The 67,974-nt window shown below is 45.4% G+C and overlaps 1 protein-coding gene across 1 annotated transcript; it reads right to left on the reverse strand.

The window, feature by feature from the left end:
- Positions 1-14,549: 14,549 nt before the first annotated feature.
- On the reverse strand, positions 14,550-55,494 carry LOC115468086 (all-trans-retinol 13,14-reductase-like). Its single transcript, XM_030199608.1, is given in 13 exon segments — positions 14,550-14,751; positions 16,628-16,787; positions 23,852-23,952; positions 23,955-24,017; positions 25,875-25,984; positions 27,348-27,486; positions 32,538-32,657; positions 34,872-35,069; positions 35,918-36,119; positions 42,670-42,911; positions 43,638-43,820; positions 55,240-55,281; positions 55,284-55,494. Coding segments are annotated over 13 exon segments (1,818 nt in total). The 5' UTR covers positions 55,396-55,494; the 3' UTR covers positions 14,550-14,605.
- Positions 55,495-67,974: the final 12,480 nt, after the last annotated feature.

Below are 67,974 nucleotides of genomic sequence, written 5' to 3' on the forward strand. Positions count from 1 at the left end.
ACGCTGATGTCTACTGACACTCTCGGTTTGGGTTTTTAGACATGCACACATGAAACCATGCTTACCGCAATACCTTGCGCACATGCGACCGGCACACTCCCCCACATTTGCTATGCATAAAGTTTGCATGTTGTGGTATTACATTAGCTGTGGAAGTCACCCATGCATCAAAGTGTAAGTATTTTCTTGTCTCTGGAGAGCTCCCAATCTAATTTTGTACCTGAGGCAATGGAGGGTTAAACGACTCACTTGCCCAAGATCACAAAGAGCAACAGTGGGATTTGAATTGGGCTTCCCTGGATGTAAGCCCAGTGCTCTAACCACTAAGCTATTCCTCCAATTTGCTTGTTACTGTTACATCCATATTGTGCTGTTGCTGTGTACCTATATTGCATATCCATAGTCCTTGCTTACCCAAGGGATGTCCTCTGGAGTCTTATGACAGTCACATCCCAAGCACTCTTTGACAATAATATAAGACTAGCCATACAGGGTCAGACCAATGGTCCATCTAGCCCAGTATCCTGCTATGGCCAATCCAGGTCAGTGGCCAATTCAAACCTAATTAGCAGCAACATTCCATGCTACTAATCCCAGGGGCAAGCAGTGGCTTCCCCCATGTCCATCTCAATAACAGACTATGGACTTTTCCTCCAGGAACTTGTCTAAACCTTAATTCAGGCACATACAGGCTAACTGCCATTACCTCCAGCTGAGAGTTTCAGAGCTTAACTAATCTTTGAGTGAAAAAATATTTCCTCCGGTTTGTTTTAAAAGTATCTCCATGTAATTTCATTGAGCGTCCCCTGGTTTTTGTACTTTTTGAAAGAGTGAAAAACTGATTCACTTCTACCCGTTCTACACCACTCAGAATTTTATAGGCCTCAATCATATTCCCCCTCAGCCATCTCTTTTCCAAGCTGAAGAGCCCTAACCTCTTTGGCCTTTCCTCATATGGGAGAACTTCCAACCCCTTTATCATTTTGGTCACTCTTCTTTGAACCTTTTCTAATTCCGCTATATCTTTTTTGAGAAACGGCAACCAGAATTGAACACAATACTCAAGGCGAGTAGCACCATGGAGCAATACAGAGGCATTATAATATTCTTGGTCTTATTTTGCATCCCTTTCCTAATAATTCCTAGCATCCTGTTTGCTTTTCTGGCCACCAGCACACACTGAGCAGAAGATTTCAGTATATTGTCTACAATGACACCTAGATCTTTTTTCTTGAGTGCTGACTCCTAAAGGTGGACTCTTAAGTAGCCATTTCCCACTCTTTTCCTTTCCTTTCTGGGAAATGACTCAGACACATCTGACATATTGCTTCACACTGTGAATTACCAGGAGGGCCCGAGTGTTGTGTCTGCAGGAGACAATGGCTCACTCTTACTGATATGGGAGATGTACGGTGCCAGGCTATAAAGCAACCATAAAAGTTACAGCCGGAAGCAAAATGCAGTTTTATTTTCTTTATATCCATGCTTAGAGTTTGACCTCTCTTAAACTGAAAACTAGCTACTAAGAAAAACCCTGGTGCCAGTTTTGTCCTTACTGAATGCTGAATTCCTCTAATGATTCTTCCCCAGCATCATATGTCCCTGTCATAGGCGGTCAGTGCCTCAGCTGTTTGGGGAGGCTAAAGTGGGCAGTGCCAGGCCTGAGTCCTTAATTGCCTCAAATCATACAGAAAGGTCAGCAAAATAGTGGCAGATAATACCCACAGCCAGTCTGCCTCTCTCTCATGCACCTATCTTCCCCTTCTGCTCCCCCCTTCACAGAGCTTGTTGATTTTGCTGCCTCAGGAGATTGGGAACTTCAAGGTCAACAGGTTCTTCATGAACCTCAAGATCTCAAATATGTTTCAGAGCTCCATGGCTCCACAGTGTAGTTGGGAGGCACTGGTGGGGGTGGTGGGGTGGGGGGGGGGGAGAGGAAACTACTGGACATGGGGTAGTGAAGGGAAAAGGGAAAGAATATACTGGACCAGAGTGTAGAGATCACACTCTGATATTATGACAAATAAAGTTTTGATGCCACCTCAGGCAAACACAGTTCCTACACTGTAAAACACTGTACACAAAAGTATAGCATGATAAGGTTCCGAGTGTGTTTTTGCACAACAGCATTAATTTCCAGGGCTTAAAAAGCAACGACCTTATGCATGAAAAGGCAGCACTGTAAATATTACACCACTCCCTAAAACACCAATACACCATCTAGTGAAAAAAAAAACAGGACTGCAACAAGATCTCTACACACTCTACATGCTAGCAGAATGCCATACATAGGCGTAGTTTGACTGTTTCATTTGGGGGGGGCAAAGAATGGAGGAAGGAATTGAAATTTACAGGCAAAATATCACAGATGCACATTTCAAAAAGCTGACACATTTCAATTAATAAATTATGAATAAAATACTTTTATCTACCTTTGTTGTCTGATCATTTAGTTTTTCTATTCGCTTTGGTCCCAGTGTCTTCTGTTTTATGCAGTGTCTTCTTTCCAGTAGGCTTCCCTCTGCTCCCCACCCTCCCAGTCCCATCCATCTCTTGCTCCTTCCCTCTGCTGTGCCTGACCTCTCCCAATCCCATCCATCTCTTGCTCCTTCCCTCTGCTCCCCACCCCTCCCAGTCCCATCCATCTCTTGCTCCTTCCTTCTGCTCCCCACCCCTCGCAGTCCCATCCATCTCTTGCTCCTTCCTTCTGCTCCCCACCCCTCCCAGTCCCATCCATCTCTTGCTCCTTCCCTCTGCTCCCCACCCCTCCCAGTCCCATCCATCTTCTGTTCCTTCCCTCTGCTCCCCACCCTCCCAGTCCCATCCATCTTCTGTTCCTTCCCTCTGCTCCCCACCCTCCCAGTCCCATCCATCTTCTGTTCCTTCCCTCTGCTCACCATCCCTCCGTTCCATCCATCTTCTGCTCCTTCCCTCTGCTGTGCCTGACCTCTCCCAGTACCATCCATCTTCCCTCTGCTCCCCCCCCCCGCGAGGTCCAAGATGGTGACTCCGTTTACCCCCTCTCTTCCTCCCTCCCTCCGGCGCAGGCAGCAGTCTTTTCCAGCGTTCTTGGCAGCGGTAGCGATGTACACGCTGCCTTAGGTCTGCCCCGGAAGCTTTCTCTTCAAGTTCCTATTCCCACCTATGCGGGAACAGGAACTTGAAGAGAAGGCTTTGGGGCAGAGCCGAAGGCAGCGTGTACAACGCTACTGCTGCCAGGAATGCTGGAAAAGACTGCTGCCTGCGGCGGAGGGAGGGAGGGAGGAAGAGAGAGGGGTAGACGGACACGCTCCTCTCCGTCCGCTACTCCGCTTGGCTTCCCTGCCCTCTCTGTCTGCGTCCCGCCTTCCTCTGACGTCAGAGGAAGGCGGGACGCAGACAGAGAGAGCAGGGAAGCCAAGCGGATGGAGAGGAGCGCGTGCGTGCATGTGTTTTGTTTTTTTTAACTAATGGCGCGGCGTCGCCTCGTCGTCGTTTGGGGGGGCATTGCCCCCCCCTCGCCCCCCCCCAGTCTACGCCTATGATGCCATACCTTGGTCACACACACAAAACACATAGAGACCCTTAACAATTATGAAACAAGGGACTTTACATCAGTAATAGAGTTATGAAGGCAAAAAACTAAACTGGAAACGCCAAGAAAATCAGACTCTGCACACAGCACTAGAAATAGAAGCCCAAATGCAAAATAGAAGAGAGATGCATTTCTAAAAGCTGACATTTTCTAATTAATAAATCAGAGTAAAATACTTTTTTTCTACCTTTGTTGTCAGAGTATTTTATTTTTCTATTTGCTTTGGTCTCAATGGCTCTTTTCTGGGGGGGGGGGGGTTTCCAATAAACTTTATTAATAACAATGTATACACAGGCAGAATGCCAACTATTACTCCAGATCACACAACTTTAAATTCCAACTATTCCCCCCCACCCCCACCCCCCGAAAAAAAAAAGAACAAAGTCCAGTGAGCAGCTACATCTCCCAGAAATCACACACTCTTTAGTGTCAACCACGGCCTAACATTCGTCTATATGGAGTCCACACTACGTAAAAGGAACCCATGTGATCATGTTTAATGGCGGTTAACTTTGACATTAAATAAAGATAGTCCAATTTTGCCATCAACTGATCTCTGCTGGACACATCAGGTTTTTTCCAAGCGGATGCCAGACACAGCCTTGCAGCAGTGACCACCATATGTCTCAACCTGCTGATTCCCACGTCTTCTGAGGGAGAAGAACCGTTAATCAGAAAAACAAGTATGGAAGGCAAGCATGTTATCCCCAACAAAGGTTGTAGAAACTGCGCCACCATCTACCAGTATTTCTGGACTTTAGGACAAATCTACCAGATATGCTCAAAAGAGCCACAGCAAAAACTCCTGAAAGAGCATCTTAAAACCGTGCTCTATATAATTTGAAGCAATTGTAACTTTAGCAAGCTTTGTGTAAATCAGCTACCGCTGCAAAGCAGATAGAGGTACTCCCAAAAGCACTTCCCAATGATGTTCATACTTTTGAGTAATAGATTTGCTATACAACAAAGCTTTATATAACCTAGATATCAATCCCTTCCCCACCCCAAGTTTAAAGAGCTTCAATACAGCCTGGTCCCCCTGCCACCAGTTCGGCAGTAGTTTTTTGTAAATAAAATCCCATAGTTGACAATATGAAAAATGATCAGCATCAAGCAGTCTGCTTTTCTGTTTTTCCGCTGTCTTTTCAGGGCTCCTGTCTATTAGACATGTCTTCTCTCTCCATATCCTCCATCCATCTTCCCTCTGTGTCCCTGTCCCTCCCTCCATGTTCAGCATCTGCCCTCTTAGCGTCCCTATCCTCCTCTATATTCGTCATTTCTCCTCTGTGTCCCTAGGTTGACCTGTCCTGCATTTCCACCCCGTGTCCATATACCTTCCCATGATCAGCATTGCCCCTCTGTGTCCCTATCATCCCTGTGTCCAACATTGCCCCTGTTTGTCCTTATTGCATATCTGTCCAGCATTGCCCCTCTCTGTCCCTGTTCCTATGCTCCCTCCATGCTCAGCATCTCTTCTCTGTCACCCTGTCCCCTTCCTTCCACCTGTGGGGCCAGTATCTCTCCTCCTTGTCCTCTTCCTCCCACCCAAGGGGCCAGTATCTCTCCTCCTCTCTTCCTTCCTGATCCCCCCCCCCCCACCAGTCCATTGTCTTTCCCCCTCTCTTCCAGTCCCTCTGTCTCCCTCCCCTCCACCTCCCCTTCCAGTGTCTTTCCCCCCTCTCTTTCTCTCCTCCGGTCAGTCTCACTTAGTTTCTCTCTCTCCCCACCTCCTCTCTCTTCCCCTCTAGTCCAGTCACTCTCAGTCTCTCTCTTTCACTTCCCCTTCTCTCCATCGCTCCTCCAGTGTTTCTTCCTCTTCTTCAGTCTAGTCAGTCTCAGTATCTCTCTCTCTCTCCGTCTCCCTCCTTCCTACAGATCCATTGTCTCTCCTCTTTCCTTGCCCCCTCCCCATTCTAGTGTCTCCCCTCTTGGGTCTAGTGTCTTCCCCTCCTCCAGTTCAGCAGTCTCTCTTGCCTCTTCCTGGCCCAGTATCTCTCTCTCCCTCCTGTATCCAGCAACTTTTCCCACCTGCTCCCATCCCCCAGGTCCAGCAGAGCAGTACCTACTGCATCTCACTCTCCCTGGGTCCAGTACCTCTTTCCTCCACCATTACTTCTAGCCCAGTGTATCTTTCATTCCCCCCTCCCCATTGCAGTGCCTATCCCTCTCCTTTGTTTCTCCTCCCCTCCATTGTAGCATCTATCCCTCTCCCTCATTTATCCCCCCATTGCAGCATCTATCCCTCTCATGCGTTTTCCTCTCTCCCATTGCAGCATCTATCCCTCTCCCTCTTTACCTCCTGAATGCAGTGTCTATCTCTCTCCCTCGTTCCCCCCCCCCCCCCCCCCCCACGAATGCAGTGTCTATCCCTCTTGCTCCCTCCCTGCAGTCCCTCTAATTTGATTAGATTGACGCTGGTAGCGCAGCAGCATACTAACTAAAACAGTTCACTTTGGGGCTTCGGCCTGACAGCCTTCCTTATGATGCATCCTGCCCTCGCAGAAGCAGGAAGTTGCATCAGAGGTGGCAGGATGCATCACAAGAAATGCTGGAAGTCCAAAGCCCCGAAGCAAGCTGGATTAGTTAGTACGATGCCAGTGTGCTGCTGCCGGCAGCGATCTAAATCAAATTAGAGGGACCGCAGGGAGGGAGTGAGAGGGATAGATGCTGCATTGGGGGTGGGGGGGATGAAAGAGAGTGACACTGGACCAGAAAGTAATGAATTACTGGTACTTTGGGGGCTTGTAAGCCTCCCCAAGCCTCTTATACCGGGCGCCTGTGGTCCCTGTTGAGAGACTTCAAGCTGAGAACAAATGCTCCCCAGGTCCACAGTATAGCTGTGGGTGTGAGACAATTTTCTGATAAATGCACTGATAAAAAAATACCTGTAAACACCCACTGTATAAGATGGGCCATTAGTAAGTGTACTAATGGCTCATCTTATACAGATAGCAGTAATCAAAAGTCACCATGCCTAAAGTAATAAATAATGGTATGTAAAGTCACATGAAGCATGCAGTGCATGTATTGGTGCTTCTGGGAACTAGATAATACTATTATTGAAAACTCTTCTTTTTTGCAAAATAGTAAAGTTCAAAAAAACAGCGATGGTGTAGGAGACATCTGATGCCTCCTTTAATTTACTTGTCTAGGACAGTGGTTCCCACACTTGTTCTGGAGGCTCCCCGAGTATTTAGGTTTTCAGGATATCCACAATGAATATTCATGAGAGAGATGTGTATACAGTGGAGGCAGTGCATGCAAATCTCTCTCATGAATATTCATTGTGGTTATCCTGGGGAGCCCCCAGTCTAGGGCAGGGGCGTAGCTAGGTGGGGCCACAGGGGCCTGGGCCCCCACAGATTTAGTCTGGGTCTTTGGTTTTGATGGCGGGGGTCCCCAACCCCTGCCAAGCGGTCTTCTTCTGCACCAGACTCTGGTGCGCCACATTCGCTGATCTGTGCTTTCTTGAGTCCTGACATCCTGTACATTCCTTTAAGTGAAACTGAGCATGGGGACCCCCACCAGCAAAGGTATCTTGCGGCGGTGACAGTGGCGTTGGTGGCGGCGGCAGGGAGGGGGGGTCGGAAGTGGCGGGGGAGGGGCGGTGGCTGGGGGAGGCAGCCTAAAATGTGCCCCCCACTTTGGGCTCTGGACCCCCCCTCCTGCCGAGGTCTGGCTACGCCACTGGTCTAGGGGCTGTCACAGATGAAAGGGAAAACATGTCTTACCTTCTGGGCTCATGTGAGATGAGGGGAAAGGAAGAGGAAGATTCCCTCCAAAACTCTATGCTCAGTGGTTGCTTTATGTGGATGCTCTCACCCTGTTTCACCTCACATGTTCTTCACTCCCTCAGAAACAGTCAGATCCAGTTCAGGTTTGGGCTGTATAGAATGTTACTCATGTTTTCCAGGTCTATGAGACCTTTTCCACTGTTTGTAATTAGAGCAGCTCTTACCTGGTTAACTCATGCTGAAAGGTCTGCCCAGATATTCAGCAGCACTCTCCCAAATACCCCTGGATTCTATATAGGGTGACTTGAGTTGCACGCTCAAATCCAGTTATATTCTGCTTTTGTGCTCGCAACTTAATAAACTTAACAACCCAAATCAGTGCTGATAATTGGATCTTACAAGCAATTATTGACACTAATTTGTAATTAATTAGAATTTACACGCACAAATATCTAAGCACATTCTATAAAGTGATGTGCATAAATTTTAAATGCGAACCTGAAAAGGGGGCATGGCTATGGGCAGGTCGCGGGTGTTCCTAGCGGGTCATGGGCATTCCATTCTGTGCGTAATTTAGGTGTTGGCATTTACACCAGGTTTTCATTGGTGTAAATGGCCGTGAGTAAATATAGTCACAGAAAATGGGTGTTGGGAATATTCTATAATCTACACCTAGATTCAGGCATATTCTATAAACTGCACCTAAATTTGGGTGCAGTTTCTAGAATGCACCTAGGCGTATTTTTTCCACGCCAATTTTTTGGTATGATATATAGAATCTAGCCCATAGTGCCACTAAATTTCTGCTCACACTGCTTCAATACCGTACTATACCATACCATACCATACCTAGTTTATATTCCGCTATATCTCCATATATATCTCCATTGCAGATTACACAACAAGAAAACATCCCAGTCAGATGGAATTACAAAAAAAATAACAAAACAATTTAAACTAAATTGATTCTATATCAGAAAACAATAAAGCCTTCAGTTGGTTTCTAAAAATAACATAAGACCAAATAGATCTAATCTGATATGGTATATCATTCCAAATATTTACCACCAAGTATTGAAAAGAATTACTCAAATATTTCTTGAATCTAACTCCTCTAAAATTAGGAAACCACAAAGTATTAGTATTAACACCACGAGAGGCATATCTTGCAGATAATATGGTCAGATATTTTAAGATCTCTCTAATGGGGAATAACAATACTATATAGGAGCATATACTCATAAATTCATCAACTCAAATGCTCCTAATAAAGTTTTTTAAGAATACCTTTATTTTCAATATAGTGCATTACACTTACCCCCGCAGTCTCAGGAACTCAATCTCTCAAAGCCTTTCACTGCGCCATTCAGCTTCCACACCAATGTTTCATTTATTCCATAAAATTCATCCTGACTGCTTCAGCTTACTACCTGCTCACACAATATCCAATACTAATATGGTCACGTTAACCATCAAAACAAATTGCCATCCTGGAACAAGTCCATATATATTGTGTCTAAACACAGCGTTTAATAAACAGGAGTGGAAGTGAGCCTATCTAATCCACTGTAAGCAAGGAAGCCAATTTGGTTAATCTCTGTTTCCATTCCCCTGCGCAGCTGTCATCTCTAGTACACTCAAAACAAAGCAATCCACATTGTCGTTCTTTATTGTTGGTCCATCTGTAACAAGTCTAAAGCTGTTTCAATTGGATAAGCAGTGCCTTAAAAGGTGGAGGACAAATTTTTTTTGCACTTATTGGACAGCTTTTTAATTTATTTGAAAGCTTCCCATATGTAGATATAAATATAATGAAATAACAATTAAATATCACTAAAATAGCTTTAAAAAGTATTATAGCTGGTACAAACAGCAATTTTAAACTCTGTATTTTGTGTTCATTTTTCTACACTAAAAATGAAATAAATACATACACTGTGTACAATACAGATGGCCAAATTTCAGTGAGGATATCCTGTTTCCTGATGGGTTCATCTTAACTGTTGTTGTAATCTGCCTTGGGAAGCCTGGTGTTATAAAGATGATGGAATATATTGAAATTAAAAGGAAGTAGAATTAAACTCTCCTTTCATTGGGGCACATGTAATCACATCTTCATCTGTTTTGTAGAAGTTTATCTTTTAGATACACAAATATTATTCTGTTTTGAACATGTTTCAGGGGCAAATATTTTGTTTCATGCAGATCTCTTTTGTTTAAACATAAATGGGCTATAAGCCCCTAATGCAGTCCATTGGTTTTCTTATATTTTGTTCTTGTGATAACTTACTGTGCCAAAACTTAAAACTCTTATCTCTATCTGGTTGATAATAAAAGGAGCTCATTATGAACAGTATCCACCCTAAAAGGTTGTTTTGTGGCTGTACATGAAGAATTGTGATATTGAATAAATAAGTGTATGTTTGTGTCCCTAGTCATGCATCTTAAGTTTATATAATCCTTTCAAGAAATCCAGTTAATCGTTTAACTTATTAGTGGAGCATAACCACAGAGGCATGGCATGGTCACATTTTCAATATGGTAGTACTAGGGCCCAGCTAAGGAACAGGTTATTTTGAGTTAGTCTTCACTGGATCAAACTTGTTCTCCTTGTGCTATCACTATCCAGCAGGTAGGCAATGTCTTAAAATGTGGAGGATAAAGGATTTTTTTTTTACATTTATATTACACATTATCCCAAGCAAAGTTGGGTTCAATGTGGCTTACATTTGAAAATACAGTGAGACAGAATAGAATTCAGTTATATCATGGGAACAAATAGGTGGATATGTCTGAAACATTTAGCAAAGTTAAGATTAGCAAATATACCCAACTGGGCATTTAAAAGTTTGTCCTTTAATGATACCACATGTTCAGAAATCCATAGCCATTATTATAGGCAATTATTCAAAGATTATCACATGCACACACTAGAACAGGCATCCATCACATTGCAAAAGCAAGCAATTTCTACAGACTACATCCAAAATTTAATTTTTATTTCCTTATTTCTATCGTCCAAAATTCCAGACAGCAGATGTACAGATCCATATACTGCACAAGCTGGCATGTTTGAAAATATAGTGAGATTAATAAAAATGCTACCAGCAATAAAGAACAACTTGGAAGCAGCAGCTCATAGGTTTACTTGCTTTGAGTGTGCGGGGATGACGGCTGCATGGAGAAGGGGAAACTTAGATTAACCTAATTGGTTTCAACGTTTTGACGTCATTTCCAATCCTGTCTATTAAACCTCCTTTTGCTGGTGCTATCATGGATTGAGGGCAAGTTTTAAAATGTCCCTGGGGAGGGACAGAGTGACAGATCACCAAATTGGGACTGGGGAGAGGAAGGAAAGAAGAGAAAAATACTGAACTGGGAAGGAGGGAGTAGGAAAAAAAAGTGAGAGATGCGGAACCGGGAGGGGAAGGGAAGGAGGAAGAGAGATGTGGATCTGGAGGAGAGGAGAGGGAGGGAAGTGAATGAGCGAATCCTTGTGCGCTGCTGCTGAAGGTTTCTGAGTCTGTAACTGCTAAACAGTTAGCTCCCTTGGTTTGGCACTATGAGGGCAAATGCCACTAGAGGGACTGCACGTAGATATGGCCCTGGCCAAAAGTATATCAGAGTCCAGTATAGCAGGATGCCAGGTGGTCACTGCACCAAATACAAGTTGCCTCCATATGTTTTGAGCATTATTTCCCCCCTCCCCCTTGTTCAACCTCTTGTCATAATCTAACAGAAAAGACTCTAGTTTAGGAAAATACAATGGAAAAATACATATTTTGTTTTGATATATCTATGTATCATATGCTTGGTGCTAAAAATGATGTCTATTGGTATACGTATGGGTCTAGGACTGCACAGGGCAGGCTGAGATGCACATCCATATGGGTTATTTATTTAGTTATTGGTAGATTTGCTTGACCACAATTTTCAGGCTTGCATCAAAGCAGTTTACAGATGTTCCATATTATGCTTAGGGAGATAACTTATTCATGAACAACACAAGGGTTGAAGTCAGCCACAGCCTTGGAGCCATTGGACTGCAGGACAGCCAGATGTTGTGAATCACAAGACAGCTAGAGCATTAGGAAGCCCATCTCAGAATAGTAAGCTGCAGCACCAAGAGACAGCCACAGCACTGGGAAGCCCATCTGGAAGGGGTAAGCTGGAGAACCATAAGACAATCACAGTACCGGGAAGCCCATTTCAAAGTGGTAAGCTGCAGAACCATAAGACAGACAGAGCATCCAGAAGCCCATCTCAAAAGGGTAAGTGCAGAACCATGAGACAGTCAGAACATTGGGAAGTCCATCTGGAAGGGTTAAACTGTATAACCATGAGAGAGTCAGAGCATTGAGAATTCCCTCTGAAAAGGTTAAGCTGCAGAATCTTGAGAGAGTCAGAGCACTGGGAAGGCCGTCTTGAAGGGTTACGCTGCAGAACCACGAGACAGTCAAGAGCATCTGGAAGCCTGTCTGGAAGGGTTAAGCTGTAGAATCATGAGACAGAGTATCGGGAAGCCTGTCTGGAAGGGATAAGCTATAAGCTGTAGCACCATGACACAGAGCATTAAGAAGCCCAACTAGAAGAGTTAAGATGTAGAACCATGAGATAGTCAGAGCACTGGGAAGCCTGTCTGGAAGGGACAAGCTGCTTAAGGATGAGACAGTCGGACCACTGGGAAACCCATCTGGAAGGGGTAAGTTTCAGAACCATAAGACAGTCAGAGCACTGGGCAAACTGGTAGAGGTAGAGCAGCAGAAAGACTGAACAGCAGTTGACGCCTCTAGATTGATGGGAAGGTAGGGGAATAGGGGATAGGCTTTGTGGACAAGTACTGGGGTCAGAGAGGAAGACACACATATGCTCCTTTTTCTACAAATGTTTTGCACTGCTAGTACAAATGATATGTTGTATTATGCTGCCACCGTATGACCTGTGGTTATATAATTAACTCAAGTATCCTGTAAAGACACTTATCCTTTGACTGAATAGATCATGAGATCTGGATTGAGGGTAATCCACCTCACTTCAATTGGGCTTTCCTTCTTTGCTATTTTCTGGATCAAGACATCATGAGGAAGTAGTTTGGTATTAATATTATATAATGGAAACTTCCATGAGGCTCTGACATAAGCTTACAACTACTGTCTCTCTGAGACCCTCAAAGAAAGTATTGCCTTTTTGCACTGCCTTCAACTGAAATATTCTAAGAAAACTCATAACAAGTGTAACAATCCAGAGGTACCCTAGGTGGACTTTTAGCCTTGTAACTCCCCTATTCCCCCGCCGTTGCCTTGACTTTCTTTCATCTCAAGCTATTCTTGATCCACTTCAATCAACTGAAACAATGCTTGCTAAAGTCTTCAATGATCTGTTCATAGCCAGATCCAAAGGTCTCTATTCTATCCTCATCCTTCTCAATCTATCTGCTGCTTTTGACACTGTTGATCACAGCCTGCTCCTTGATACGCTGTCCTCACTTGGATTTCAGGGCTCTGTTCTTTCCTGGTTTTCTTCTTATCTCTCCCAGTGTACCTTTAGTTTATACTCTAGTGGATCCTTTTCTACTTCTATCCCACTGTCAGTTGGTGTACCTCAGGAATCTGTCCTGGGACCTCTTCTCTTCTCCATCTATACTTCTTCCCTTGGTACTCTGATCTCATCCCATGGTTTTCAGTATCATCTTTACGCAGATGACTCCCAGATCTACCTCTTCACACCAGAAATCTCAGCCGAAACCCAGGCCAAAGTATCAGCCTGCCTGGATGTCTCAGCGCCATCTGAAACTAAACATGGGCAAGACTGAGCTTCTTAACTTTCCCCCTAAACCAACCTCTCCTCCTCCCCCATTCTCTATTTCTGTGGATAACACTGTCACATCCTTCCTGTCTCATCAGCTCATACCTTGGGGTCATCTTCGACTCCTCCCTCTCCTTCTCTGCACATATTCAACAGACTGCTAAAACCTGTCCTTTCTTTCTCTATATCATCAGCAAAATTCACCCTTTCCTTTCTGAGCACACTACCAAAACCTTCATTCACGCTCTTATCACCTCTCGCTTAGACTATTGCAACTTGCTTCTCACAGCTCTCCCACTTAGCCATCTCTCTCCTCTTCAATCTGTTCAAAATTCTGCTGCACGACTAATATTCCGCCAGGGCCGTTATGCTCATATTAGCCCTCTCCTCAAGTCACTTCACTGGCTTCCTATCCGTTTCCGCATACAGTTCAAACTCTTCTTATTGACCTATAAGTGCATTCACTCTGTAGCTCCTCAGTACCTCTCCACTCTCACCTCTCCCTACATTCCTCCCCGGGAACTCCGTTCACTGGGTAAATCTCTCTTATCTGCACCCTTCTCCTCCACCACTAACTCCAGACTCCGTTCCTTTTATCTTGCTGCACCATATGCCTGGAATAGACTTCCTGAGCCGGTCCGTCAAGCTCCATCTCTGGCCGTCTTCAAATCTAAGCTAAAAGCCCACGTTTTTCATGCTGCTTTTAACTCCTAACCCTTATTCACTTGTTCAGAACCCTCATTTTATCATCCTCACCTTAACATTCCCTTATCTCTTGTTTGTCCTGTTTGTCTGTCCTAATTAGATTGTAAGCTCTGTCGAGCAGGGACTGTCTCTTCATGTTCAAGTGTACAGCGCTGCGTACGTCTAGTAGCACTATAGAAATAAGTAGTATTAGTAGTAATTTACTTTAAGGCCCCTGGGCAACACCTCTCCCTCACCACCACCACCACCAACATGTGCCATGATATCTTGATAATTTACACCTCTTCCCCCCCCCCCCCCCCCCCACCACCATGTGCCATGATATCTTGATAATTTAGCTCAACAATCAGGCTGATGGCTCTCTTGATTCTGTGTGTAGACCACACACCCAACCAATCAGGTTTTTTGGCTGAGTGTGTCTCAAGGACTGGATTGAAAACCCTGGTCTAGACTACGATTTTGCTTCAGCTGTAGCTGCTCGTTACTGCCCCCTCAAAGCTGCCACCCTAGGTGACTGCCTACTCTTGCCTAATGGTTAACGTCAGTCCTGGACTCGGGCTAGTTAATCTAATTTCTATTATATTTTACAGTAAGTTTTATGTTTAGTAAGTTATACTGATCTGTAATAAATAGCTTTGGAAGTTAAGAAGCAGGTTGATCTGTGAATTGAAAGCTGAATCAGTTTGGCTATCCATCTGACTACACAGTAAAAACACGACGTGAAGGCAGAGGACTTTTATTTATTTTTATTAAGAAAATAATCAGTTTCTAGCTACAGTATAAAAGGTCAGTTGCTCTTCTTGGAGTTGGTTTTCTTGAGTTGTTTCCGGAAGTTCCAAACATCCAAATACAGGTTCCGTCCAAGGATGGCTGAGGCACAGACAATTGCTCCTTGCAGAGCTCCAGCAAATCCACACACAAAAGCATCCTGACCTGCAACCCAGCACAAGAATGTAAGAATTGCAGCCTGTCATTAGTGCCTGAAGCAGCTTCTTCAGCAGGAAACATAGATAAAAATGGGAAGCCAGTAGTTCTCAATCTGGTCCTCAAGTCACAGTCAAGTCTGATTTTCAGAATATCCCCCAGTGCATGCAAATCTCACGCATATTCACTATGGACAAACTGAAAAGCAGACTTGTTGGGTATGAAAACCACCACTGCTTTAAGCAGATACAGTAGCATTATATCATTGGAGAAACCAATGAATTTGAGTTGTATCATTTTTCTTTTCTCATTTTTGTTTTGGAGCCTGTCATACAGATTAGAAAGAGCAAGTGGTGGCTGAATTTGTGCTTCTGCAGGGCTATAAATATAACAAGCTTCAACACCCTGTCAGATTCAACTTTTTAAAAATAATAATGCTTCTAAGTCAAGTCTATAGGGGCCTTGAATCTAACAGGGTCTTAAAGTATTGTATTACATTACAATACAAATTGCATTTATAGTCCGGCATTACCAAACTAGTTCTAGGCAGAAGTAGAAGTATAGCCACCACTAGCATGAATCTCCTGCTCTCCCTGATCTGTATGACAGCTTCCAAAACAAAGATGAGGAAAGAAAAAATGATATAAGAAATTACCGTTGCTCATTCCCGCTGCACTGGATTAAAAGAATGTGAACTAGGCAAAATTAACGCATAAGCAAACTAGGTATATGCCTAGGGCCCCAAAGTCAAGAGGAGGTCTGCAGACCTGCCAAGTCTCCTGCATGAGAATACTAAACTCCTGACAGATGTGGGAAACTTGGGACCAGAGTAGGATTGCCAACCAGTGTACAGAGTTGCACAGAGACAAAAATTTATCCTACCCCTAACCTATACCCGCTAAGATACATTCCATTCCCACCCAACCTCACAATTATCTCCTCCATCCCCACCCGCATGAGTTGGTGTTATTATTTACTTGTTTGCAGCCCTCCATTTCCTCCAAACCCCAACAGCCTTCCATGGTTTTTTTGAATGGTATTCACTATTCAACCAATGAGTGATCCAAGCCTCAGTCTGGTGTTCCAGCTGCCTCTCTGGGCATTCCAAGCCTCATTCTGGTACTCCAATTGCTTCTTTCAGTGCATTCTAAGCCTTATGCTGGAGTCTCCAGAGATTTTGATCATGCTTCAATGGGAATCCCATGGCAATTTCTTCTGTACCTGTGGGAATCCTGCAATCCCTATTCTAATGCAGTTCTCTAAACCAGTACTTTTAATTAAGAGTGGTCAGCAGGGAAGGATTACCCCTATAGAGCACAATTCTATATATGGCACCTAAAATTAATGCGCACTAGGCAACTACGCCTAAGAGTATTCTAAATACTGCAGGTAGATTTACGCACAGTATTTAGAATACACTTAGGCATAGTTAATGCAAACGAATCTACGTGCGTCCATTTATGCCAACGAAAAGCTGGTGTAAATCCCTGCGCATAGATTTAAGCTCACTGGCCCATATTTTATAACGTGTGTAGATTTTAGAATGCCCACAAAATGCCCATTTCCACGCCCATAACCAGGCCCCTTTTTGCCTGTGCATGTTAGAATTTAGGCGCAGTACATTACAGAATATACTTAGCAATGTACGTGCATAAATTCTAATTTTTGCCAATAAGTGCTTAAATAGTGGGATACAAAAATGCACAAATAAATAAAGAGACCCAGTTTGAGAACCACTGAAATAAAGCAATGCAGGATTTAAGTCATTTGTATGTGAAAACTGCATGAGACACCCAAATATCTGGATGCAGATTGGGATTCTAAGAGTTTCAGATGTAGGCGCTGTATAGAAGACACTTGTGAAATATAGTTCCTGTGTTGATACCTGTCAGGTAAAGATTCTTGATGGGAGTTGTTGCCCGGATTGTAGCAGTAGTCTCAGCACTGAAACGGTTGATATTATGGGCTGCTCCATACCATTCACCCTTTGGGGCAGCGATGTAATGCTGATTAGTCAGAGGTGTCCCAGTGGATATGCAGTCAATCTGTGTGAGACCAAAACACAAGTCTGAGCAACCAACATCCACACAGCAAACAAACCAGAAACATTCTACAATCTGAATATTATTTCCTTTTATATCACAGTGAGTGGAGAGGAAAGATCATAGCCTGATTACATTTACTGAATGAATTATTTTACAGAAAGTGGGCACTATAAGAAACATCTATAAGGACTGGTGACATGGAAGAAGCAGTTTTGGAAGGAATCATTCTATCCATAACAAGATCTCTAAGCCTAGAGAAAAGGTATTAGTAAGAAACAGGAGATGCACTTTCAATGTAGTTCACTGAAAGTTTAAGAATAAAAATAATAATTATTCTTATTATGATTATTAAAACAATTATAACCCACCTATTACAAAACTTGTGAGTTACAATTTAAAATACATAATTATAATGAGCAAAAAATACAAACATTCAAAACATAATTAAAACTTATCTTCTAATCTCTAATCTTCTCTCCAACTAATCCCATCCCAACCAATAAAATCAAGTAGCAAATGCTTTATTGACCCTTTAGTGTCCAATATTCACGTAATAAGCCATATGGGAACAGATTGATGGGAACATTGGACACTAAAGGGATATAGGGCCTCTTTTTTTACAAAGCTGAACTACCGATTCTCGGTGCGGCAAATGAGAGGAAGCCCATTCAATTCCTATGGGTGTTCTCTCATTTGCTGAGTGGAAATCGCTAACGTGGCTTTGTAAAAGAAGCCCATAGCTCTTAGGGGCCCTTTTACAAAGGCACAGGAGGGCCTACATACATACAGCATGTGCCAAATCAGCACTACCGCCCGGCTAATTCTGAATTTGGCACTCGCCAAAATAATTTTCTATTTTCTGTTGTGAGCCGCTTACCAGGCGGTAAACAGCAGTTGGTGCGTGCTGCATGCTTACTGCGCGAGTAGCATGTGAGACCTTACTGGTAGGTCAATGTGTAGCAGTAAGGTCTCATGACAAAAATGGATGCACGCCAGTTTCAATTTTAGCGCACATTCGTTTTCCGGCCCCTTAAAAAAAGGCCCTTTTTTCTAGACACAGTAAAAAATGGCCTAGCACATGCCCAAAATAAGTGCTCGCACTACCGCAGGCCACTTTTTACCACGGCTTAGTAAAAGGACCCCTTAATGTTCTTCTTTACAGTAAAAAAGTCAGACTCTTTCTGGATTTCCAGTGACAACTGATACCATAGTAGTGGTCCAAACACTGAAAAAATCTGTTAGCGAGTACTGACTAATTACACATGGTTTAAAGAAGGACAGCCCAAAAGATTTTATTAGAATGTGAATTCCGACTAGGCAAATAAACCTGAAATACTGAATGCCGCAGGCCAGTACTCGGTTTATACAAGCTTCTCCACACTAAACATAATTATCCTAAACTGTATATGGAATTTCACCTGAAGCCCATGTGATTCTGCTAAGAACGGGGCAATATGTTCTATCATTGAATATCTTGTAATAAGCCTGGCTGTAGCACTTTGTACTACATGAAGTACCACAAGCTGCCACAAGAGGTCTCAGCAGCTGCAAGGGGCTGGAGCGAAGGCGCTTTGCTCCTGCCCCCAACAAACCCACTAGGTCCACCAGGGAGACAGGATGGCCCAGGAGGGCTCACCAAGACCTTGGAGGTGGGGGGGCAGGGAAGGAGAGGGGCGTTGATGCTCACAGTCTGAGGGGGTGGGGGTAGGAGAGAGGGGGGTATTTGAGAGGCTTTGAGGGCTTTTAAACTCAAAAATAGGCATATGTCCTGGTTGATATTCAGCTGGAACTTATACGCCTTAAAAAGTAATGGGAAAAGCGCTGATCTATGTGGGATACTCCTTTTGCATTCCTTCCATTCCAATACTGTATTATTTGCCTAGGTCCCAATGTACTGTTAACCCAGCCTTGAATATGAAGTCTGAACACAATGGAAATTGATTTGCATCCACAGCTGGCATTAAGAGGGGAAAGGAAGATGAAATAAAGCAAATGCCCTGTCTTCCCCCCACCACACACACCACATTTAGAGGGGGCACCAAGCATGCCTGACGGTTGCAAAATACCCTAATGAATAAATTACACTCAAGCTGTATCAAACTATATCAAAAGTTGAAATTCCTAACCCAGGCTCACACTACCTGTGTATTTGTGTCGTGGATCAAAATACCACCTGATAAAAATTACTATAACCATTCAAACACTGTGGCCCCAACTCTTATCTCTGTCAGCATCTACGAAATCGAAGGCTCAAGCTGTGTCCAAAAAATCATGACCACTGAACTCTCCTTTCCTTTAATTCTGGTAAAATGGAATCCAGAACAGTCACCAGAAGAAACTTGGGTCTATGTCCAGGCCAAAATTTTGAGTCCAAAAAACCTGAAATTGTTTTCCCAACTACACATTCTACCAACTTTCCCACAACAGGCAAATTAGAGATACCCCATGATCAAAAGATGACTTCAATATAGGCCCTGACACTGCTACATTTCAGACCTATTGGCACCAGACAAAAAATAGAAACTAAACTGAGAATGAATGAAAGACCTACTTGGTATCTATTCAGGGGACTGGTAGAAGTGTTTATATCACCTTCACCAAATCTGTCTTAGTGAAGGTCCTCCATGACACTTTATATAAATGAGGAACAATTGCTGTTTTCTGTTAAGACTGCGAACCCAAATTTTACAAGTAACTGATTATTTGAAAAATAAAAAGCAAAATTTGATATTGGATTTGAGGAGTTATCAAAGTAGCCATGACAATTGAATAGGGAACTGTAATAATGATTTTACAATAGCAAAATTTTCTCTTGGACAATTTCTGGAATCAATTTGATTCTTAGCCATTTCTAAATCTTTCCGGTAAGCTAAAGAACTCATGTAGAATTCTTTATCAGACCACTCTTGTGATATCATATATTTATGCTCCAATTAACGATGTTTTCTTTTGGAGATCTCCAGCTCAACAAAATACCAGACAGCCCAGTAAGAATAATTTACTGAGAAACAAGCCAGAGGCTGTACCCAACCTATCTTTTCAAACAAATTCCACAATGCAACTAACCTCCACCTTCTTTCCCTCTCTTTCAGAGGCCACTAAATTTCTTCATATCAAAATGTACTGTTTCATTTAAAACTCCAGTTTAAAATGAGTCCACCCTCTTCCTCATGTCACCCCTCCTAGGTAATTCAAAAATAACCAAATGATGTCTGACCAGGGAATTGGAATAACCGCCAGGCCTAGGGTTACCATATTTTGTCCCCCCAAAAAAGGACATGCCCCGCCCCCTTTCACGCCTCACTCCGCCCCCTCTCACATTTCCCCTCCACCTGTCACACACCCCGTCACCCCCCCTCCCCTTACCTTACTACTGCCCTGATGGTCTAGTGACCTCTTTGGGGCAGGAAAGAGCCCCCTCTTTCCTGCCTGGAGCGCTGCCCTGTATGCATTCTTCCTATTGCTGATCTCAGCACCGATTCAAAATGGCCGCCGAGAGTTGTCTCGCGAGGCCACTTCAACTCTCGGCGGCCATCTTGAATCGGCGCCGAGATCATCAACAGGAAGGATGCATACAGGGCAGTGCTCCAGGCAGGAAAGAGGGGGCTCTTTCCTGCCTCAAAGGCGGAAGAGGTCACTAGACCACCAGGGCAGTAGTAAGTAAGGGGAGGGGAGGCTATCAGTCTGCCCATTTGTCCGCCCACCAGCCTGCCCGTTTGTCTAGAAATCCGGACATGTCCGGGTAAATCCGGACATATGGTAACCCTAGCCAGGCCAGAGAAGGGCAAATCCTTCCTAAGCCCTTCTGAAAGAAGACTCAAATCTAAAATATTCTCCATATCAGACTAGATTCTGTAAATAGTACCCAAATATGGACACTGAAAAAAATGAGCGCTAAATGCTGTGCTATAAATGATGCTCCCAGTTGGGCGCCATTCACAGAATAGCACTTAGAGCTGGGGTTCGCACCTAATTTTGGGCACGAGGATTTACACTAATTCAAATCTGGTGGAAATCCTTGCACCTAAATTAGGTGTAGATCTACCATATTCTATAACACTGATGCAAATTCTAGCAATGCCCATGATCTGCCCATGCCCTTCCAATAGCCATGCTCCCTTTTTTTGGATCCACACGAAAAATTTATGAATGCATCTTTATAGGCACCAACTACAAAGATGTGTGTGTAAATGCAAATTGTTGCCAGTTAGCATCAACTGATTGTTAGCGCCCAATTATTGGCGCTAATTGGCTTGTTCAATGAAATTGCATGTGCAAAATTGGGCATGTGCCCAAATTTGCATGTTCAATTTTGAGCACCATATATAGAATTTGGGGATCACGCGTATGGTCATTATTAACTTATACACAACCTAGAAGTGACAGTGATACCAAAAAAAACTTCTTTTACCAAGCAGTGGTGTAGCTATGTGGGGCCACGGGGGCCTGGGCCCCCATAGATTTAGCCCTGGATCCCCCCTGCCGACGACCCTCTCGACTCCCCCCCTCTCGACTCCCCCCCTCCCGCCGCAGGACTTCAGACTCACAGAAACACAACGAAGCCTTGCGCCGGAAGAAGAGGACCTCGGCTGGCGGGGGGGTTGGGGTCCCCCGCCAGCAAAGGTAGGCGACGGCGGTGATGGGGGAGGGTTGGCGGTGGGAGAGGGGTCGAGAGGGCCATCAGCAGGGGGCTCAAAGTTGCTGCTGGAGGTGGCAAGGGAGGGGTCGGCGGTGCCGGGGGGGGGGGCTAAAATGTGCCCCCTCACCTCAGGCTCTGGACCCCCCCTCCTGCCAAAGTCTGGCTATGCCCCTGTTACCAAGAAGTGGGAATTTTCTCCCGGTGAAGATTAAAATCCGCCAGTGAAACCAATTGGGAGAAATACAAAAAAGCTTCCATCATAATTCTTCAGAACAGTAGGATACTTAATTCATTTCAGTATTCCCAACCAGGGCCCCCATTTTGCCTAAACTTCATTAGGGGAATACATGAGCACAAAGACCAAAAAAGTAACTTTCAGCGTCAGACAGTTATGGTGAAACTACATATCCCAGCAAAGTGCTGCCCAATAACAACTTCTAAACACGGGTACTATTTCTTAAAAAAGGATTGTACATCAAGAAGTACTTCTTTTAGTATAGATTGACCAAAACGACTACAACAGTTTCACAACTGACAACACTTCATCCCCCCCTCCCCCCCCTACTGATAATAATCTGACAATTCTAGGAATAACTACAGACAAACATTTGATACTCAAATTTCCTCCGTAATCACAAAATCTTTCAGGTCTCTTTAGAAACTAAAAAAGGATGAGACCCTATTTCTCATCAGAAACATTCAGATGATTGGTACAATCATTAACATTATCTCAGTTCAACTACTGTAATGCCATATATGCTGGCTGTAAGGAGTGCCTGTTGAAAACGCCAAACTCCTCAAAACACTTCAGCCAGGTTCATATACAAAATCTCTCATTTTGAAAGTGCCTCCCCTTTATTAATCAAATTACACTGACTTCCCATCAAAGCGAGAATCACCTTCAAATTATGTACCTTTATCTTTCAAATCCTAAATGGCACAGCTCCAGACTATATGGGTACCATTAAAAAAATCTCAAAAAAATGCTAAATATGAGGCGAGAGACTCTCTCAGACTTCTTCCAAATTGCAAAAACGTGACCTACAAGACTGTGCACTCTGCAGACTTCACTTACCTAGGAACCAAATGGTGGAACTCCTTACCACCCACAATAAAAAATATACAGGAATATACCAAATTCCGCAAAATCCTCAAATCGTTCCTATTCAAGCAAACCCTCACAAAGGACAACCGTATCTCAAACAACTAATCATTACCTGAATTGGTTAATACTCTATCATTAACCTTCTCTTTGCTTCATGTACAATTTCTCATTCATAATAGATTTTCTAAATGTTAAACATCCATAGCTATCCCAGTACATCTATGATATTGTATTGTATAATTGGGTTCTTACAAAAATTACTTTCTTATTCATTTTTTCTTGGTGTTATATATCCTATACTGTTTATTGTAAGCCACATTGAACTCAAACTTGTTTGGGATAATGTGGGATATAAATGTCACAAACAAATATCATCTCTCTATATAAAACGCACCGCCAACGTTCTATGAGGCAAACTTACCCAGCATTCCAAGTTAAGTTGTCATGGTCCAGATCAGTTTTCCACCATGAGTGCTTGCCCCGCCCTCGCATCACAACGAGATGACGTTCGGGGCGGGGCTTTGACACTCAACGAATCCCCAGTTCCACCGCCCTCCGACGCTCCATCCCCCCCAACGCACACAAAAAAACAGCGACCTACGCAGATCCTCCACCCACCCCCACCCCCCACACGGAGTGCCGTCCGAACACCTGATCCGCCGCGATCAACACGGAGGGTAAGTCCAGCAACAAGGGGAAGGGGATGGTAAGGAAAGCGCCTTGCTAGCACCCGTTTCATTGGCCTCAGAAATGGGCCTTTCTTACTAGTCATAAAATATAAGAATGATCTTACTTTATCAAGTAAGCTGCCCCAAAACAATTTCTAAACACAGTTACTATTTTCTTGAAAAAGGACTGTACATCAAGAAGTACTTCTTTCAGTATAAGGAGTCCTTTTACTAAGCTAAACTGAAAAATGGGCTGCACTAGAGTAGGCACGTGTTTTGGGCGTGCACAGATCCATTTTTCAGTGCGCTTGTAAAAAAAGGCCCTTTTTAAATTTTTGACAAAAATGGATGTGTGGCAAAATTAAAATTAGCATGTGTCCATTTTCGGTCCGAGACCTTACCGCCACCCATTGACTTAGCGGTAAGGTCTCACTCGGTAACCGTGCAGTAATTGAATACGCGTGTAGAATGGCGATTACTGCCCAGTTTCCGAGTGAGATGATATTACCACCTGGGCCACACGGTAGCCAGGCGGTAACTCCGAATTGACGTACATTGGGTGCACGTAGACACCTACATGGCTTAGTATAAGGGCCCCTAGATTTCTGTATTATCAAAAATATATCATTATAAAATATATGAATGGTTTCACCTTATCAACTAATTGGGGAAAGTGCTTCAGGACCGCCTCCACCATGGCCTCCCCAAAAGAGTTCTTTAGACTCTCATAATCCGTCCCTCTCTTTTCACTTTTCTATTTTTCCACTCTTCAAACCACTCGTATTGTGCACCGGTCAGAACAGTTAAGGTGGACCTGTCTGGAAAGAATAATGACAAAAGCTTGGTAACAGTAATACACAGGTTTAAATGTTGAATGAGTAGGTATTGTAAGCAGGGTGTTTAGCCTTTGTGATTTCAGAAACAATTCATGGGCAGATGATCTAAAGCTAACACTGGCGCTAGAGGCTGTTAGCACCATACTAGTGCTGGCATTTCCTATCGCCCCATGATCAGAGCCCTCGAGCGCGTGAAATAACGTGCTCAAGGTTCTCTTACCGCAAGTAGCATGCAAATGCATACTAAACAGGGCTTAACGCATTCATCCCCAATGATCAGTGACCAGCGCGCCAAAGATTGGGTCGCTGGCTGCGGCAAACCCTACGCCAGCTCCGAGCTGGCGTTAGGGTTTGCAGATCATTGGGGAGGAATGGTGAGCCCTGTATAGCTTGCATTTGCATGCTGGCAGGCCCCCATTCCCCCCAATGACGCAAAGCACCCCCCCCCCCGACGATCCCATCCCCCCAGTTTCAAGGAGGGCTGGAGATCCGGTGGGTCTCCAACCCCCCAGAAAAAGACTCCCTGGTGGTCCAGTGGCCGCCAGTCAACCCCCTCCCTCCCAGCAAGTGACAGGGGTGGGCGGACCTCCAGCCCACCCCAACTCCCCAACTCCCAGAGTTGTCTGCTGCCGAATCCCTGGTAAAAATAACCCCGAACCCCCTCCCGGCCCCACCTACCTTAGTTGGAGGAGGGACGCAACCTGCCTCCCTCCTCTTCCTTCCTTATATGGTGTGTAGCCCCACCCAGAGCATCCCAGGATGCACTGGACAGGGCTGGGCGCCACCATTTTGCGGCGTCAAAGGAAGAGGAGGGAGGCATGCTGCGTCCCTCCTCCAACTAAGGTAGGGGGGCCAGGAGGGGGTTCGGGGTTATTTTTACCAGGGGATTCGGCGGCAAACAACTCTGGGAGTTGGGGTGGGCTGGGGGGTCCGCCCACCCCTGTCGCTCGCTGGGAGGGGGTTGACCGGCGGCCACTGGACCACCAGGGAGTCTTTTTCTGAGGGTTTGGGGGGGGGGCTGGAGACCCACTGGATCTCCAGCCCTCCCTGAAACTGGGGGGGTGGGATCGTTTGGGGAGACCGGAGGTCCACCGGACCTCCAGCCCCCGTTGCTCGGGACAGGGGTAGTCAGGGCCTGGTGGCCCCTGGACCTCCAGCCCCTGTGTTTGACAGTTTTGGGATTTTGACAGCCCAGACCTGTCAAACAAGTGCAGGAGGATTGTGCTGAGTGCATGCTCGGCACAATTCGCCCGCACTTCTACCCCATGATCAGAGATAATTGCGCTGCATAAATTTGCATGCATTATCTCTGATCATCGGTACGGTAAAGCCCCGCGCTGTTCCAGCGCTATTTTAGAGCGCTGTTTGGAACAGCGTGGGGCTTTTGATCATGAGGGTTTCAGGGTCAGGCCTTGTCAGTGCTTGGATACGAGACCCTCGCAGGGCGCAGTGTGCATTAACAGATGTCCTTCCCTTTGATCTTGGGCTCCACTAGCCCAGTAATTATTCACTGCAGTCATTACCTCATTAACAGTGCCTGCAGACGCCACAGCTCTAGGGGGTTAATGTCCTGTACACCAGCCTATCAGACTAGCTGAATATTATCCTTCTCTGTTCACCCATGTGTGAGAATAACAGTCCTCACACATGGGTGATAACAACTGAAGCTTACATGAAGCTTTTACTTCAAAACTTCCAGAACTTTCAGGTGAGCTCTGTTGAGAATGTATGGGACATACTAGCGTTATTGTGGCCTCAGAGATCACATATTACAGTTAAGTAATTTTAGTTTATTGTAAAAACCATATGGTTTAACAAAATAACCAAGCACCAAAGTACCTGGGTATCTCTCTTCCCACGTGGGATCTTTGGCTGATGGGAATGCTGCATATAATGTGGGAATGTGTTCTGGTGCATCATCTCTGGAGGCGGAAGTATACGACGATTCCCTGGAAATAAACACAAAACAACAGTTTGCTCACAGGAATTTTTCAGGCTGAATTACAATTCTTTTCTATGATAAATAACTACACAGCCTGTCTATGATATTTCCCTTAGACATCTGTGATTCCAGTCCCAAGAACTCTACACACTTCTCCTTCCCTCCAACTTGTTGGCCAATGGCCTCAGCCATCTGAGATTCTTGAAGTCAAGCCTTGCTTTTAGATAGATACTGTTAAGCGTTCTGGGATATGTAACCCTCTACTTTGAGAAGAGAGTTACAAAGCTCCAGCTATGTTAACAATTTGGATTTAGCTCATGCCTGTTCAGTAGTAGCTTTAGATGTGTTATTTTCAGGAACAGGAGGCCTTTCCCTTTCTCCAGAGGGCTTATAATCTAAGGGCCTGTTTTACAAAGCAGTGGTACACGTAACACTGCTTTGCCACGCACCAATCCCGAACTATCACTGGGTTACCAAAGTAGCCCGGCAGTACTGCCTGCCCCCAACGCAATGCATTTCTGCCTGGTGGTAATCGAGCAGCCCCACGCACTGCCCAGTTACTGCCAGGTTAGCGCAGAAGCCCTTACCACCTCCTAAATAGGTGGTGGTAAGGGCTCTCCTGGTAAATGGCCACGTGGCAAGTAGTTCACTTACTGCATAGCCATTTCCTTTGTCCAAAAAACAAAAAGTCTTTTTCCCATTGCGCTAAAAAGGGGGCCTTGACGTGTGGCAAATCCACATGCCGACGCTACAGCAGAGCCCCTTCTATCGCAGCTTTGTAAAAGGAGCCCTAAGTTTGTACCTCAAACAATAGAAGGTCAAATGCCTTGCTCATGGTTATAAGGAGTGACAGTGGGATTTGAACGTGGCTTCCCTAATTCAAATCCTACTGCCCTAGCCATTAGGCTACTCCTCCACTCCGCTATAATATAACAGATCTGGTTCTCTAAGTAACCAGGTTGTGCAAATTAACCTGGTTCTCAGACCAAAGAACATCACCTAGACATCACTGTAGATATCCTGAAGATCCAACCTTTGAGAACCAAGGCATCTTGGTCATACTACCATACACCATCACTATTTCAGCACAGTTGAGTTTCCTCAGAAAAGAACAACAGTTCAAGTCCATGGATTAATGAGGGAAGCCAGGACTGGCTCAGCCTGACTCTCTTCAGCCATTCACCCTAAATATCCTGGTAGACAGATTGCAGAGTGATGTCATGAATCAAAATGACAGCTCGTTCCAATTCTTGGGAGTTGGAGGTGCTCTTTTCTCTTCAGAATTGAGCATTTCTTGATGTACAGGGGGTTAATCAGGAAATGAAAAAGAGCATTATCTCTTATGGCAATTTTACAAGCTTTCTACTTACACTTTATCCAGGTGTTTACTGGGAAAAATATAGTAATTTGAGGCTTTCAGTCCCAGTTCTTCCTTCGTGCCTTTGAGCCCTACAAACACGCTGATCCCAGCTGTTCCATGTTGAACCAAGTTGAGCTGAGACTGAATTTCTGTGTGAAAGGAAAAAAATATAGCATTAAAACATCATTCTGCACCATCAATAGCCAGCCTGTGCTGTTAATTTTGGGCTAAATTTAAGGGCAAAATTCCCAAACAACTACTTTATTTCACAGATTTGCACAATTTTTTCCTCTCCAGAGGTTGTCGGAAAGGAAAGAGACTGGACAAAAAATATTTATCAGAACAGTGCTTGCAAACTGACCTATACTTGTTTTCCTTTATATCGTATCGTAAGACTTTTGTTTCTCTAATGTGGCTATAACACCTAGGAAACACCTTGGAGTAGTTCCTCACTGTCGTAGATACCCTTGCACTATATCAGCAAATGAAAAACAACCTTCCATCTGTACCAATCACAGAATCAATTTTGGCACCTCCCTAATTACCCCCCTCCAAAAAAAAAGCTAACCCCCCCTGTTTACTAAGCCACGCAGCAATGCTGACACAGCCCATTCAAAGGGGCCTTTTTAATAAAGGGTTGCCGTGCGGCAACCAGGAATTATCACCGGCCTAACGCGGATGACGGAAGTAGTTCCGCCTTGAGCATGCACCATTTCCGACGCTACAGAAAATAATTCTGTAATTTCTAGAGCAGTGCTAACCCTGTGGTAATCGGGCAGCACCGCGCACCGCCCAGTTACCGCTGGGTTACCGCAGGAGCCCTTACCACCACCTCAATGGGTCACATTAAGTGCTCCCCCCATCATGGCCACATCTTTTATAGGGCCTGTTTACCTGCTGCAGCAAAAGCAGCCCCCACCACTACCGCATGGCTCTTTATACCGCAGCTCGATAAAAGGACCTCAAAGTGAATGGGCCGTGATGGCGCTAGTGCGGCTTAGTAAACGGGGGGGGGGGGGGGGTAACTGTTTAAAATTGATCTGGATCAGGTGGCAGAACCACTCTTCATTCCCATGTGTTTTCTGCAATGTGTGCTTGCTATTGTTCGTTTTTATCATTGTCTGCCTTTAAACCCCTGTTGTACTCCCAGACCCAACCTTTCTCCTTGTCACATTCCCATACTCATTCTTTACCTTCTGCCCTCCACAAACTGAAATGTTTTATTACATTTTAATATTCCTTTTGAGTCTACTTAGTCATGTCTTTGTGTCTATGTTGTTAGCCTTTTCTAATTTTTAAACTTTTGTAACCACTATGATTTTGTGTTTCAATATTTTTTTTTTTATTATTGGTGATCCGTCAAACCAACATAGAGTACATGCAATGAAACATTTTACATCCATTAATCCTTTTTCCAATGAACTAACATATACACACCAACACTGCGATCACTCCACCGTCCATATATGTCCCCCCCCCTTCCCACCTTCCCCCCCCCAACTTCTATCTCTATATGCATTATAGACGTAAAACCTATCCATCAGTACCTCCCTTGAAAGCCCCTTTTCCCCCCAATATGCTTAACATACAATTGCTGCTCACATGAACTGCTCCCCTCAAGTGTTAACATATATACCCCAGTATCTATTACAAGCTAAACACTCCCCAGCCAGAGATCTCCTGAGGTAGAGTTAGTTGTTACAACCTCCTGAAGCGCACTTTGTCCATTATTGAGACTGTTCTCAGCACGCTTTAACAAAGAAGCAAGGATGTCTCTTTGCATGATACCCATCTTCGTCCTTCCAATAGACCTCTTTGCCTGAACCCCTATCCTCCATATAAGCACTACTTTCCTTTTATTCCTGGTTGATTAAATGCATTACTTATCCAACCTACCACTATAATCCCATTATTCCCTCCTCCCCTTGGTCCCATTTATATCCTCCCCCCCCTCCTCCTCCAGCATCCCTCCCCCCCTACTCCCCCCTCTCCCCTCCTGCTACCCCCTCCCCCCCTGTCAGAGGCTGTCGAGTCCTAACACAGCACCATCCAAGTGCAAGAAGCTCATTTCAACTCCCTACCGCAGGCAATTAAGGATAAGACTGCACCCCCGGGGACTTAGAATCTGGAGGTAAGAATTCCATGTCTCCAGATAAGCTTTGCGCCTCCTCGGTGAAACCACTATGATTTTAATTAGAATAAACGGGATAGCAAATAAAATTGAACCTTGAAACTACTCTGCTTGCAGCATTCCCAGATCATCATTTCTGGCAGTCTAGAAATAGACTTCTTGCTTTCTCACTCATGGAAATATTTCTCACTCAACAACACAAATTCCTACAAATACCCTCCTACCAATTAATGGGAGCCATGGTATATATAACATGCATCAGTTAATATATGGTAGAAATTAGCACAGGAAATATTTTTGGTTTGGTTTTTGTTACATTTGTGATATTTTTTTCTATATATTTAGGGAATTATTTTCGAAACAGAAAAACGTCCAAAAAGAGGCACAAAGTCTACTAAGAATGCTGGCTCCTCCTACATCCCAATGGCTTGATTTTGTGCGTTTTTCACTTGGACTTTTTTTTTCCCTGATAATGGTTCAAAAAGATAGATGCACTGAGCAGAACAACATCTGGCAAATGGCCATTAAAAAAAAACAAACACGATTTTTTCAGGTTTGAAAATGGCTACGTTTGCTATTCAAAAATGGATTTTTGGATGTTTTCCACAAAGGGCTAGATTCTATATATGGTGTCTGATAATTCCGTGCTGAAAAAAAATACGCCTAGGTGTATTCTCTATAGTATGCCTAAATTTTATAGAACAGGCTTAAATTTTCACGTGGTATACAGAATTACACCGAGCGTCTCTCCATGTGACCAAATTTATTCAAGGCCATTTATGCCATATTTTACTTGGCATAAATCCTGACACCTAAATTAGGCGCAGAGCGGGTGTATTCTATAACAACACGCATAGATTTTAGAAATGCCCACACCCCGCCCATGGTCATGCCCCCTTTTCAACTATGTGACTTAGAATTTACACGCACCACGTTACAAATTATGCTTAGCGAGTTGTTCATGTAAATCTTAATTAATGCTAATTACTGCTGATAATTGCTTAACATCCAATTAACAGCGCTGATTAGCTAAACAATTAAGTTACATGTATTGTTATAGAATATGCTTTGATTTCCACACAGAAATTAAGGTGCACTATATAGAATCCCGGAGAAAACGTCCAAAGTCAGATTTAGATGTTGAAAATGGAGGAGTGGCCTAGTGGTTAGGGTGGTGGACTTTGGTCCTGGGGAACTGAGGAACTGAGTTTGATTCCCGGCACAGGCAGCTCCTTGTGACTCTGGGCAAGTCACTTAACCCTCCATTGCCCCATGTAAGCCGCATTGAGCCTGCTATGAGTGGGAAAGCGCGGGTACAAATAAAAAAAAAAAATGCCCCTCATTCTATATATTTAACATTAAAAATAAACTAAGAAAAAAAAAGAGCGGTCTGGGCCTTGCAATGAAAATTAACAAACAAAACCTCTTGTCACGGAACACCTAGCACCTGCCTGGGGCTAACCCTGCGGCCACCTGGAGGGTCTGTCCCCAACCCTGCTCAGGTCCACCTGCACCTGCCACTTATGCTCCATACTATTATCCTCCTCCTCACCGACTGGGCCTCACTTGCCTCTGGGTGAGTTTCCCACTCTCAAGTTATTCCCCGGTGATTTCTAGGTTACTGAAGTCAAACTCTCAGGGGTCCCACAGTTCTAAAAAAAACACCCACAGACCTAAACCACAAACCACAGGGATTCTTAGTCAGTCCAAGACAACACAGCCAATAAGGTTTATTGTCACAAAACTTGAACAATGAACCATACAAAACAGATGGAAAAGTAACAGGCAATAACAGGTAACTGAACAAGGATCAATATTAAACCTATAGAAACACTTTATCACTACCTCGGTACAGGGGCGTATCTGCATGGGGCCACAGGGGCCCGGGCCCCCACAGATTTCACCCTGGACCCCCTTACTGCTGTCAACCCTCCCCCGCCATTGCCGTGGGCTACCTTTGCTGGCGGGGGACCCCAACCCCCGCCAGCTGAGGTCCGCTTCCTCCTGCCGCTGCCTTTAAAAATATTCCTTCAGCTGGCGGGGGACCCCAACCCCCGCCAGCTGAGCCGAGGGTCTTTTCAATTCTTCTTCGTCCTCCTCCGTGCTGTTCAAAGGCGCTGAATCCAGTTTCAGAGTCTGATGTCGCTGCAGTGACGTCAGACTCCAAAACTGGATTCAGCGGCTTTTTGAACAGCACGGAGGAGGATGAAGAAGAACTGAAAAGACCCTCGGCTGGCGGGGGTTTGGGACAACTGCCAGCTGAAGGAATATTTTTAAAGGCAGCGGCAGGAGGAAGCGGACCTCGGCTGGTGGGGGTTGGGGTCCCCCGCCAGCAAAGGTAGGTGACGGCAGCAGGGGGAGGGTCAGCAGTGGTAGCTGGGGGGGGCTATAATGTGCCCCCTCACTCTGGCTCTGGCCCCCCTACCGCCGAACTTCAGATACGCCTCTGCCTCGGTAGCGCCTGGGAAGCTTCAGGAAATTAGCTGCTCACAAGCTTTGAAACGGGTCTCAGGACAGAGATGTTTACCTCTGTTGCTCCCATACTGAAACTAAATATTTCCAGCAGATTCAGTCAGTGCCCAGAGCATAAACACTGAGGTGCTTCTGATCAACATCAGTGCAGATTACTTCTCCTCAGTTTAGGCAGGAATAAGAAACTAGCACTTCTGTAACAACTTTACAAAGGACAGACACCATCTGCTGGCCAAACAAGGGAAATGCACATCATTAAAAAACAGCTATACAATTTACAAGCAGGAAAATCCCCTGTTTTGCCACTCTTCTCCTCTGGGCACTCTTCTATCCACACCCCCAGACTCCTCTTATCTCATCTACAGTGTGACTTGAGGGCAACAGTGATCCCCAGTCACTCCCGCTCAACCAGTACCTATTCCAGAATAGCACCAGTTGTCCTGAGACCAATGCTATTCTTACTGTTTGCTGTACAAAAACATGGTTTGAACTTGATGGGCCAATGCTTTGTGGCAGCCCTCATTAATGTCCAAGATGAGCAGATGTGACTAATTTACTGAGAATGAGAGATGAGGGCTCTCAGAGAAAGGCCTTTACCTGGTAGGCCTTGCAGTTCTGGAGACAAAAGGTACTTGTAGGTATTAAATATTCCAGCATCTGAAATCACCAATGGAGCACAGATATTCACCAGGTCCTTCCCTCTCCTTACAGAAACTCCTGAAAGCAAAAGAGTGAATGTCAGATATCACCTGGGATAGAGAGACAGGAGAAATCTCCTACATCCTACGCACCAGAGTTATGTTCAAATTCTAGATAAGAGAGGATCTTTAATGAACGGTCAGGGCGGGGCTACATTTATCTTCATTTCACAATTCGCTATACAGTGCTTCATGCAGAGCGGTTTACACTACACATCGATAACTACAGTTTAGAAAAAGAAAGAGGGAGAAAAGCCATGTATCAGCACCCCTCAATTATCAGCAACCACACTAAAGGCCAAATGCTAAAGTATAGGACTGTAAAATATAGTAACTTCCACAAGTGTGGAGCCAGGAAGTAAAACATTGGTTCACTGGTTTAGTTTAAGTGAGCGTGTGAAAGAGGAGGAATCATGAGTAGCTTTTTTGGGGAGCACAAAATACAATCACATGGTAGAAGGGTATTAAGCAAAAATATTAACTCCAGATCGTCTTTGTCGTTGGCTCCCTCAGTCTTCTCCCTTGTGTTGGAGGAACTATGTGGAGCCAGGGATACCATGGGCCATATTTGGTGGTCTTACCCAAAAGTAGCAGTTTTTTGGAACACTATTTGTTTTCAGATTAAATGGGATCCAGGAATTTATCTTCTGAACCAACACATTCCCAGATGCGAAAATATCGTTATCTTGGTCCATCACCAGCTGCACACTCCTAAATTGACCCTGGTGTCTGAGTGGAAGAGCCCTACAGTTCCCTTGTTATCTAAATGGAGAGCCAAACTGTATTAGGTTTATAAACTGGAGAAACTGACTGCCATAAGGCATAATAGCTCTGCTAAATGGGGGAAAAATATGGGGCTTGGTTTGCAACTTGGATTTTGTGGGTGAATGAGGTTATTTATCTCTTCTTTTCTTTTGAATGTTGAGGCACCAGCTTAAAGATATTCTTATGCTGGGCTTTGGTGGTGGTGCAGGGAGTAGAAAAGCAGAATTTATGGTGGGGGAGTACAGAGGGCAAGGGAGATGCCAGGCTATGAGATAGTGGGGTATAGAGAAGGGCAGGGAATATACCGGGCTAAAAGGGGTAGGGTGGGGGGGCTGTATGGAAAGACAGAGAAGATGCCAGGCTTTATATAAGGGGTTTGGGGAGTATGGAGGGGGAAAGGATATGTTGGGTTTATATAAAAGGATATGATATACTGCCTTTCTGTGGTTATAATCAAAGTGGTTTACATATACAGGTACTTGCTCCACCACGGCACTATCTGGATAGTCCTAGAGCATTTTGAGGGAATTACAGTATCTATATAATTACACTGAAAATTGACAAATAGGCAACGTATAAGTTTAGCAGCACCTACTGAATGTATAAGCCCCTTGGAATATTGACCAGAATATTCATAGAATACCTTTGTGTTCTAGTCACAGAGATTCAGTTAATTTGTATGTTTGGCATACAAATCTGAAAGAATGCAGCAAAGACTAGTTTTTGTAAGCGTGTATGTATGTACATATACACACATACTGTCACACAGGCCCTTTTACTAACCCTTAGCACTCTGGTCAGAGATCTCCATTTAAGACACAGAAGTTCCAAGCTAACTGCAACTCTTTTCCCTGTAAGCAGCATTATCTTTTCACCTCTAATTTAACCAAAATATCTTTAGAAAGACTTATCACACTTGTACTGACCCGGAATCTGTGCAGCACTCTTAGTTTCAACTATAGTAAAAAAGGAAGGAAAAGTCCATAATAAAAGTATTAACCATCTGTAGGGGACTTGTGACCCAGAGCCAGCCCATTAGGCATGACAAGGTGGCTGCCTAGGGCAGCAGCTTCGGGGGGGGAGGGGGGAGTAAAGAATAGCTGTAGTCAAAGCAAAACAATAGATCCTGACCACCATAGAAACTCTAAGAATCATCAATGCATACTTTTACCTACAAGAAAGGTGGGCGGTTTTCAAATTACCCGTTTACCTTAATAAATGGCTTTTGGACATTACCAGCATTTTGTGTGTGTGTTTGTGACACACACATAAAGAAAGCAAGTCTTTTCATAAGGATGTTGATTGGGTTGAGCTTGATGTCTATCAATTCAACCAGCCTGTGTTGTGAGGACAGTATAATTCTTTGGAACTAAAATGTTTCCTAATGAACCTTTCAGTTTATCTATGTATTTGAGGGATGTGATAGTGTATCAATGAACCCTGGGTTATGCAGTGCAACCAAACTCACCATAAGCTTTCCTTTCTTTATTTATTAAGATACTTTCCACAGGGGCTCGGGCAAGGACAGCACCACCAGCTCTTTGTATGACTGGACACAGATGGAAGGCGATTTCACTGGCACCTCCTGTTGGGTACCATGCACCCTCCATGTAATGGTCGATGAGAAGAGCATGCAGAGAGAAGCTGGCATGTTTTGGGAACACCCCTGAGGTAGATAGAAAACATGTTCTTAAAGCAGGAAGTATGCTGCAAAATCAACTTTTTTTATTCACTGCAAATAAGATTCTGGAATAACGCCACTGATTTTACCATTATGGGGGGAAGTTATCAACATGGGCTACCATTAAGATGTGTTATTTTTTACCACTAAGGGGGGGAATTATCAACATGAGCTACCATTAAGACACTATTTTACTGTTAACCCCAGTTATTAGAAATTAGGTCTCAATGTATGGAATGGTACCTGTCCTAAAATAGCACAGGTTAGTGGTAAAATAACATGTCTTAAAGGTAGTCCACATTGATAACTATGCGCCTTAGTCTTGAGAGGTTGGCATACACTTCTTTCATTCTTATTTTTTTAACCTTGGATTAAAATAAAAAAACCTATAAACCTAATGTTACAAGCATAAGAGTGTATCATTCTTATCAAAAACAGCAGTCAAAGAAAACTAGTATTACAAAAGAAAAACCAAAAATGGTTGAGTCAAAAACAGTGATAGGATTCAAAAAGCATGGAACAAACATAAACATGAAGGATTTCTATATAGCAAGAAGTTGGAATTAAAGTATAAAGTATTTCTGCTCAAAGCAAAACAGTTTTTACACTTTATATAGGCACAGAGAAGGTAACCTGTACAGAGCATCAGTTACGACCCCAAACATGGAGTGGCAGTTGAAACCCTAACCACCTTACTGGGCAGATTAGATGGGCCATGCTGGTATTTACCTGCATTAATTTACTACTTTACTATGTTTTGCTACCATAAAACCAGCAGTCAAAGAAAACTGGCATTACACAGGTGTGGAGTATTAAAAAGATGACAGACTTACCATAACAGCCAAAGATGTAAGCCAGCACTGCTCTCAGGTCCTCATTTTCAGTCAGACTGTTGATCACCTCGCTAACACTTTTGGAAGCCATCTTGAAGAAAGGAGATATCCAGTTGACAAGCCCCAGGCGACAAATAAGCTTGGCCAAGAACAGTGGAATTGTTTTCAAAATGACCATGTCTGTAATTCTTTTTGAGGTAACCTGGGAGAAAACAATGATCAAAAGATAAGATGAGAACCAAGATATCAAGATTCACACTGTTCCACCATCCTCCTGTAGCATTTTGTTATTATCTTGTACACCCATCGCGTTGGTTCCTTTCTTTATTTCTAACAACCAGTACATGTATGCAACCTCCTCTTTTAAGATCTTCTCTGTGCTGAAAAAGAAGCTATCTTTGGCCGCTGTTTTGCTGCAGTCCTAGGAGTTCTTAATCTCTTAGCCAATATCAGGGGCGTAGACAGTCCTCACTGTGGGAGGGGGCCAGAGCCCGAGGTGGGGGGCACATTTTGGTCTTCCATCACGCCGCCTTGCCATTCCCCACCCACTGCCACCACAAATACCTTCTACTTTTTCCTCTGTTTTTATACTCATGCACACTCAATTTTCAACATTTGCCTGTTGCTCCTTTGTGAAAATACAGAAATTAAGCTCTCCATCTTTTCTTTCCATACCAAGGATTGTAATCCCCTGCTCCCAAAATCCGATCTGTACAACAGTGGTGCAGCCACTGGGGGGCCTTGGCCCCCCCCCCCCCAAGGTCTGCTGGTTTGGTTGACTGGGGTCCCCAAGCCCTGTCAGCAGAAGCTTTCCTGCGGCAATATTTGCCGCCATGCTGCCTGCCCTCCCCCCACCCGTGCGGAAGGCTCATTTTTAGTAAAGTTGAGCATGCACGAACTTCACGTATGCTCAGTTTCACTAAAAATTGAGCATGTCTGCCCAGGCGGGAAAGCAGGACAGGCAGCATGGCAGTGAATATAACGCAGGAAACCTTCTGCTGGTTGGGCAAGGGTTTCGGCAGGGGGCGAGAGCAACATGGAAACAGGGCAAAATATGCCTCTCCCCCCTCCAAGTTCCAAGATGGGCACAATGTTGATGCCTAACTTCTACACCAAGCAACAAAGCAATAAAATAGATTGCAAACAAAACCAAGATGTACATTCTTTTGCCATGTTTTGTTTGCAATCTATTTGTTTATTTTATTTTGAAAATTATATCGTTTGCTCATTTTTAGCATGTTATTTTTTTACAAAGCACATTCATTTTTACAGCATGCACTGAAATATTTTGGTGCATGCTAACATTTAGCATGGCTAAAAGTAACTTAAATCCCCAAAAATATTTTGTTAGTTTTTTTGTGTCATTTCAGATAGGGAACAATCTAAAATTACATAATAAATTCCAACAATGTTCTCATAAATGTTTAAAATGTCAACTAATATCCCAAAATTGAGCTACACTGTTGCTTCACCTATTCCCGGTGTTCTTACTGAAGTGCCCCTTCCTACCTAGAGATCCACAGTGAGACAGGATGTTTGAAGAAAATAGATGTAGAAGTGAATTTGTGTGGAAAACAACAGCTAATGTTGGCCTACATAAGTACATAAGTACATAAGTAATGCCACACTGGGAAAAGACCAAGGGTCTATCGAGCCCAGCATCCTGTCCACGACAGCGGCCAATCCAGGCCAAGGGCACCTGGCAAGCTTCCCAAACGTACAAACATTCTATACATGTTATTCCTGGGATTTTGGATTTTTCCAAGTCCGTTTAGTAGCGGTTTATGGACTTGTCCTTTAGGAAACCGTCCAACCCCTTTTTAAACTCTGCTAAGCTAACCGCCTTCACCACATTTTCTGGCAATGAATTCCAGAGTTTAATTACACGTTGGGTGAAGAAAAATTTTCTCCGATTTGTTTTAAATTTACTACACTGTAGTTTAATCGCATGCCCCCTAGTCCTAGTATTTTTGGAAAGCGTGAACAGACGCTTCACATCCACCTGGTCCACTCCACTCATTATTTTATATACCTCTATCATGTCTCCCCTCAGCCGTCTCTTCTCCAAGCTGAATAGCCCTAGCCTCCTTAGTCTTTCTTCATAGGGAAGTCGTCCCATCCCCGCTATCATTTTAGTCGCCCTTCGCTGCACCTTTTCCAATTCTACTATATCTTTCTTGAGATGCGGCGACCAGAATTGAACACAATACTCAAGGTGCGGTCGCACCATGGAGCGATACAATGGCATTATAACATCCTCACACCTGTTTTCCATACCTTTCCTAATAATACCCAACATTCTATTCGCTTTCCTAGCCGCAGCAGCACACTGAGCAGAAGGTTTCAGTGTGTTATCGACGACGACACCCAGATCCCTTTCTTGGTCCGTAACTCCTAACGTGGAACCTTGCATGACGTAGCTATAATTCGTGTTCTTTTTTCCCACATGCATCACCTTGCACTTGCTCACATTAAACGTCATCTGCCATTTAGCCGCCCAGTCTCCCAGTCTCGTAAGGTCCTCTTGTAATTTTTCACAATCCTGTCGCGAGTTAACGACTTTGAATAATTTTGTGTCATCAGCAAATTTAATTACCTCGCTAGTTACTCCCATCTCTAAATCATTTATAAATATATTAAAAAGCAGCGGTCCTAGCACAGACCCCTGAGGAACCCCACTAACTACCCTTCTCCATTGTGAATACTGCCCATTTAACCCCACTCTCTGTTTCCTATCCTTCAACCAGTTTTTAATCCACAATAGGACATTTCCTCCTATCCCATGACCCTCCAATTTCCTCTGTAGCCTTTCATGAGGTACCTTGTCAAACGCCTTTTGAAAATCCAGATACACAATATCAACCGGCTCCCCTTTGTCCACGTTTGTTTACTCCTTCAAAGAATTGACGTAAATTGGTCAGGCAAGATTTCCCCACAGATTTCCCCTAGATGCTGGTGAAGTTCCCAAGAAGTGGAGATATTTGTTTCATTTAATTTTGAATTGATTTAATGTATTCATTTTATAAACCGCTGAATACAACTAGATTTTAAAACAGTTTACAATTTAAAAAAAGAGAAATTTATAATACAATAAGCATACCGAAAAAACAAAGGGCCTGATATTAGACAGTGGCGATCAGTATTTTGCCGACCACCTTTGGCATTATACCCCGAAATTCAATGCCAGGCCACGTCCAGGTTCTGGCACTAATTTTTTGCATTTACAGAGCTGGTGAAAATTTGTGTAATAGTAGCACTTAACCACCTATGGAAAATCGCATAAAGATAGATCTTATTTATGCAGTTATCTTAACTGGTTAAGTACCTTAATATCGGCACTTCCACCCCAGTATGCCCCCAAAATAACCGGTTTCAGCTTAGGTACTAACTGGGCATTTTCAGCGGTTCTATCCAGTTAAGTGCTGCTGAAAATGCCCAATTAGTCCCGTTCAAGCGATTTAACAAGCCACAAGCAATAAGTATCAAGAATCTTACAAAATACAATAATAAGCCCCAATCAAAAATCCATCTAAATAATTAGCAAACTCTTAGCCCAAAAAACGTTTCTCAAAGAACCAGGTTTTCAAAGCCTTGTGAAAGACAGAAGAGTAACCAGAAAGAATACCCACTTCAGTTGGCATTGAGTTCCAAAGTACTAAGTCCCCATAACTGAAAACCCCGTTTCTGGTCGAGGTTAATTAATCCAAATAAAAGGAAGGTAACTGAAGAAGTTTTTTTTTTTTTTAGAAGAACGTAGTAATCTTGAAGGCATATCTATATAAATAATTCTCACCCAGGGAAGCACTGCCCGTCAACACCACTCACTGTCACTCATGCACCACTCCCTGCCACTCACTGTCACTCATAGACCCGCCCTCAGCCACGCCTCTTCCGCACATAATTCGCAACCCCAACATTCTAATTGAAGCTGCAACTTCCGGAATTTGAGGTGGCAGAGATCGGAATTTTCCCCCATGAGTGTCCGCCCCGCCCTCGCGTCAACCGTCATGACGTCGAGGGCGAGTGAAGATACCAGACAATACAAATGCCACGATGCCTCCGCAAACCCCCTACACGCCATGACGTCAAGGGCGGGTGAAGATGACAATACAAATGCCACGATCCCGCCGCAAACCCCCTACAAACAACATTTACACCCGCCCCGCCCCGCCCTCGCGTCTACACGTCATCACGTCGATGGCAGGTGAAGATAACAGAATACAAACGGAGTTCCACACCTTGCCTTTATCGGCGCCGCAGAGGAGAGCGAGGGGGACAGCAAAGAAAATGCAGCGGCGTTCGGTAACAAAATAAAAAAAAATAAAAAACACACACAAGTGGACTCCTTACTCCACCACTTCAGAGAGAACAGACGATTAGCAAAAAAAATAAACACACACATGAACTCCTTACTCCACCAGTTCATACAGAACAGACGATTGGCATGCTATGCAGGAGTGACATAACTCCCCTTCACTGGCAGGCACGCAGGCAGGCAATGGGGGGGGGGGGGGGGGGGCGACACCCTGCCACACACTCTCATTCCCACACACACACACACACTCTCTCTGTCACAAACACACACTTGCACCTGGGAGGGAGGGGGGCCTCCCTGGCACAAAATCCCTTTCAAAACATTCATTGCACAAAACAAATACCTTGCTAGCGCCCGTTTCATTGCTCTCAGAAACGGGCCATTTTTACTAGTATTTATATAACTTCTCAGAGAGATATTTTGGTGTTCCCATGTAAATAGCTTTGTAAACAAAACATGATAGTTTAAAAGAGATTCTAGCTTCCACAGGTAAAAATAGCTCATTTTTTTAAAGCTGCGCAAATACAATTAACAGCCCTTTCTTATCTGCACCCTTCTCCTTCACTGCTAACTCCAGACTCCGTTCCTTTTATCTTGCTGCATCATATGCCTGGAATAGACTTCCTGAGCCAGTACGTCAAAGCTCCATCTCTGGCCGTCTTCAAATCTAGGCTAGAAGTCCACCTTTTTGACGCTGCTTTTAACTCCTAACCATTATTCACGTGTTCAGTGCCAATGTCTGTTTTATCATTCCCCCCTTAGTAATTCCCTTATCCCTTATTTGTCCTGTTTGACTGTCATGAATAGATTGTAAGCTCTGTCGAGCAGGGACTGTCTCTTCATGTTCAAGTGTACAGCGCTGTGTACATCTAGTAGCGCTACAGAAATGATAAGTAGTAGTACTAGCAGTAGCCCAATGTGCTAAATGTTTGGCTACTCTTCCACATCTTTCCGACCTCATGTGCAACTTTCTTAAATTACTCCCTTGTTTTCTTACTCCTGTTACTCTATCTTACCTATCTATATGTTCCATCTTTGCTTACACCTTATGCTGTCTATTACAATGTTTTATTACATATTGAGCTGACATTGTAATGTAGCATACTATCGCCTAGATTTCGACCCAAATCGGGAGATAGACGTTTATCTCACAAAAACGAATAAATCGGTATAATGGAAAGCCGATTTTGGACGTTTTCAACTGCACTCCATCGCGGAAGCGTACAAAGTTGAAGGGGGCGTGTCAGAGGCATGGGAAGGTGGAACTGGGGCATGGTTATCACCTGAACAGAGATGGGCGCCTTTCGCCGATAATGGAAAAAAAGTATGCGCTTGTAGCTAGAATTTAGGGCACTTTTCCTGGACCCTGTTTTTTCACGAATAAGGCCCCAAAAAGTGCCCTAAATGACCAGATTACCACCAGAGGGAATCGGGGATGACCTCCCCTGACTCCCCCAGTGGTCACTAACCCCCCTCCCACCACAAAAAATGATGTTTCACAACTTTTTATTTTCACCCTCAAATGTCATACCCACCTCCCTGGCAGCAGTATGCAGGTCCCTGGAGCAGTTGTTAGGGGGTGCAGTGGACTTCAGGCAGGTGGACCCAGGCCCATCCCCCCCCTACCTGTTACAATTGTGCTGCTTAATGCTTAGTCATCCAACCCCCCCAAACCCACTGTACCCACATGTAGGTGCCCTCCCTTCACCCCTTAGGGCTATAGTAATGGTGTAGACTTGTGGGCAGTGGGTTTTGAGGGGGATTTGGGGGGCTCAACACACAAGGGAAGGATGCTATGCACCTGGGAGCTCTTTTACCTTTTTTTTTGTTTTTGTAAAAGTGCCCCCTAGGGTGCCCGGTTGGTGTCCTGGCATGTGAGGGGAACCAGTGCACTACGACTCCTGGCCCCTCCCACGAACAAATGCCTTGGATTTATTCGTTTTTGAGCTGGGCGCTTTCATTTTCCATTATCACTGAAAAACAAAAACGCCCAGCTCACAAATTGTCGAATAAAACATGGACGTTTATTTTTTTCGAAAATATGGTTCGGTCCACCCCTTCACGGACCCGTTCTCGGAGATAAACGCCCATGGAGATAGACGTTTTCGTTCGATTATGCCCCTCCACGCCATATTTTGTACTATTATTTGAATATTTTTACTGCTCTAATTGTCTGTTGCTTATGTTTGACTTATTCTTGCCCTGCACCACCTTGAGTGAATTCCTTCAAAAAGGCGGTAAATAAATCCTAATAAATAAATAAACTATAGGGATAAGCTATCATTCTAAATGGAGTGTAGCTCAAATTTTGGCCCTCATGTACTGGATTACCCTATAGTATTTGGCCTCTGTTTACACACTGTCTCTTTCCTTAAGGTATTATCTTTTATGCACATTTATTTCAGTGCTAAAGTCAAAACAATGTCCAATGAGTTACCTTTACAAGTTCTAAGTATTTGTCGATGGCTTGGGCCTCTTCTGGAAAAGATTTCTTTAACCCTTCGATATACTCCTTCTTCCCACTGTATAAGTTATACGTCTTGCTATTGGGGGGATCTCCCAGGATCACCACATCAAATGGACTGTCCATCTTGGACCACTGCAGCTGCCCATCAGTTAGCTGGTCCATTAGTATCCGTGTCATTGACATCTTGTACATCTGTCCAATGTAGTGAATCCCTGATAAAAAAAATTGGGGGATATTTATGTATAGTTTTCTAATGTGCAAGAAATTCTGGAAGAAGACTGATCTGCACTTTGCAATCCTTGTTTTAGTCCAGGTTATTTAATGTAGAGAACTGACTCTTGATCATAAATCCACTCTCAGTAAGTAATATTTTACTTTGCCTCCATCTCTAGGAAAGTCTGCATTAGAGCAAATTCCTAAAGGGAAGAATGGATGGAATCCTCCAGCAAGACCCCCTAAGAACTGTGCGTGCCTGAAAACAAGAGGGAGGAGGACAGAAAAGAGCAAGGGCAAGTGCACAAATGCTGTACAAAGAACAAGAGCGAGAGAGCGAGAGCGCTAGATAATGAGAGAGGAGGTTCAGGAGGGGGAGGGGCAGTGGTTTGGTGAAGGGGATTTAAACAACGCAGGTATAGCCTGTCAGTGGGAAGATAACTGTTGAGATATGTTTTGCTATGTTGTGGTTGATATTGTGCCCAGGTGGGCACTCAAATCCCCCACACATAAAGTTAAAAAAAGTACTCAAAAAGCCAAACAAGTGGACTAACAAAGCAAGCATGCCATTTTAGTCCATACAGCCAGACACGAGATTATTTATATTTTTTAAAAATGTATAGCCCTCCCTATCTGAAAAAAAAACATATTAAAGACAACTATAACCAGCAAAACAATTTTTGATCCAGTACTATATAGGGTAGGCATGCCCATGCCCAACTTACCCACATCAAACTCATAGCCCTTATCATTAAAGGTGTGGCAGCAGCCTCCAACTCTGCTGTGTTGCTCCAGCACCAGTACACGTTTGCCAGCCTTTGCCAGGAGGGCTGCCGCTCCCAGGCCACCAATGCCACTGCCGACCACTATGACATCCAGATTCTCTGGAACCTTGTCTACCGAGAAAGCTGGAAAAGGAGAGACATCCCATGTTATAACTCTGCCTCGGCTTACTGAAAGATATCCCCATGAAACTTTTCTTTAGAAGTCACCCTTTCCCCAACTGGCAAATAAAGCTTTGCGGTTCCTTCCTAAATGCAATGCCATGCTGCCTTCATTTGTCAAAAATGTAAAATGCTGTATTATTGAACTTGGAATATTAGATCAGCTGTAATGTTATACACATGAAGGACAATTCTATGACTGCGTGCACTCAGTCACGCCTTCCATGTACACGTGCTGAGATATATCACAAGATGGACTAGATTCTATATATCATGCCTAAAAATTCAGTTCGGAAACCAGGGGCATAGCCAGACTTCGGCGGGAGGGGGTTCAGAGCCCAAGGTGAGGGGGCACATTTTAGCCCCCCCCCCCCCACCGCCAGCACCACCTTTGACCCCCCCCCAGCGCCAACCCTTTCGACCCCCTCTTCCTGTCGCCGCCAACCCTCCCCTGCCGCCGCCGTCGGGTGCCTTTGCTGGCGGGGGTCCCCAACCCCCACAGCTGAAGTCCTCTTCTCCGGCACGGCCGCGTTGCTGATCTGCAAGGGCAGACTTCTCTTTCTGTGAGTCTGACTTCCTGCACGTCAGACTCACAGAAACAGAAGCCTGCGCAGCCGCATTGCTGATCTGCAAGGGCAGGCTTGTTTCTGTGAGTCTGACGTGCAGGACGTCAGACTCACAGAAACAGAAGCCTGCCCTTGCAAATCAGCAACGCGGCTGCGCCAGAGAAGAGGACTTCAGCTGGTGGGGGTTGGGGACCCTCACCAGCAAAGGTACCCCATGGCGGCGGGGGAGGGTTAGCGGCGGGGAGGGGCCAAGGCCAAATCTACAGGGGCCCATGCCCCCTTGGCCCCACGTAGCTACTCCCCTGGTTGAAACAATATACGCTTAGGCGTATTCTATAAAGTATGCCTAAAATTAGTCATACTTTATAGAATAAGCCTAAATTTCCACGTGGTTTATAGAGTATGCTGAGCGCCCATCTGCATGACTAAATTTAGTCACAGGCAGTTACACCAAGTAAAACTTGGTGTAAATGCCGACGCTTGAATTACGTGCAGATCAGGCGTATTCTATAACAACACACAGATTTCAGAGATGCCCATGATCTGCCCATTCCATGCCCATGGCCACGCTCCCTTTTCAAATATGCAAACTTGGAATTTACATACATCCCATTATAAAATACAGACAAGTTCTGCGCGTAAATTCTAATTAATGCCAATTAGTGTCAATAATTGCTTAAGTGGCAATTATTGGCACTGATTGGCTTAAGTTACAGGTGCAAATCCAGAATACCACTGGATTTGCATGTGCAATTTAAGTCGCGCTATATAGAATCCAGGGGTATATGCTCTTCTATAACATAGCACATAATTCCCTTAGCACGTTACAGCATGGGAGGGTCAGGGACGCGTCTCCACCTTACATGCATAACTTATAGAACACTATACGTTACACACACTGCATGGTGTACTTAGGCACACCCATTTACACCTATCACAGTGGACATGCCTACATTTTGGTGTGCCAAAGCAGGTTTACACTAGTATCCCATAATGCAGTGCTTCTCAACCCAGTCCTCGGGGCACACCGAGCCGCTCAGCTTTTAAGGATATTCAGGGCCGCTGAGAGGGGGGCAAAGTTCCTCAGGCCCAGCCTCCAAGGGGGGGGGCCCACCACCGGCAGGCTTCTTTCTGCCTGCCAGCTTCCGGGTCTGACTGCTCCTGTGTGCCAGGACCCCTATGATTGCAATAACACGATAACCATCTGGGTTATCAAATGAATGCAATCTTCCGGGTCTTGGCACACAGGAGTAGGAGACGACAGACTGAGGGAGGAGCAGTCAAACACAATAAGGCAAGCAGCGGGTGGGGGGGGGCAGTTGGCGGTCCTACCCCAGTCCCAGCTGTGTCTCTCAGCAGCACTGAGGCACACCCAACCAGTTGAGTTTTCAGGTTATCCACAATGAATATGCATGTGATAGATTTCCATGCACTGCCTCCTCAGTATGCAAATGCTTCTCATGCATATTCATTGTGGATAACCTGAAAACTCAACTGGTTGGGTGTGCCCCGACGACTGGACTGAGAAGCACTGCCATAATGGCATCAGCGCACCAAGATGCAATTCTAGAATAAGTGCTCCCCTCACTGCATTTAGCAATTAATGGCAACGCTATTAATTGCTATGACATAAGCAGTTGCAGGGCAGAAAGGGGCCAGCATTTAGCAAACCACTCTGTATTTCTCATACCGGAATTGGCGATCGCCATCACGGTATATGTAAGCCACATTGAGCCTGCAAATAGGTGGGGAAAATGTGGGATACAAATGCAACAAATAAATAAATAAATAAATTACCCCTTTAGGCTCATTATTCTAAACGTTGTAAGCAAGTGATGTTAGGTGTGTGTGCTCCAGCCCTCAATAAAGATTTTGCAGCTCAAACTAAGGCAGTCCTTTCTGGGCTATAAATTGACACAGTATCATAATAAATGACACCAATATAGATCAAAATGGCCCATCCAGGCTGCTTAGCATCGATTTGCGCACTTTAGATTCATGTGCGTACAAATTGCCATATGCTGCCCAACACCCCCTCCCCCTATGTTTCCTATCTAACCTTTCAAAGTAGTACTATTGGGATTGTAACTGCCCATCATGCAGGTTATCTCCAGTGCTATCTTGTTGTTTTGGGTTGTAATTGGGCTGTTACTGCTGCTCCATTTTGAACCTGGGTAATTAAGAGACCTCTTTACCTTGAATACAAAATTCCCTGCTGCATCATGGAGCAATTCAGGTTTAGGTGCAACAGTAAAGCAATGTCTGCATGACCTACCCTCACTAAAAAAAATACTGCACTATTTTCACTAGCGCAGGAAAGGGCCTGTGCTAGGGCTGGAACTACCGCCGGTGCCCACGTTGGGCCAGCAGTAGCTCCAGATAGGTGTGCTGTAAACCCGCATTGGGCTTACCTCCGCTTAGTAAAAGGGCTCCTAAAATATCTATTCAGCAACATATCAGCAGAGAGAAATCTTGTATGGGGAAAATTTAGAATCTAAGAGTTTTGGAACAAAGAGAATTCTCAAGCCACAACCAGGTATAGAGACTATCCCCAATAGCCCACAAACCAGAAATCTGTAGTATCCCTATTTTGGAGCCATTTCTCCATAAAAGAAAATTCATTCTCTATTTCTTCCAACTTAACAGCTGTCTCTTGTGAGAAAAGGAACAACTGTCCCACCATTTCCTTAATCATGGCTTCTGTCCTGGTCATCACAGACCAAATACCTTTCAAAGTAATATCTTGTAAAGAACTAACATCCACCCTGAATGTCTCTACTGAGGACCACCCTTTGGGTTTAGGAAGTGGTGCCAAGTCTCCCTCCTTCACCATAGATTAAACAGACATTTCAATCTGTCTACCAGCTGACACCTTGGAGACACTGGAAACAGTCATAGAAGTACTTGGTGTAGGAGGAAGGTTTCTCTCAGGCAAGCCAACGGAGGTCTGCTCTTGAGAAGGGTTTGCTGTGGCAGAGTACCCCTGGCCAATTTCCAATGTCAAATGTCTATCCATCAGTCTTTGAAGAAGAGTGCTAGAAGGAACTGCAACCTTAGTCTTTGCCTTTCTTTCCCTTAATAAAAAGAAATATCAAAAATAGTATCAACTCACTTATATGTAACGCCGATTTTTTTAAAAAAAGGTTCCAGAGGAGATCCAGGAAATTATAGACCAGTAAATCTGATGTCGGTGCCGGGCAAAATGGTAGAGACTATTATTAAGAACAAAATTACAGAGCATATTCAGAAGCATGGATTAATGAGACAGTCAACATGGATTTAGTGAAGGGAAATCTTGCCTCACCAATCTACATTTCTTTGAAGGGGTGAACAAACATGTGGATAAAGGTGAGCCGGTTGATATTGTGTATCTGGATTTTCAGAAGGCGTTTGACAAAGTACCTCATGAAAGACTCCAGAGGAAATTGGAGAGTCATGGGATAGAAGGTAGTGTTCTACTGTGGATTAAAAACTGGTTAAAAGATAGAAAACAGAGAGTAGGGTTAAATGGTCAGTATTCTCAATGGAGAAGGGTAGATAGTGGGGTTCCCCAGGGGTCTGTGTTGGGACCGCTGCTTTTTAACATATTTATAAATGACCTAGAGATGGGAGTAGCTAGTAAGAAATTAAATTTGTTGATGACACAAAGTTATTCAAAGTCGTTAAATCGCAGGAGGATTGTGAAAAATTACAAGAGGACCTTACGAGACCGGGAGACTGGGCATCTAAATGGCAGATGACGTTTAATGTGAGCAAGTGCAAATTGATGCATGTGGGGAAAGAGGAACCCGAATTCTAGCTATGTAATGCAAGGTTCCACATTAGGAGTCACTCACTGACCAAGAAAGGGATCTAGGTGTCGTCGTCGATGATACGTTGAAACCTTCTGCTCAGTTGCTGCTGCGGCTAAGAAAGCAAATAAAATGTTAGGTTTATTAGGAAAGGAATGGAAAACAAAAATGAGGATGTTATAATGCCTTTGTATCGCTCCATGGTGTGACCGCACCTCGAATATTGTGCTCAATTCTGGTCGCCGCATCTCAAAAAAGATATAGTGGAATTAGAAAAGGTGCAGAGAAGGGCGACGAAAATGATAAAGGGGATGGGACGACTTCCTTGTGAGGAAGGCTAAAGTGGCTAGGTCTCTTCAGCTTGGAGAAAAGGAGGCTGAGGGGAGATATGATAGAGGTCTATAAAATAATGAGTGGAGTTGAACAGGTAGATGTGAAGCGTCTGTTTACGCTTTCCAAAAATACTAGGACTAGGAGGCATACGATGAAGCTACAATGTAGTAAACTTAAAACGAATCGGAGAACTTTTTCTTCACTCAACGTGTAATTAAACTCTGGAATTCATTGCCAGAGAATGTGGTAAAGGCGGTTAGCTTAGCAGAGTTTTAAAAAGGTTCGGACGGCTTCCTAAAGGAAAAGTCCATAGACCATTATTAAATGGACTTGGGAACATCCACTATTTCTGGGATAAGCAGTATAAAATGTTTTGTACTTTTTTGGGATCTTGCCAGGTATTTGTGACCTGGATGGCCACTGTTGGAAACAGGATTCTGGGCTTGATGGACCTTTGGTCTTTCCAGTATGGCAATACTTATGTATTAGGTAAAGTCAGATCTCAACACCACCAACTCCAAAAGAACTCTTCTCAGATTCCCTTGTTGCTCTGTTAGTGCTCTAAGGCGCTCCCAAGGGGTTCTAGCAAGCCCCTTTGGCCATGCCCTGCAGTCACATGGTGCAAGTGGAGCAGGCTTTTAAAGATGGGCCAGGGACAGGACAGTAAATGGCAGCATCCATTTCAGCGACTCCATCTAACTGCCGATGATTGGGTTTAGTACTCCAGGTCACCACCAGGCTTCTCCTTCTCCTCAAATAAATCCTACTTAAAGTAATATATGCTGAAACAAATGTTAGTACATAAGTACATAAGTAGTGCCATACTGGGAAAGACCAAAGGTCCATCTAGCCCAGCATCCTGTCACCGACAGTGGCCAATCCAGGTCAAGGGCACCTGGCACGCTCCCCAAACGTAAAAACATTCCAGACAAGTTATACCTAAAATGAGGAATTTTTCCAGTCCATTTAATAGCGGTCTATGGACTTGTCCTTTAGGAATCTATCTAACCCCTTTTTAAACTCCGTCAAGCTAACCGCCCGTACCACGTTCTCCGGCAATGAATTCCAGAGTCTAATTACACGTTGGGTGAAGAAAAATTTTCTCCGATCGTTTTAAATTTACCACACTGTAGCTTCAACTCAGCCCTCTAGTCCTAGTATTTTTGGATAGCGTGAACAGTCGCTTCACATCCACCCGATCCATTCCACTCATTATTTTATACACTTCTATCATATCTCCCCTCAGCCGTCTCTTTCTCCAAGCTGAAAAGCCCTAGCCTTCTCAGCCTCTCTTCATAGGAAAGTCGTCCCATCCCCACTATCATTTTCGTCGCCCTTCGCTGTACCTTTTCCAATTCTACTATATCTTTTTTGAGATACGGGAGACCAGTACTGACACAATACTCCAGGTGCGGTTCGCACCATGGGAGCAGATACAACGGCATTATAACATCCGCACACCTGGACTCCATACCCTTCTTAATAACACCCAACATTCTATTCGCTTTCCTAGCCGCAGCAGCACACTGAGCAGAAGGTTTCAGCGTATCATCGACGACGACACCCAGATCCCTTTCTTGATCCGTAACTCCTAACGCGGAACCTTGCAAGACGTAGCTATAATTCGGGTTCCTCTTACCCACATGCATCACTTTGCACTTGTCAACATTGAACTTCATCTGCCACTTGCACGCCCATTCTCCAGTCTCGCAAGGTCCTCCTGTAATCGTTCACATTCCTCCCTGCGACTTGACGACCCTGAATAATTTTGTGTCATCGGCGAATTTAATTACCTCACTAGTTATTCCCATCTCTAGGTCATTTATAAATACATTAAAAAGCAACGGACCCAGCACAGACCCCTGCGGGACCCCACTAACTACCCTCCTCCACTGAGAATACTGGCCACGCAATCCTACTCTCTGCTTCCTATCTTTCAACCAGTTCTTAATCCATAATAATACCCTACCTCCGATTCCATGACTCTGCAATTTCTTCAGGAGTCTTTCGTGCGGCACTTTGTCAAACGCCTTCTGAAAATCCAGATATACAATATCACCAACCGGCTCCCCATTGTCCACATGTTTGCTTACCCCCTCAAAAAAATGCATTAGATTGGTGAGGCAAGACTTCCCTTCACTAAATCCGTGCTGACTTTGTCTCATCAGTCCATGTTTTTGTATATGCTCTGCAATTTTATTCTTAATAATAGCCTCCCACCATCTTGCCCGGCACCGACGTCAGACTCACCGGTCTATAATTTCCCGGATCTCCTCTGGAACCTTTCTTAAAAATCGGAGTAACATTGGCTTACCCTCCAGTCTTCCGGTATTACACTCGATTTTAGGGACAGATTGCATATTTCTAACAGTAGCTCCGCAAGTTCATTTTTTAGTTCTATTAATACTCTGGGATGAATACCATCAGGTCCCGGTGATTTACTACTCTTCAGCTTGCTGAACTGACCCATTACATCCTCCAAGGTTACAGAGAATTTGTTTAGTTTCTCCGACTCCCCCGCTTCAAATATTCTTTCCGGCACCGGTGTCCCCCCCAAATCCTCCTCGGTGAAGACCGAAGCAAAGAATTCATTTAATTTCTCCGCTACGGCTTTGTCCTCCTTGATCGCCCCTTTAACACCATTTTCGTCCAGCGGCCCAACCGACTCTTTGGCCGGTTTCCTGCTTTTAATGTATCTAAAAAAGTTTTTACTATGTATTTTTGCTTCCAACGCTAATTTGTAGAGCCCTGCTTGGCCAGTCATTTGTTCTTGTGCTGAAAGGCTCCAAATGCAGTTCTTTCCTACTCCCAATTCTGGGTGAGATTTGTACTGTTTGGGTTTTTTTATGATGGGGAAAATCTGTGGAAGTCCCTCTGTATGTTCTAGCTTAGGGCCTAGCCAGGGGCTCAACTCTATACTCAGAACAGCCTCTGTGCTGCAATCAGGCAAATACCATTTTTATTTGGTTAAAGTCTGTAGTAGTTCAAATCTGCTTGCTGGAGTTCCTGGGAATCAGAGGCTAAATCCCATGGATGGCTGCAGCCCAGCAACTCCTAAATTCAGTTCCTTCCTTGGTTCCCTCTCAGCTCCCAAATGAATCTTTTTTTTTTCTCCTATAGAGTTCAAAAACAGCCCATGAAAGTTAACTCTGTCACTGCTTGGAGGGACTGACTGAGTCTAACAACTTCCTGTGGGTTTTATTAGCCTAGTTTAAAGGATTTATTCATAGCTGCTTGAAGGCTGTACTTGAGTTCCAAAGCAAGCAGCAATGTCTCTGTTTCAAGTTCTTCTCCAATCAGGAGAAAAACTCCAAAGCGCATGAATCTCTCTCTCTCTCTCTCTCTCTTTTTATTTATTTATTTTTTTTTAAGTAAGGGCCACTTCACATTAGAAAGATAATTTCTCTCTTTTTTCTTTCCTTGTGGTCCTGCACTTTCCTCCTGTTTCTTTGGGCTTCCAACTCAACTGAAACCTTCTGTTACTGGAGTTGCATCACCATAAGACACCATTAGCAAGTATGTGGGTTTTCCCCCAATTTTAATTAACTCCTTCTTCTACTTAGACCAGCTAGTTTTGCAGTACGCCTCACCTAGAAGCCAAAGATCGCAGATCCCTCTGTATGTGCATCCTGAATTTGGCCACTAGGTGTCACCTTTGTGCAAGGATTTGAATTTGGATTTTAGACATTAGGGGCCCTTTTACTAAGATGCGGTAAGCTTTGATGCATGCTTCTTGCAGCAAAAAAAGGGCTTACTGTGGGGTGCGCACAGACAAAACTTTCACGTTATCTACACGTTAAAAATAAATTTTATTTTTTAGCACTGGGGGCAGGTCTGGAGCAGAGAGTGGGCATGTTCTGCACAAATCCGTGCAGCTACATTGCCATGCACTAACCAATTAGCATGTGATTAGCATATGAGCACTTACTACCTAAATAATGGGTTGCGGTAGGGGTTCGCAGGCTACTTGCCACAAACTGGAAATTAGCGCATGCTTATTAATGGGAAAAATAAATAAATCGGACCATTTTACCCCAGCAATAAAAATGGCCTTAGCACACAGGAATAACCCTCATGAGGGCATACTAAGGCCACTTTTTACCGCACTTTGGTAAAAGAGCCCCTTAATTGATTGCCTTTCCAAAACCATGTTTCCCTTTGGCTCAAGGAAAAGAAAGCAAGCTTGGAAATTGAACCCTGATCACCAGCATGATAATGTATTTATACCCAAATATCCTTCCTCCTCCAGGAATGCCAACTGGCCAGTATTTTGGGAGATCTACAGTCATTGAGATCTATAAACCAGCAATACAATTTCCAGAATTCTGCTGACCTTCAACCTCCTGTGCAGGAAGTGTTTCCTCTTCACGTTTGCATACCCTCCCCTTTGCTGAGCTCCTCACTAGCACTGCTGCGGTCATCTCCTGCAGACCTCATCTCAAGAAGCAGAGGCCAGTTTTGGATCTAACTGTGATTGGCAGCAGTTGATAGTAAGGAATGTGTGCTCTCTTCCCCAGACCACAGATCCCATGTGGAAGCCAGGAAGGGGTGTAATCTAGGAAGGGAGCACAATCATGACCCTTCCATTCTTTCCTCAACTTACCTTCACTAACTTGCTGCACGGCCAGGGCCAGCTCATGCTTCATGGTCTCAGGATAGGGGACAGGAAGATGAGGCAAGGTGGGCTCAGAATTTGGTCTATTCTTTCTGTTTTTAAAGATTGACTGCCCTAGATTCTTCACTGGACAGCAGAGTTGCCTATGGCTTCAGATCGTATGGGCTATAGATGACATTTTTTATTTGTTTTTGTTTCATTTCCCCAGTTTAGACTTTTTCCCAGATTTTCAGGGGTGGTTTTGGTTTGTTTCACACATTTCTGTTAACATTTTTTAACACGCCTTAATTGACTTTACCTAGGAATTAACGCACAGTAACATGTTAAAATCAATGTAGTGCACACTACATTTTTCAAGGCACACTAATAAATCAAATGTGCATTAAACAAATACACATCCCTGATATAGGCAGGCTCAGCCAGTCTTGGCTTTGCCCCAGTGCTTCTTTTATCTTGCAGTTGCCAAGTTTTCTAAGATAAACTGCACTGGGGTAAAGCAGGTCTGGATTTGCCTGACCAAGTGACACTTGAGCCAATTGGTAGCCTTAAGGCTACTCTATTAAAATCATTTCATTTAATAATTGGTTCATTTTGTCTAAGTTAGAGCCCGCTCCTACATGTTTCTTCCTCATCCTTGGTCATTTTCTCTGTCAGGTCCCCATGATCAAAACTCCGTCGCTGCGTGGAAACAATGCCGGAGTTTACCACCCCAATAGTGCTGAAAAATACCCCCCCCCCCAATTCTCAAAGCTAATAGTTTGCAAATGATATGCATGCTATTAGCTTCGAGAATGAGGAAGTAAAGCTGCAGAATCGCACCAGGGACATGCGCACAAAAGCTCTGCGGAGGCAAAGTTCCTGTGCGCATGTCCAGCCCACTGAGGGGACAGAGAGCAGTGCAGTAATTAACAAATGAGCCACCAATGCCCTCATGGTATCTCGTGGATAGCCAGGTCTGAGCACAGTACAAGTGCTACACTGGGGCAGAGAAGTGGCCCCCTCACATTCCCACAGCACGATTGCCGTGGGGAAGAGGATTCCCTTGTGGGAAGCAGCGGGTCTCACCCACCCATCCGTCCACCCCTCAGACAGCTTACAGGTTGGCCAGGCAAGTCACAGGCCTAACACCAGCTCCAAACTGGTGTAGGTTTTGGCGCAGTAAAGGCACCCTCCTTCACAGCGCTTTTTTCTGATCATCAGGGGGAATGCATTGTGACCTCATTTGCCTACATTAGCATCTGATTAGTGCTAATCGCTGGTGAGCTCTTTTTGCTGGGGTAAGGGCCTTTTAATCATCGTGCGTTGCCAAACGCAGGCACTAGTCTGGTGCTAATGGCCTCTAGCGCCCAAATTTCCTTGTAATCATCGAGGCCTCAGAGATAATGCCTCAGTGTCTGGCATATCAGATATTCATCCTCTCTAGAGCTTTCTATCACCCAAGCTATGGCCCTGTTTACTAAGCCGTACTACGGGCAGGCTAGTGTTTTTAGCACAAGCTAATCATTAGTATGCGCTAAAGGCTAAAATCTCCCATATGAGCGCCATTAGAATTAGCATACACTAAACGCTAGCACACCTTAGTAAACAGGGCCCTTAATGTTTTATGTAGTGCTTTTTTTTCAAGGAAGCAGACAACCAACTTTAGGAGGTGGGGTAAGAAAGGCTTTTTTGAGCTAGTATGCTGTATGCTGCCAGGTGACCGAGAATAGCTCTAACTGGGAGATGACTGCCTCTGAATCTTGGGTCACAGGTTTAAAGCTGGCTGCTGCACCAATAGGGGGGGGGGAGATTTTGAGCGAGAACGGTTAAAGAAGTTTTTTGAAAAAATAATCAGAGTTTTATGTAACATATCTATGATTTAGAAATGCAGCATTTCAAGAAAATCATTTGTCAACTGAACCAAATGTAATCCATCAACAAAAGTGGTACACAGAAATGCTGAGGCCATTAGAGTTTAAAATGCATAGTTTAACTATGATTCTTCTTATTTTTTCTCTTCCCAGCTGACCCCACCACTCTCCATGAAACCTCCTATTAAGCATTCGCTGTGTTCCCTCTATTGACTTAGCTCTGTTTACCTTGTTTCAGAACTTTTTTCCGAAGCTCTTTGTCAGTTACCAGGGTGCAGGAGGCCTCCGTGAATCTACAGCAAACGGATTTGGAGGTTTCTTTCTGAAAAATATTTTCAGGATTATCAGAGTCAAGAGGAGCGCAGCTGGTACATAAAGCCACATTTTGCTTGCTGTCCGGTGAATGATGCTGCCTGAAAGTGTTTCACCACGGCCTTATGAAGCTCTGGATTGCTCATAGTTCCACCTCTTGGCTGTCTTCCGATAGTGGGCTGGATCTCAATGCATCTGAGTCACAAAAGTCCAAGCAGAATTTGACTTCTACGTCATGTAACCTTCAGTCTAAATATGTATAACCTATTTGGCTAGCTCTACTCCAGGGCGTGGCTTACCTTAATAATGGATTTCCCCCCCCCCCCCCTCTGTGAATACACTTCTGTAGGGCACCAAACCCTTTCTATGTAAGTCAGTAAACACAACTTGTATTATTTCAAGAACTAAGGCTGCAGAAAGGAATACAGTATTAGACATAGACAAATATGAAGGTCTATACCCAGGACAGACTAGTTTTCAGCAATATTTTGTCCTTACAGCAAGAAATTTGAAAAAATACGTAACTTTATTGCTATCAAGGCCTGGTATACCTTTTAATATGGTAAGCTCACTATGATCCTGAGTCAGGAGAATATACTTACACTAATAATACAATAAGTAATATTCCATATCATCATGCCGATCAATCCATAGACTGGTGGGTTGTGTCCATCTACCAGCAGGTGGAGATAGAGAGCAATCTTTTTGCCTCCCTATATGTGGTCATGTGCTGCCGGAAACTCCCCAGTATGTTCTCTATCTCAGCAGGTGGTGGTCCACACACAGCAGCAGCTCTGACTAGGAGGCAGATGCAGCAACCAAACTTAAAAAAATCTAAATCGTTTAAAGTCCCTAACGATTTTAAAATAACGAAAATGCACCAAAAAAAAAGTCACACATGCTGAGATCGGTATTGAAACGTACAATGTATCAAAGAATCACAATACACATCGTTAATCGGCCCCCCAATCATGCGCCAGAGCAGCCAAGCGTTATGTTAGCTGCTCTGCGCATGCCACAAACAGTCAAAACACAGTCAAATCACAAGCACATGGCTCCCAAATCAAAACAAAAATTAAAAAAAAAGGGTCGGGAGGGGGCAAGGGCGCTCATCAGGAGCGTCCTGTACGGACGGCCTTGCCCCCCCCTGCTCCCCCCCTTCCCCCCCCCCCCCCCCCCCCCCCGAAAAAGCAAAATTCTAGCAGCCCCTGCCCCCCTCCCTTCCTCACTACTCTGTCTCACCTCAGCTCCGCCTCCCGACATCCTCCGCCCTGTGCCCCGCCCCCTTTTGGGGTCGTCGCCGCCATTCCCCTCCTCCATCGGCCCCCCTCCCTCTTACCGGGCCCATGCAGCACCTCTCTCCTCTGTCCGAAGGCGCTGCAGGGCAAGAAGAAAGCTGATGCCTGCCTTCGCCCAGCTTCTGTCGGCGTCTCTCTCCTCCTGGGCCCGCCCCTGTCTGACGTCGGTAACCTGCTCCCCCCCCCCCATTTTGGCCGGCCACTCTGCTCGGACGGCTTCTTCTTGGGCCGCCCTCGAGGTAGGAGACATTAATGCTATGGGCCCTTGATTCGGGCGACGGCAAGAAAGCGGCAAAAGTTAAGCGCCGTTTTTCCCGCGCAGCTCCTTCTCGGAGTTTCGCGCCGGACGCCATTTTGGATGCGCAGCATGTTTCTCTCCCGCTTTTGCAAGCGCCGGTTGAGGGGCGTCTAGGGCCGTGGCCCAGGCTGCAGAAGTGCACAGTCTGGGGGTTTCTCCCCTGAGTTCATTTTGCTGCTGCATCAGGCCTTTCTTATGCAAAACGCTGCCCCTGCTCCCCTGTCTGTTCAAGGGGTTGAGGCCTCCGGAAACAAACGCCCTCAGATGGATTTCAAGGCCCTAGAGGACTCTGTCTCCTCTGATGTAGATGAGGGCAGCGTATCTGAGTTCTCCCAACAGTCCTTTGGGGATTCCTTGGAGGAGACGGATTCCCGCTTGGATGGAGTGATGACCCCTCTGCAGCACGGATCTTTCGCTCAAAGGATTTGCCCAACCTGTTAGTGCAGGCCATGAGCATTTTGAAGATTTCCTCTCCGGAGGACATCTCTCCCTCAGCCTCTGCTGGCTCTGCCATTATGCTGGGGACGAAGCGCCCGCCTAGAACCTTCCACGTGCATGAAGCCATGCACACCTTGATTTCGGCTCAATGGGATTCCCCAGAAGCGAGCCTTAAAGTGGCTAGGGCTATGTCCCGCCTCTATCCTCTGCCTGAAGGCGAACGGGAGGCCTTTCTTTGGCCTTCCATGGATTCCTTAATCACTGCGGTGACTAAGAAAACGGCGTTGCCGGTGGAAGGTGGCACGGCCCTAAAGGACGCCCAAGACAGAAGATTGGAGGCGGCTTTAAAGTCGTCCTTCGAGGCGGCTGCTTTAAGTTTGCAGGCCTCAGTTTGCGGCTCCTATGTGGCCAGGGCGTGCCTGACGATTGTCAGCGGGCTTCCCCCTCGGATCCTTCCTTGAGGGCTGATTGGCCGGCCCTGGAATCGGGCTTGGCCTACTTGGCAGACTTGCTGTATGATGTCTTGAGAGCCTCGGCTAAAGGTATGGCTCAGACAGTCTCTGCTCGGCGTTGGCTTTGGAGGACGCCTATCCTCGTTTCTGGGCGAGGGACCAGGTAACTTCAGACGCTTGGGTGCTGGAAGTCATCAGAGACGGCTACATGCTAGAGTTCTGCTGACCCTTAAGAGACGGGTTTGTGCACTCTCCCTGCAAGTCTCCGGTCAAAGCTGTGGCAGTGCAGCAGACTTTGGACAATCTGATCCGCCTGGATGCGGTCGTTCCGGTGCCAGAAGATCAGCTTGGCAAGGGATGTTACTCCATTTACTTTGTGGTACCAAACAAAGGAGGTTCTGTGCGGCCTATCCTCGACCTCAAAGGGGTCAATCGGGCCTTGAAAGTTCGACACTTCTGAATGGAGACTCTCCGCTCTGATATAGCGGCAGTGAAGGCAGGGGAGTTCCTGGCATCCTTGGACATCAAGGAAGCTTACTTGCATATTCCCATCTGGCCTCCTCATCAACGCTTTCTGCGTTTTGCAGTCCTGGGCCGACACTTCCAGTTCAGAGCCCTCCCATTCGGGTTGGCTACTGCTCCGCGGACCTTCTCCAAAGTAATGGTGGTCATCGCGGCCTTCCTACGCAAGGAAGGAGTACAAGTCCATCCTTATCTGGACGACTGGTTGATCCGAGCCCCCTCTTATGCAGAGTGCGGCAGAGCTTCAGACCGGGTGATTGCTCTTTTGAGCTCCCTGGGGTGGATCATCAACTGGGAGAAAAGCCAGCTGCGCCCGACTCAGTCCCTGGAGTATCTGGGAGTTCGTTTCGACACCCAAGTGGGCAGAGTGTTCCTGCCAGACAATTGGATTGTCAAGCTTCAGGCTCAGGTGGACAAGTTCCTAGTAGCCTCTCCTCTTCGGGCTTGGGACTATGTGCAGCTGTTGGGCTCTATGACGGCCATGATGGAAGTAGTGCCCTGGGCCAGGGCCCATATGAGACCTCTACAGCACTCTCTGCTGCAGCGATGGACTCCAGTGTCGGAGGATTACGCTGTGCGCCTTCCCTTGGATCCAGCGGTGCGCAAGGCGCTGAGCTGGTGGCTGAGGATGGACAAGCTGTCCGCAGGAATGCCTCTTTTGACCCCGGAGTGGGTTGTCGTCACGATGGACGCCTCTTTGTCGGGCTGGGGAGCCCACTGCTTGGGAAGGACAGCACAGGGGCTCTGGTCTCCTGCAGAGGCAAAGTGGTTTATCAACCTCCTGGAACTCAGAGCCATTCGGTTGGCGCTTTTGGAGTTTCTCCCGGTACTGGCGGTGAAGCCAGTACGGGTCCTGTCGGACAATGCCACGGCTGTGGCCTATGTCAATCGCCAGGGAGGTACCAAGAGTGCCCCTCTAGCCAAGGAGGCCATGACTCTATGCCAGTGGGCAGAAACGAACCTGGAACAGCTGTCGGCAGCCCACATTGCGGGAGTCATGAATGTCAAGGCGGACTTTCTCAGTCGCCATACCTTGGATCCGGAGAGTGGCAGCTATTGGCTCAGGCGTTCTTGGACATCACGAAGCGCTGGGGCCAGCCGAGCATAGATCTGATGGCATCATCGGCCAATTGCCAAGTGCCGCGCTTTTTCAGCAGAGGACGGGACCCTCGATTTCTGGGAGTAGATGCTCTTCTCCAACGGTGGCTGACACAGGAGCTTCTCTATGTGTTCCCGCCCTGGCCCATGTTGGGCAGGGTGCTAGACCGGGTGGCAAAGCATCTGGGTCGGATAATCCTGGTGGGTCCGGACTGGCCCAGACGTCCCTGGTATGCGGACTTGATCAGGCTCTCGGTGGACGGCCCTCTGCAGCTGCCAGCGGTGGGGCCTGTTGCATCAGGGTCCCGTGGTGATGGAGGATCCCACCCCCTTTGGTCTTATGGCCTGGCTATTGAGCGGCAGCGTCTGAGGAAGAAGGGCTTCTCAGAAAAGGTCATCGCCACTATGCTGAGAGCGAGGAAGCGCTCTACTTCTACTGCTTACGCCAGGGTTTGGCGTACCTTTGCATCGTGGTGTGAGGCAGGCTCTCTTTCTCCCTTCTCTGCTCCAATTTCTTCACTGTTGGCGTTCCTGCAAGAAGTTCTGGAGAAAGGCCTGTCGCTCAGTTCCCTTAAAGTCCAGGTAGCGGCTTTGGCTTGCTTCAGGGGTCGCATGAAGGGTGCTTCCCTGGCCTCGCAGCCAGATGTGGTGCGCTTTCTCAAGGGAGTTAATCACCTATGCCCTCCTCTGCACTCGGTGGTGCCTGCGTGGAATCTCAATCTAGTGCTAAGAGCCTTTCAGAAGCCACCTTTTGAACCCTTGTCGAGAGCATCTCTGAAAGACCTGCGTTTGAAACATTCTTTTTGGTGGCTATCACTTCAGCCAGACGAGTTTCCGAGCTCCAGGCGCTATCATGTCGGGAGCCCTTCCTGCAGTTCACGGAGGCAGGAGTGTCTATTCGCACAGTGCCTTCCTTCCTGCCCAAGATTGTTTCTCGTTTCCATGTGAATCAGCAGCTCTGCCTACCCTCCTTTCGTAGGGAGGACTACCCAGAGGAGTACTCTGCTCTCAAATATCTAGATGTGAGACGAGTCATCATCAGATACTTGGAAGTGACCAATGATTTCCGGAAGTCGGATCATCTGTTTGTGCTGTTTGCAGGTCCTCATAAGGGTCTGCAGGCATCCAAGCCTACAGTGGCACGATGGGTCAAGGAAACCATTGCAGCGGCTTATGTGGCCGCGGGGAAGATGCCGCCTATCCAGCTGAAGGCTCACTCCACTAGAGCACAGGCGGCCTCGATGGCAGAGGCCGGGTCCGTCCCCTTGGAAGAGATTTGTAAGGCGGCAACTTGGGCATCGGCTCATACCTTCTCCAGGCATTACCGCTTGACTGTGGCTGCTCGGTCGGAGGCCTGGTTTGGAGCTTCAGTGTTGCGGTCAGGGATTTCTATGTCCCGCCCTGGGTGAGTACTGCTTCGGTACATCCCACCAGTCTATGGATTCATCAGCATGATGATATGGAAGGTAAAATTATGTATCATACCTGAAAATTTTCTTTTCATTAATCATAGCTGATCAATCCATAGCCCCTCCCAGATATCTGTACTGTTTATATTCTGGTTGTATTTCAGGATCTTCGTGTTTAAGTTTTTTCGATTGAATTCTTCTGGAGTTGAGACGATTTTGTGTTACAGTGAGCTGCTGCATTCATCTCCCCTCCGTTTTACGGGGCTGGATTGAGATCTAAATTCTGCCAGTGCTCCCTCCCACTTCGTGCGGCAGTAGGGCAGCCTTATATCCCTCCCGCTTCGGCAGTGTTAGGGTCAGCCAGCTCCTCCCGCGGTTGTAGTCGCAGGATAAGCCAGATCCCCCCGCATCGGCGGGTGTGGTGTCCCTCCCCCGCTCCACGGGGATGAGCTGGACGGATTCCCCTCCCCCATTTCGGCGGTGGTGAGCTGGGCAGAGTGTCCCTTTGTGAGTGTAATTCTCTAAGTGCTGAGTCCTGCGGATGGAGCTTTGATATCGACATACTGAGGAGTTTCCGGCAGCACATGACCACATATAGGGAGGCAAAAGGATTGCTCTCTATCTCCACCTGCTGGTAGATGGACACAACCCACCAGTCTATGGATTGATCAGCTATGATTAATGGAAAGAAAATTATCAGGTATGATACATAATTTTACCTTCATGTATGCACATTGTCCACCAGGGAGAGCGCTCCCGGTACAATCAAGAAACAACTGTCCACCAGCAACTTCAATTTTAAGGCTTTTATTCCATGCAGGTTTCTGGTAGACCTGATACACGGTTCCCACAGCAGCATTCATCTTTAATCTTAAACACATGTAAGCCACCTGAAAGTGTGTGGCAAATAGTCCGCTTTAAGCAGTAGGCTGCCAACACCTACCAGGATTCAATGCAGGCTCACAGTCAGCTTCAATCTGGTCTCTTTATCCAGTGCACAGTAAACAGTAGTTCAGTTCCCAAGACAAACAGTTCATTCAGTTTCATCCCAGTTAAATCACAAAGCAGCCTTTACCTTCAGGAGGTTTCAATACTTTACGGACTTCCTCACACCCAAGGGATTTCAGCCTGCTTCAGTACTTTAGGGACCTCTCTTGCCCAGTGGCGTACCAAGGAGGGGGGGGGCGGTGGGGGCGGTCCGCCCCGGGTGCTCGCCGCTGGGGGGGTGCCGTGCACCTGTTAGCGAGTCCGCTCGTTCCTCCCTGCTGTTCCCTCTGCGTGGAACAGGTTACTTCTTGTTCCGGGGCAGAGGGAGCAGCAGGGAGGGAACGAGCAGACTCGGAGCTAACAGGCGTGCAGCACCCCCCAGCAGGTAAAAATGCACCTGGGGGGGTCACGCTGCACCCAGGGGGGGTGTAGTTTCGCTGGGGGGGTCGCGCTGCACCCGGGAGGGTGTAGTTTCACCGGGGGGGGCCCACGCTGCACCCGGGGGGGGGGCACATCTGCGATCCGCCCCGGGTGTCAGCCAGGTTAGGAATGCCACTGCTCTTGCCCAAGGATTTTCAGCCTGCAACTGCTTCTCTCCTCCTGAACTGAACTCCTGAGACTCCTTCCTACCTGCCTAATCAATCCCTGGCTTCTGCTCTCACAACCAATCATTCTCCTTCCACTAGCTTCCCTCACACCCATACCAGCTGAGTTAAGCATTAGACTAATGATGAGCTCCTGCACACAGGGTTTCCTAACTCTCTTTCCCCCTAGTGGCAGCCAATCTACACATCCTGCCAGTTTACACCCATGTATTCCCCCATTGCAGCTAGGAGTCCAGTCCGGGTTCCTCATCACCCCTTGGCTCCTTACCTGCAATGCCTTCTGGGACTTGTATTTCAGACTGACACTGCCTTAACACAACTATCCTGGATGTGACTTTATCACAACATATACAAATCTCCAGGCCCTTCAATGTCAATGCTTTAATATGTGTATAATACCATAATCCTTGAGGGTTAGCAGCAACATTATGAGCTCTCAGGCCCTCTGAGAGCAAATAGGAAATGAAGCATGGAAGGAGTTCAATTAGAATGTGCAAAGAAATGTTCCTTCTACCTCAGGGGAGCAATGATGGGACCAGGGGTTCAAGGGTTAAATGTAGCAAGGTTAAATTCCCTTGGGCCCAGTAGTGTACCAAGAGTGGGGCACTCTGTCCCAGGTGCAGGTAGTAAGGGGTGCATTAAGCAGTCACAGAATGTCACGTCCCTTACCTGTGCCGCCCTGCCCACAGTGATGCCTCGCTCCGCGAGCAGGAGAGAGCGGGGTATCGCTGGCTACGGGCGGCGTGTTCAGGGAATCTTGCCTGCCTCCTGGACGGTGCCGGTTCGCCGCTATAGTACTGTGGCGGCTGGAGAGCGCCGGCCATTTTGGCAGCGCCGGCGCTCACAAGCTGGAGAGTCTCTTCCGGGCGCTGGACCCGGGAGCATGGAGAACGCCCCTTCTGGGTCCGGATTGGCTGGTCGCGGCTGGACTCCACCCTCTCTCTGTGACCAGCCTGTCCAGAGCCCTGGGGCTGGTTGTAGGCTCCACCCCCCGGACAGCTGATGGTTGTCTTCCTGATGGAGGGGGCTATTTAAGTACAGACGCTGGCAGAACACTTTGCTTCGGCTTCTGCTTGTGTGGATTCCTGAGTTCTGTGTGTTTGGATTGTATACCTGCCTTGAACCTCTGATTGGACCTGGACTTTGCTTTTGTCTGCCGCCTGCCTTGAACCTCTGATTGGACCTGGACTTTGCTTTTGTCTGCCGCCTGCCTTGAACCTCTGATTGGACCTGGACTTTGCTTTTGTCTGCCGCCTGCCTTGAACCTCTGATTGGACCTGGACTTTGCTTTTGTCTGCCGCCTGCCTTGAACCTCTGATTGGACCTGGTCTTTGCTTTTGTCTGCCGCCTGCCTTGAACCTGTTTGGACCTGGACTTTGCTTTAGCCTGCCGCCTGCCTTGAACCTGTTTGGACCTGGACTTTGCTTTTGCTTGCCGCCTGCCTTGAACCTGTTTGGACCTGGACTTTGCTGTTGCCTTCCGCCTGCCTTGAACCTTTGTTTGGACCTGGACCTTGCCTTTTGCCATCTGTCTGCTGTCCATCCTGTGTCCAGTACCTGCCTTCCTTAGGAAGTTCCTGTCCTGATTCTCCAGGTAAGATCAGAACTGTCTGGCTGCCAGACGTTGTTTGGCACAGGGGCTCACAGATCGTGGTATAGGCCTGACACAGAACTACAGCCTACATGCATGAGGCTGTCAGCTCTGCAGAAACTCTACCCCCTCTGACATCAGCTTCCAGGGCCAGGGGCAGACTGGCCATTCGGGCAACCAGGCAGTGCCCAAAGGCCCAGGGCAGTGAGGGGCCCAGTGCTAACCTCCCACATGACGCACCAGCACCTCTCTCTCCTGTGCTGACCCAACCACGATGCCAACACAATGCTCATTCTCTCTCTCCTGTTGGCACGCAGCGCTCTGTTCCTGTCATCCCCTGCTCCCCTCTCTCCTGTGCTGACTGCAGTCACCGCTGACACTCATTCTCTCTCCCTCTGCTCTGGCACTCGGCGCTCTGCGCCTCCTGTCACCAAACTCTTCTCCCCCTCCCGTCCTGTTTCCTCGCGCAAGAAGGACAGCCAAACTGACTCAGCCTCTCATTGGATGTCCAGCAGCCACTGGTCTATAGTTGTCACGTTTACTATGCTGGAAACTGGGTTTGTGAGCCCTTGGGCCACTGCCAAGGAGTGGCAGCGGCAGGCAAAACCACCCCACACCAGAGGCAAGGCAGATGTCTGACAAAGAGTTAGGCTTCACCTGCACCTGGCCACCTTTCACCAGGAGTTGAGCCCCTGGCTGCTGGCGGCCGGCAGGACTTACAGTATAGGACAGGGCAGGACTGGATAACAGCTAGGCAGCACAGGGACTGAGGGTCAGAGGGAAAAGGAATAAACAGGGACAACAAGGCAGGGAAAGGATAGGCTAAAGGACAGGACTGAACGCTGCGAACAGCCACTGAAACAGGGAACAAACACAGCTAGACAGGAGACTGAACTGAAGGCTGCAAGCAGCCACTAAAACAGGGAACAAACACAGATAAACCTAGAACTAGACAAAGACATACAAACAAAACACAAGACTGGGAATAAGCAATATAGTAAACAAGCAAAACCCTAAACTAAACATAGACTAACTAGAACAGGCAAGAATTAGAGCAAGGAAACAAACTCAGGCTGAAGTGCAACAAGCACCAACATACCAGGGCCTTAGACTCAATGCAAAGACAAAGGAGAGGTTCCAAATGGCTAATAAGCCTAGCAACAGCTGAGGCTCAAGCTGCAGCAATCACCAGGCAACTACGGGTGCTGTGTAGGTGCAAACAAAGCTAGCAAGTATGGCAGCCCGGAAGATCCGGACCGGACTGGGCTGAAATCTGGAACGGGTGACAATAACCAGACAGTCCATTCCAACCACCAGATCTGGCCACCAGGTGGCGAGAGGAAGGAGAGCACGAAACATGGGCACAACCGTGACAATAGTGCTCCCAACAGGACAGTGAGATCTGGGATGCACGGAGGGGATGGACACAGGAAAAACTCAGTGAAGGAATAAGGGACATAGATAATGTTGGATTATTTGTAGTAAATAATTAGCAGATTTTAGTACACACAGCTTCAGCTTTAGAAATGTTGATTTCTTTCTTCATCTCTCTCTCATTCACCCTGAATAATTCACTGCTGAGTCACTTTAAAGTTGAAGTAACAAAACATCTGTTTACTCACAGTTTGTAGTTAGATTAATCAGACAGGCTTATATATACATTATTATACATTTGTATTATCAGCTCCTTCCATGTGCTTAGATGGTAATGGATGCTCACACCACCATAGATCCTCTCAGGTTAGGAGAGATCATGAGCTCCATGTGCTCCATGTGCTGCATGTGCTGCATCTATCCCCCACAGGAAGTTGCATAGCTGTGTGACCTCTCTAAGTAATTCACATCAGAGGTCACAGAGTAATCACAGAGAAATAATAGGTGACAGGCAATGCATGTAAAATACAATTACATTCCAACAAACCCTTCTCATGCATAACTGTCATGCAATTATTTATTCATACAAAGTCCAAGCTTTATACGCAGATTCACAAAATGTTCTCTGGGTAACGGTTTGGTCATGATGTCAGCTGTCATCTCACTGGTGTGACAATAGTGTAGACTGATGACCCCTTTTTTGCCAACTCTCGCACGTTGTGGTATTTCGTTGCGATGTGCTTGGTGCGTGACTGAATCTTGTCATTCTGTGACAGTCGGATGCAGCTCTGATTATCTTCCATTATCTGGATTGGTCTCTTTTCAGCTATTCCGAAATCCAGCAAAAGTTTTTCAATCCACATCACTTCTCTGCACGCTTCCGATACGGCCACGTATTCAGCTTCTGTAGAAGACAGACTCACAATACTTTGTTTATGACTGGCCCATGAAATTTGTACATTTCCATACATAAACACATCCACTTGTGGATTTTAATCAGAATGATCCCCTGCCCAATCTGAATCACAGTAACATATTAGTTTGGATTACTATTGGCTGAAATCTTTAATTTACAATCAATGGTACCCTTTAAATACCTTACCATCCTTTTAACTGCAGTCCAATCTGATTTGGTAGGTGAGCTGACCCTTCTGCTCAAAATTCCTACTGCATTTGCTATATCAGCCCTGTATGTGGTAGCTAGATATAAAAGCTTACCTATGGCTGATCTATATTGGATGTTATCTGGTAAAGGTTCTCTTACTGTTTCATCCTTCAGAAAATCAGTGATCATGGAGTGCTTACAACTTGGGCATCTTGCATACCTAAACTTTCAATAAGCTCATTTATTTTCTGCTTCTGGCTTAGAAGATAAGAACCATCATTTTGTTTCTCAATTTCTATACCAAGATAGTATGACACATTACCAAGTTCTTTTATCTCAACATTGTGGTTTAAACATTTTACAATGTCCTTGTACTCTTGCTCACTTTTGCTTGCAATGAGCAGATCATCAACAAAAGCTAAAATGTATGCATATTGTCCATTTGTGCACCTAGTGTACAAGCATTTATCTGCTTCACCTTGCTTAAATCCTAAATTTGTCAATATTTCATGCAATTTATCATCCCAACATTCTGCACTTTGCTTTAATCCACAAAGACCTTTGTTTAATTTACACACTAGCTGTCTTTGTTTTGTATTTATGAAACCTGTTGGTTGTTCCATGTACAAGTCTTCAGTTATATCTCCGTGAAGAAACGCTGTTTTCACATCAATGTGTTTGACTTGCATGCCTTTTGAGACTGCAATGCTCAGAAGTGTTCTAATTGTCGTGTGTTTCACTACAGGTGCAAACACTCATCAAAATCTTCTCCATATTTTTGAAGATATCCCTTTGCCACTAATCTTGCTTTATACCTTTCCACTTTCCTTGTGCATTCCTTTTTAACTTGAATACCCATTTGCATCCTATAGCTTTCTTGCCAGGAGGTAATTTTGTAAGAATCCAAGTATTATTTTTATCCAATGCATCAATTTCTTCTTGTGCAGCTTTATGCCATTCAGCAGCTTCTTCTGCTGGCATTTTCTCAATCTCATCCCATGTTAAGGGCTCTTGAGCTTCTGCTGACTTTGTTAAGTAAGACAGTCTTGGGGGTGGAACACCTTTGTTTTCCCTGGATGAGCGTCTGACAACAGGTTGGTCTGACCTTTCTGCATCCTCTAAATCTGAGAGTCCTTCTCCAATTGATTCCCCTTCTCCAACTGTACTGTCTTCTTTAATGATCCTTTCTGTGTCTGTTTCCTCTGTCTGTTCCTCGTTAGATACAGATGAGTTGCTTTCAGACATCTGCCTTGGTATGGCATTTATATACACTGGCATGTCTATTATGGTTCTAGTTCATATTCTGGATGATAAGGCTCATCTGGGATAATCCAGCCTTTATCAACCCTTTTGTTTTCATCAAAATATGTAACATGTCTTATGCCAACAATGCCAGTTTTCAGATTCAAAATTCTATATCCTTTGTGTCCTGGAGCATAGCCAACTAAAATGCCCCTTTCTGTGTGGAATCCAGC

This window comes from Microcaecilia unicolor, chromosome 4, assembly GCF_901765095.1.
Source record: "Microcaecilia unicolor chromosome 4, aMicUni1.1, whole genome shotgun sequence".
NCBI lineage: Eukaryota > Metazoa > Chordata > Amphibia > Gymnophiona > Siphonopidae > Microcaecilia > Microcaecilia unicolor.